Source organism: Schistocerca gregaria, chromosome 3, assembly GCF_023897955.1.
Source record: "Schistocerca gregaria isolate iqSchGreg1 chromosome 3, iqSchGreg1.2, whole genome shotgun sequence".
In the NCBI taxonomy this organism is placed as follows: Eukaryota; Metazoa; Arthropoda; class Insecta; order Orthoptera; family Acrididae; genus Schistocerca; species Schistocerca gregaria.
The window spans coordinates 612,685,872-612,750,047 of NC_064922.1; the positions used below are offsets into that span (position 1 = coordinate 612,685,872).

Consider the following 64,176-nt stretch of genomic DNA (forward strand, 5'->3'; position numbering starts at 1 on the left):
GAGAAAGAATTCGTGCAACTTCTTGTTAAGGAGGTATTTTCAGCTCTCTGTACAAACTATGGGAGAACTGAGATGAGAATTGACTACTTTTGGAGAGACTTATTGGATGATGATAAACCACCTGTCAGAATTTGTATAGCTTTCTTTGAAAAGTTTTCGTTCTGAACCATGGTCAAGCCTTTGTAGAGAAAGGTTTTTCCATTATTGAAGAAACCGAGTCATTGGTAGTCACTTGTCAGACAAGTATAGGATGGCCTGAAATCAGCTGATGGTGTTTTCAAGATTGATGTTATGAAGCGAAGAGAGCTAGATGGAAGAGGCCCAGCACAAGAAAGTTAAAGAACTGGAGGCCAAAAAGTCATTGATACTGGCCGAAAGGGCCACTGTACCGAGTGGAATTGATGAAGAGATCGCTTCTGTCAGAAAAGCATTTTCACTGGTTTTCATTGATTATTGTTATTATTTGGCAGAGAAACGTCACTAAACATACCCCAGTGGTGCTCTCATTTTTTAAACTTTAATGTTATATTATACAACATATTTCTTTCATATTTGTCTGGTCTGATGCACTATCTTGTCTGGAAAGTTCATAAATCCTATATGGTTGGATGAAGGTGTTACCAAAGTATGAAACTTAATTAAAAAGGTGACTGAAAACGCCTCTGTGTACATTTTGATGTTCAGTTTGCCAGGCTTGTCAGGACACAAATACATTTTTATACACACTAGTTTGTCTCCATTTCTAAATCCCCCTTGTAATATTTAGTGCCAGAATATTGAGTGTAGCACACAGCTCATTACAATCTGTGCTAATTTATGGAAACAATGGACAGGCATTATATTTACCAGATGTAGACTGCACACAAATAAAACAAAATTCGTAAAGAAATTAGTTGCAAAATGTGTGATGCAAACCGATCCCAAAAAGTATTTCAAGCCATGTATCTTAAAACATTTGTTACTCCATTTCCATCAATTTAAAGGAGCCTCATAACCCCCTCTTACTTCACAGCCTATTCGGGCACCCATCTTTACCCACATCACAGTGTCAATACCTATCTGAACTTGCACTGTATGCAAGAGTTCAGGTTTGTGTCCTAACCAAACAGACACTTCTAATCTGTCAGGAGGCTGCATGGCAACTGATAATCCTCTGTGGAAAGAAAGATGTATTCTGAAGAATAGGTTTTGATGCTGTCCATCTCTGGCGCTTCATTTGTCCTCAGCCCATCATTTTAAAAAAGACAGTAGTAAATCAGTATTGTTAATGCACTTGTGAATTGCCTTGTCCAGTAATGTTTTACAAAGATGTGTGCTATTGTTGTGATTTGAACTGCTGTTAAAAATTCTTATTTTATTCGTTAACAACTTTTCAGATACACTCCTGGAAATTGAAATAAGAACACCGTGAATTCATTGTCCCAGGAAGGGGAAACTTTATTGACACATTCCTGGGGTCAGATACATCACATGATCACACTGACAGAACCACAGGCACATAGACACAGGCAACAGAGCATGCACAATGTCGGCACTAGTACAGTGTATATCCACCTTTCGCAGCAATGCAGGCTGCTATTCTCCCATGGAGACGATAGTAGAGATGCTGGATGTAGTCCTGTGGAACGGCTTGCCATGCCATTTCCACCTGGCGCCTCAGTTGGACCCCGTTCGTGCTGGACGCGCAGACCGCGTGAGACGACGCTTCATCCAGTCCCAAACATGCTCAATGGGGGACAGATCCGGAGATCTTGCTGGCCAGGGTAGTTGACTTACACCTTCTAGAGCATGTTGGATGGCACGGGATACATGCGGACGTGCATTGTCCTGTTGGAACAGCAAGTTCCCTTGCCGGTCTAGGAATGGTAGAACGATGGGTTCGATGACGGTTTGGATGTACTGTGCACTATTCAGTGTCCCCTCGACGATCACCAGAGGTGTACGGCCAGTGTAGGAGATCGCTCCCCACACCATGATGCCAGGTGTTGGCCCTGTGTGCCTCGGTCGTATGCAGTCCTGATTGTGGCGCTCACCTGCACGGTGGCAAACACGCATACGACCATCATTGGCACCAAGGCAGAAGCGACTCTCATCACTGAAGATGACATGTCTCCATTCGTCCCTCCATTCACGCCTGTCGCGACACCACTGGGGGCGGGCTGCACGATGTTGGGGCGTGAGCGGAAGACGGCCTAACGGTGTGCGGGACCGTAGCCCAGCTTCATGGAGACGGTTGCGAATGGTCCTCGCCGATACCCCAGGAGCAACAGTGTTCCTAATTTGCTGGGAAGTGGCGGTGCGGTCCCCTACGGCACTGCGTAGGATCCTACGGTCTTGGCGTGCATCCGTGCGTCGCTGCGGTCCGGTCCCAGGTCGACGGGCACGTGCACCTTCCGCCGACCACTGGTGAAAACATCAATGTACTGTGGAGACCTCACACCCCACGTGTTGAGCAATTCGGCGGTACGTCCACCCAGCCTCCCGCATGCCCACTATACGCCCTCGCTCAAAGTCCATCAACTGCACATACGGTTCACGTCCACGCTGTCGCGGCATGCTACCAGTGTTAAAGACTGCGATGGAGCTCCGTATGCCACGGCAAACTGGCTGACACTGACGGCGGCGATGCACAAATGCTGCGCAGCTAGCGCCATTCGACGGCCAACACCGCGGTTCCTGGTGTGTCCGCTGTGCCGTGCGTGTGATCATTGCTTGTACAGCCCTCTCGCAGTGTCCGGAGCAAGTATGGTGGGTCTGACACACCGGTGTCAATGTGTTCTTTTTTCCATTTCCAGGAGTGGACATTGTGTATGATGTTGGGCAGGTAAACACTCAGTTTTGGCAGAAAGTTAACTTAAAGTGCAAATTTTAGATTTCCTGTGCCAGCACCAAATAAAATATCTAATAACCCTTGTAGACAAAGGATGAAGAAATGTACTGTCATTTTTTTTTTATATGTAGATCTCGTTACATTACTTTAGCCCTTGTATATGGTTGTTTCATTGCTTAGTCCTTTGGTCCCAGGTGGTAATTATTGAGACTGCAGCTATGTAAAAATACACACTCTGCCATTTAAGACTGAGTATAATGCCTAAATTCTCTGACTGCTCATTTTATACTAGCGTGCATTTTCTCACAGCTTAAAATTTATTTGAATATTACATGAAAGGACTGAAAGTGTTATGTAATTTGCTGAAAATTACTGAATTTTCACATATTTTAACACCTAATGAAAAGGTAAAACCTCTGTTTAGTTTTCATTTACTCATAAGACTGTTAGTGCTTTAGATATAAAAGCAGTTTTGATAAACTTTTAATTTGTTATTGATTTTAATCTGATGAACAGTTTGTATTAAGTTCTTGCACTGTGATTCAAACAATTTATATTATGATTTGATGCTGTCACATATGTGTAAAAGGTTTGATTTCAGGAAAATATGTTTATCTTTAAAAGCACTGCTGGAAGCTATCACGTGGTTGTAATATAAACACCTTAAAAATCAAAGTATTCAACATTATATATGAGGTTTTGGAGTGCTAAATTGTAATTAAATATTGGGTTCTGGTATAAATGTTTCTTCTAAATTATTGTTTCATAATATATCACTAACAGTTTTATCCAAGTATATTTTCTGTACACACTTTAATTCTTTGCTTTGACAAATTTGTTTTCTTACGGATACATCATAGACATACAGATGTTTGTCAGTATTTGTTCTGCATATGAAGAGGACTAATATTTTTGTAGCAGTTTTATCTGAGTATTTTACAATGAATTGTTCACCATCTCTGTATCTGAAAATTGAATAAATAAGTAATAATAATAATAAAAAGTAAACTATCAGAAACACAAGAAAATTCTTGTATAAAATGTTTTTGTCTCAGTTTTTCTTATTTAGTGTCAGCAATTACAGGATTGTTGTTAATTCAGGGTAGGAGTTAACTTGTAAAAACAAAAACAAAAACAACAAAAAATTCTTCATCTAAAAATGGCATGGCTTTCATTTACACAGCGTACTTTCTTATTTGCCATTCAGACTGTAAATCCTGTAAAGGAGACAACTTGCTGTCCATTCAAAACTAGATTGTTACTAGTACTTTTAAAAATACAGAAGTCCTTACTTTTTTATCAACTTTCATCTCTACTTACCCTTGAGATCTCAAATTATGATGTTAAAACGTGTCTGAAAATCAGGAAAATATCAAGCAATTTACTTGGGGAAACTTGTGGCAACCCTGAAAATTCAAACATCTGCATACTTCTGTAGTCTTTTACACACTACAAAATATGTTTTAAGTTTTAACAAAAATATTCAAATCCACAGCTTACCCATACTCATGAATTAATTCCATTCCATTCTTAAATAAACATGCCATTCCCACTATTAATTTGACCCATCCATGCACCAGGCTTAACACTTAAGTGCCACATTTTGATTTTGACCTATATGCCTACACAGGTTATAGATACACCCACATACACAGGTAAACACCCAGAATTCTTCATTTGCAATTAAACTATGTAGATGTAACCTGATGCAGATTGGATCATATAATTCACTTTCAACTTTCCATCCTTACACGGGTTAAAATTTCTGACATTCACATACTAGCAGAGTATAATGTTTCACACAATATACATGCAAACTTAATTACACTTCATGAAAACACCCAAAAATAATTTCAACTATACAGGACATATCACATAAACATACATTTCATACACTTGAGTACAATTACATTTTCATGTCCTTATTCTAAATGTAATGATCCATTATCAGTCTCTTAGTTCTCTTTTAAACCTCACTCTCTGTCTGCCGTGATACTAAAGTAATGGTAATTGGTTCTAAAATGCAATAAAACTTCTTATTACATGCCCCAGTTGCTGTTTTAATTTTCACACCAGTTACTGGTAGTTCCACCAGGTCCTCACACCTAATATGTTGCCAGTTTGATTCAGATACAAAACATACACTTGAAAATGCATCTAATAATGGCACATTGTCCACTTTTCCCATCGTAACTGTCAGTGGTTGCCTGAATCTTTTCACACACTACAAACTATGTTTTAAGTTTTAACAAAAATATTCAAATCCACAGTTTAACCATACTCATGAATTAATTCAGCCCATTCCTTAATTAAACATGCCATTCCCACTATTAATTTGACCCATCCATGCATGAATCTTTTCAACCGTTATTCTATTTAATTATGTTCCCCCAATAAATCAGCTTTTGTTTCCTTTCTACTCTCTTCCTCCATTATATATTACACCCTTCCTCATATTAAATTTCTGAATCCCCTTTAAATAATGTATCACATAACAGTGTCAGTATTCTGCTCCCCGCATAACCCTTCCAATTTCCTGGCAACTTTGAACTCCAGTTAATCACATACCTTTTATAGCAAAATTTCATGAATTTTAGCATAGGTTACCCAATTGCAAACAGTATACACAGTTTCCTCGCTGCCTATACAATTACAATTAATATTCTCAACTGGAATCAGAAGTTCGTCATCAAAGAAGAAGAAGAAGAAGAAGAAGAGAGAGAGAGAGAGAGAGAGAAGGGTGGGGGGGGGGGGGGGGAAATTATTCTACTGTCTATAACATCATTGCTGCAAGCATAATTAGTAACAGTACCTTTTTAGTTACGAATAGGGATGTACTTATGCCTGCACCTTCTTTACAGTTATTTTCATTGTTATTAATTCTTTTGCCCCTTGGGTCTGTATCCACCTCTACTTTCCCTTATAAAGAAAGAAACTAATGTATCTGTTCCTGATATCAGTAATTTTAACTGAAGCAGAACCCGCACTGGTTTCATCTTCTGTCTCAGATACCTCTATTCTGTCAAACATTTCCCCAACATGATAATTACTTTTGCCATATTAAACTTAGTCATAATAAATTTGTTAATATGATGTCCCCTATTCTATTTTTAGTATTTATTGTGCCTCCCCCCCCCCCCCCCAAGTTTTTCACTAACTGTAATAGTATCAATGTGGCATACACTCCTATCTTTCCTCTCTCTGTTACACTTGCTACTTATCCTGTTGCATCCTCTTGTGGCCTATAGGAGTCCGATTCCAGACTCCTACAGTTGTCAGAAGAGAGCCAGGTAGGATTTGATGGTAAGTACTTAGTTATGGTCGAGAGTGCCAAGAAAAAATCATTGACAATAACACATTTATTAGGCAGTAATACAGGGTTGTCTTTCAGAACTCCATGCTGGCAGAGCAGTGCCTCATCAGCAGTGAAAGGCCAGCATGTGCTCGTCCAGCAGCATCGGTGTCTGCCACAGGAATGGGATGAGCAGCAGCAGTGCCTAACTCTTGAAGGCAGATGACAGGCAATGCCCAGGTCATGCATGTCATGCCTCCAACAGACCTACAGGGTGATGGCAGCCTCCATGCCCCATCAGTGTTACCTTGGAGATTGGCAGTGCAGCTAACAGTAGAGTGTCCTTCCAGCCAGACTCGTGATTCCAGGGATGATCAAAGATAGCTAGGTATGCCAGGGGTCGACCTGGTAGCCTCTCCTCTCAGTGGATAGCTGTAACTGATCGCAAGGAGGAGAGTATGCTATGAGCCGTTGACAGCCAGCACTCATCAATGAGACATTTGTTAAGGAGTGTGAGGTATTTCACGTTGCCACTTCCTGTGCACTCTGCAGCAGTGGGGATGGCTATGACATCATGTGTCCTTGTTTTTGCTCAGTGTCAGCTCTCCAAGTGACTTCAGACTTTCGCATTCACCTTTCAGACTCTTTTCTGCTAGCTCAATACCTGAGTACTTATTGCTGTGTTGTACCTAGCCTTTCTTACGAAATTGTCATGCTGTGATAGCTGTTGTATTTTCCACAACTTGCTTAACATTTCCTCCTACCTAGTAGTCTACTAATCATTGAGGCAGGCAGTTTGGCTTCTAGGAGCTGCCAAGGTAGAACTGTGACTGATTTTTAGTGGCTGCCGAGAATGTTATCCTGGGTGTAACATTTCCCTCTTCCTTCAAAAAATTTGTTTCGAATTATTCAGTTTGAAGTACCCATAATAAACCTCATTGTACATGTTTAGCACCAGTAGTTACACATTGTACAACCTAAGTTACTATTCCATTACCATACAGGTAATTTACATGATTTTCAGTGGTTGATATATCAAAATGATAACGAAGGTCTTTGCAGAAGTAATTTCTTATTCACTAACGCAATTTCATCTAGCTATATTCCCATACATGTAAATTCATCTATTTGTTTACAAGTAATTCCTGTTCTATGTCTGAGCTTTATTTACAAACCAATCAAAGGGTATCTCATGCAGAAGTAAATCTGAACAGCGCACTGACTTGCGTTTAAAGCAGAAGTAGGTTACGCAAATAGCAACAAGAACCATGTAGCACTGGTAGATGTCATCTCTGTAGTCCTGATACTATGATGTTGTCTATAGTGGTATTCTTGTATGGGCTGGAACATTTGTTCGGTTGTAATTCTCCCTTTTTGCTTTGCTACTTGTTTGTGTAGTCAGTGTAGAATGTCTGGATTCAGGGTGTTATTTAGGAAGGTTAAGTTTTGGGTAGACAGAACCTCTAGCAGTTGCTTGAACTGGTACAACACAAGTTGTTCACACTTTTTTAAGTATGGTTGTACCAGTGATCATAGCTGGTAGATGAAATGTCACATCTGTTGAGCCACAAGTTGTAACAATATTCTGGTATCTCATAATTCCACTCTATACATACTTCTTGGTCTTCCATGTTCAAAACAGTTTACTATGACTACTTCTGGTGAAAAAACTGAGTAGACTAGTGGGCGCTTACTTTCTGGAAATGTGGATATAGCATTAACACTTCCCTTTGACATCATTTGCTTCTGTTTTTCCTTGGTATAGCTGGACGTTGCATGCCTGTACACCAGTCTCTTTCCTCCTACTTGGGCACATCATAACACTTGCCCTCTGGCATCTCTGTTGGTCTTCCAATGACATTAGAATGTAGCCATCTCTTTGCTCTGAAAGTATTAATACATCTTTGGTCAGTATGTGTACCCGTTTTGCTATGCAACCTGAGAGAAAGGAAACTTTACCACTATCTCCCCTACCTTCAGATGGCTTGATTACCCTGACAAAACTACACCCTCATATACAACATTGTATCATATCCTCGATAATGGAAGAAAACAACAACTTTAAAACATACTGTAAATTGAACAAATTAAAACAGAATGGCCTCCTAATAATATACACAAGAACAAATGAAGTGCAGAATAGGCAAACAACAAGCTGAAATCTTATCTGTCAACAGTGCCTGAAGGTGGAAGGCATTTTGAGAGTACCCTGGTCATCAGTCGTCTGTTTCTATTTCGTTCCACAGGGCTAAGCTTCTAGGTAATCACTTCGAAATGTGAAAGCGTTTTTCTCCCATATTTTACCAGATATGGTGAAAGACCAGTTGCTGTATGGACTAGAATTTATGTGGCAGTCACAAAATTTAAAAATGCATCCCAGTTTTGTTTGATTACTGCTAACATTGTTGCTCAACATCTTCAAACTCATGCGATGAAATCTGTTCTGGTGTTGGATTGGGGTGGAAGGGCCTTGCTGGAAGCTTGTGAATTTGGAGCAATTGACACAATTGCTTCATAAGCTTGGACATGAAATGGGTACCCTGGTCAGTAATTTGCATGTCCAAAACGCCAGATATGAGCACCCAATTATTTGCTGATACTTGAGCAACTGTACTCATTCTTTGGTCAGGAATTATAACGATTACTATATAATGCGAGAAATGATGATTTATATGTATTTATTTCTGGTTAGTGTTTTATTAAATGGGCCTGAAATGCCCATCCCAAGCATTTCAAATGGTTTAGATGCTTCCAGTAGACATTGTAAAGGAATCATTCAGTGGCTAAGATTAGTTCATTGTGCACAAGGGTCCGAGTTCCTGACATATTGCTCAACATCGTCTTCTAGTCCTCCACCAAAATTTTTCAGTAATTCATCCATCTGTTGCTCTTCACCCACCATGCCCTGACGGCATATGGTCCTGTGCTTGTGCCAAGACTTTGTTCTGGAAAGCTGCAGGTACTATCACTTATAATTCTGCACTTTGCTGTTCTACACAGCAAGCCATTGTGCGTCACAAACTGAAATTGTGACTTGAAATGTTAACTGTCATCAGCATGTTTTGCCTTCAGCAACACTCCTGCCCAGTGTTTGTAGAACTGCAATTTTTCTACTGAAACTGTTGACGTAAGCATGTCTTTTCTCTCTGTTGTGTTTTATGTCATAATCAGATTAATTCGGATGGAGTGCCCACCGTGTGAAGCTGCTGCAAGGATCCTTCAGGTGTAATAACCATTGGGGAGCAGTGTGATCTGTCACTACCTTTTAGCTTTTGCTCATATAAACAACAGTGGAAGTATGTAATGCCATAGATTACTGCTGGAATCTTGCTCTCAGTCATGGAATAATTTTGCTCTGTGTTGTTCAACTGTCAGGATGTGTACATTACAGGACACTCTTTATCACCTATATTCTGTTCTAGGCCAATCCCAAGATCCGTATTACTTGTATCACAAAACCGAATTAATTCGTTTCTAAAATTGGGAAATATTGAAAATGGGTCCAATGTCAGTGCTCACTTTAAAGTATTGAACGTTATCTGAAATTTGGTAGACCATTCAAACCTTGCTCCTTTCTTTAACAAATGGTTCAAAGCTCTGGCAATTTCAGCAAAGTCATTTAGGAATTGACAATAATAATTACGGAGATCAATGAAACTCTGCAACTGTTTTAACTGTCTTCAGTGGTGAAAAATTCTGGAGTGCTGAGACCAAATATGGATCTGTTCTCATACCTTCCCTGCTAATTACATGCCCAAGATAAGTTACTTCCATTGCTGCATAATGACATTTATTGATGCGTAGTATTAGTTGTGCTGTTCCCAGGCTTTTTAATACCTCCTCCAACCACTGTACATGCCTTTCCACATCCTTTGAAAACATTATTATGTCATCCAGATAGATCAAACATTGTTTTGGTTTCAGTCTTCTAAGTACACAATCCAATAATCTCTGAAAGGTGGTGGGTGCATCCTTGAGTCTGAATGGCATTTAATGATATTGGAAATGACCCCTTGGAACAGAAAAAGCTGTCTTTGGTTGACTTTCTAGTGATGTCCAGTCTTTAAATCTATGGTGGAGAAACTCAAGTTGTCGAGAGTCTCTGTTATGTCTACAACAAAATTGTTATTTTTTATACAAGCTGGTGACTTTTGGAACCAAAATCACGAGTGCCCCCGTGCTCCTCAGGGAGTATCATGATACTCAATAAAACTGTCAGCCTGATGCTGGTTGATAAATTCTTTCATTATTTGTTGCATACATTTCGGGACTCGATGTGGGTTCTTTTACACTGGAGCATTGTTTCCTTTTAGTATTCTGTGTCATGTGAGTGGACTTGTTGGTAGCGGACCACTCAGATTAAACAAATCCGTGAACTGCAGTAACAAAGCTTCCTTTGCTTGTCTATCATTTCCCTGTCTATCATTTCACTTTGTCACATAATTCAGATGCCTTGGCAGTTTGCTTGCAGCAGAGGTCCCCATGTGACCTATCCATGTCCTCTTCCTCCAAAACATCCATATTAGCAATTAGTAAACCCCATGGCAGACTCACTTCATCCATGCCAAAATTATCAACACTGACTGGAATCATAAAATCTCCATCCACATCACTGACATGTACTATACATCGCTGTACACAACAGTGTGATTTATTCAATTCTTCATTAGTTTCCAAAGGCTCTGCAACTTATAATAAAGGTGAGGTAGTCCATATCTATGCTCACCCAGTTCAGCTTCCGTGTACTTTATGAATTGATATTTAGTGCTTATGTCCACAGTTTATTGGTTACTACTTTCATGATCAGTGATCTTTGGGTGTTGCCCGTAGCAGAAGAAATGTCCCACCAAGTTCAATTGCACACTTACTTACTCCTTGGCTCTACAGCCCATGTAGGGCCTTGGCCTCTTTGATAATCACAGCCCAATTCTTATGATTTTCTGCTCTTTTCCTCCTTCTCCTGACTCCAGTCTTTCTCAAATCATTTTCCACATCCTCCAGCCATTGTTTCCGGGTTCTCCTTTTGCCACCTGGATTTCCTGTGCATACCTTTTTGATAGCTTGATCCTTCTACATGGCCCAGCCATCTCAACCTGTAACACTTAATTTCAGTTACTAAGTCAGGATTTCTATACATTTCTTCCAGTTCCTTGTTTCTCCTTATCCTCCCTTGCCCCACCTCATACACGGCTCCAAAAATCTTTCTTAATATTTTCCTCTCCCATCTTCTCAAGAGTTCTTTTGCTACAGTCATTGTCGATGTTTCTGAGCCATACATTACCACTGGTTTTATGACTGTTCGATAGACAGTCATATTTGATTTTCTGCTCAGGCTATGTGACTGAAGGATTTTGATCAGGGCCCAGTAAGCAATTGTACACCGCAAAAGGTTAATTTTTGTGTGAAGTTTAGCAAGAAAGTTGAGTCTCAGGATTGCACATTATCTGTCACCAGCACATGGCAATACTATTACATGCTCTTGAAAGTACTTATTTCCCATGTTAAAATTGAACAGCGTTGTCCCCAATGACTTCACATCATTATCACCTACTCTGCTTTATCTTTACTGTGGTGATCACAGTCTCTTTGGGCCCAAGAGATTCAGACTGACTACTGACACATGAGCTGCTGTGTCCACCAGAAATTTATGTTCTGTACCATTTACTTTGCCTAGCAAACAACACCCCATCTCTGCATATGTTTATGCAGTCTCATGTTCCAATGGGAATGCCATCCAACAGATGAAACACCCCTTTTCCTGTTGCTTGTCTCGTGCTTTCTTCTGACAATCACACACTGTATGGTCCACCTCCCCTCATTCATAACATTCAGGCTGATGACATTGTTCCATGATGTGACCCTTGTGCCCACATCTACAACCCTTCACTTAAGAAGAAAAAACACCGCAATCACTCTGTCTTCACTTAGCAGTGCCAGTTACCCCCAATTGTGTAGCAGTCCTGATGGCAGCAGATAAGTCACTTGAGTTTTCCATTCTGACCCTCCATGACAGATCAGCAGATATCTCTTAGAAATACGTCCAGAGGTCTATTTTCTGCCTCACGCAGAATCACTCTATCAGCCTCTGCACTCTGCGTTAGTTCATACACTTGCAAGTTCAGTCATAGAATGACTCCACTGATTGTCTTGCTTCTGCAATAGTCAATTGAGTTTTTCTCTAAAGAACCTAATATTGTCCTGCTTCTGGTAACACTATTTTACACCATTAGCCAATTCATCAAATATTTGAGCCTTACTGAAGGTCTCGTGGTACACAATGTATGTTTTTGCGTCACCCACTAACCTTAATCTAGCCATATTCAAAGCCATTTCTTCTGACTAAAAAGTGGCATCCTTTACATCACTAATAAAAACAGATACATCCTTGGTTGCTTTCCCTGAAAATGGCACTCTGTTAGTAGCCAATGTGAGATACATTGATGGGTGTGTACATTCACCATGGTTTCATTTTCTCCTGAACCAAAGAGTCCTTGACCCCAACAGCTTCCCATGGCTCCATATTCCTACAGAGTGCTTTGTTGTCTTGCCCCTATCATGTTGGAGTTTGTAACACCACTGCTACCTGCCCCTTTAAAGCTGCTTCTATTTCATTCAGAATCACTGCTTGTGTTTTTGGCATTTGTGTAAACTCCATTAGACATTATACCAGAAAAGAAGGAAACTGCACACACAATGCTGTGGTTGGGGGTTAACACTATACTTAATCTTTACACTGTCATCATAGCCCAAAGAGATTCTGTGCACTGGTATGTGTTGTGGCCAACTGGTCTACGTGTACCACAGGCAGCTAGCACAGCTTAAATACAATGCAAGCCCAGCATAGGTAATTACAGTATAGACACCACACTGGCTACAAGTAAACTCCTCTAGAGTTCCCACTGAACTGAGACAATTCTGTAGGTTCCTGTGGTATTACAAATGACACTTTTAATGTTCTGTGAAGGTCTCTAAGGCTCAACATGGCCATACGAAAATGAGAGCGAGAAAGCTAACAAATATCGGTCACTCACCGCACCACTGTTATGAACTTCAGTTCGTAGCTGACGACCTCACACAGAGTTTCATAGATGGTTGGCTGCTGCTGTCCTACATGTATGGGTGTCATACCAGGTGAAGGCATCTCTACCACTGGCAACTACTTGCTGACACCAGATATAGGAGACTGGTGCCAGACTCTTACAGTTGTCACGAGAGAGCTGGGTAGGATGCGGTGTTGAGGGCCTAGGATGTGATGTTGAGGACCTGGGATGCAGTGTTGAGGATCTAGTTATGCTTGAGAAAGCCAAGAAAACACTGTTGTTAATAACACATTTATTAGGCAGTAATACAGCATTGTCTTCAAAAGCACTGGGCCACAGCCAGGCCAACAGAGCAGCGCTTTGTCAGTAGCGGAAGCCGAGCATGCGCTTGTCTTGCAGGACTTGATGTTGCAGATTTGCACTCAGGAGTCCAGCCCCAGATCCACCTGAAGTACTTGCCGGCATATCAGAGGTCAGCTCTCAGCCCCCATTTAGGAGACAGGACCCAGCAATATCGGTGTCTGCACAGGAACAGGATGAGCAACAGTGGTGCCCCACTGTCGATGGCAGATGACAGACAGCATTCAGATCATGCAGGAAGCCTCTGGCAGACCTGCAAGGTGATGGCGGTCTCTGCGTCCTTTCAGTGTTGTCTCGCAGCAACAGCGTCCATCCAGCTGGACTTTGGTTTCATAAACTAAGACAGCTAAGCTTGCCAAGGGTTGACCTGTGTAGCTTCCACTCTCACTGGGCAGCTGCAGCTGACACAGGAGTGGAGACTATGTACTGGGCAATTGACAATCAGCACGCAGCAATGGACATTTGTTAAGAAGTTTGGGGTATTTAATGTTGGCACTTCCTGTGTGGTCTGTGGTAGTGGGGATGGCTGTAACATAATGTGTCCTGGTTTTCACTCGCTACCTTTCAGAGGTTCTTTTTTGCTGGCTTGGCACATGAATACTTATTGTTACGTTGTACCTTACCTTCCTTATGAAACTCTGTCACTAGTATGACAGTATCCCTCGGCTTCCATGACGTACTTATGCTTCACTTGCAGACTTGGGCGCTTGATGGTTCCATCATGTTGCAACAGCTCAGCATTTCCTCCTAGCTGGCAGCCTACTAGTCAGTGACATAATTGGTTTGGCTTCTGGGAGCTGCCAGTGTAGAATTGGGACAGATTTTTATTGTCTGCCATGAATACTAACCTGGGATATAAAAGGCCCTATTAATTTAATAATTATAAATCCCTTCATGGTGCTTAAGTGATTCACCAGTTAGTTTCCCAACTGTCTGCTTTGAAAATTGGCATCTGACTGTCCCTCTTGCCTTGCTGCTTGCCTGTCATTATCTTTTCTTTGCTCAAAATTACCTCTTCTTCCCCAAAATTCCTATTTTCTTCATGCTGCCTCTCTCCAGTCCCTACCCTGATTATTGTGCCCACTTCTGTATCTCTCTATTTATGACAGTGCTGTGCCTATTCAGATTGTTATTATTGTAATTTCTCCCACCCTGATTCCTACTATTCTCTCTTTGTTCAACATGTCTTGATCTATAACATAAAATCCTATTCAAAATTTTCAGTGGGAGTTGAGAAATTCTTCCACACAATCAGCAGGATTTGGGATGAGTTCCTATTACAAGACTCCTGGCAGCCCGCTTTTCAAAGTTGAATTTCTTTCAGCACATCCAGTGACAATGAATTAATTTATCCAGCTCCCTAACACACAACTCCTTCATGTTTTCCTTCCCACTTCCGTAATTGGGGCCATTCAACAAATTATTCTCCAATCTCATACGCTATGCCTGTCCCCAATACTTTTTCAATACCTTTGTTTTAGTATATTATAATCTACAAGTGCTCAGCACTTTGATTAGCCTAGGTTTCAGCTCCTTCGTCAACCTCCTTATAAATTTAGTTTCAGCAACCTCACTTATACCAGCTCCAAATTATCCTTACATGAAACCAAGAAATTTACTGCATGATACCTATTTTCTCCACCAAAGGATTTGGTATTGAACCCCTGCCCCACAGGATGTCATAACATTAAATTACATATCCAGCTGCTACATTATTAAGTATATTTAAAAATATTTATTTCCCCTTCTAATTGTTTTATATTACTATTTTTTCCTTTGTGGCATTCAGAAAATTCTACCTTGACTGACCTGAATTCTACATCTGTTCGTTGTTTATACATTTTACACTTTTGTTTTTGTGCTGAATCTGCCCCACAAGAAAATTTGCACAGCTTCTGTTTTAGCTACTAATCCTTTCTCTAACCCATCAACCCTTTGCTGAACTTCCTCAACCAGTATAACAGTAATCTCAAATTTATTCTGAATCTGTGTTCTGGCTTCAGACATTCCATTTCTCCTGTTAATTTTGAATCCATATTCCCCAAATTGGTCGCATTTCCCAATTAAAACACATCTCAGAGCATTCAGAAGTACTGTGGATTGATCTTCCTTTATCACTGCTTCTCAAATCTCACTTCTCTCTGGCTTTTAGGGCTCCCTGTTTCACTACATACAATCCATGATCACTTGGCAATCTTTCGTTTTCGCCAGCCATGGCAGACAATTCAAACACAAAAAAAAAAGAACAACGATTGCTGCGGGACTGAAAATTCTCTCAATCATTGTTATTGTGTGACGTACCTTGGAATTGCCTGAGGTCACCGCCTGCAGTGAGGAGGCATTGCGGCCCAGAGATAAACGCACCATGGAGGTGGCAACAACAGAAAAGCTGCAGCGTGGGGGCAGCGGAATGGAGATGCTGCAGCATGCAGATGACGGTATGGCACAAATGCAGTGGAATGGAGACTGCTATGGCGTGGAGACAAAACAATGTGGTGTGTGGAGCTGAATGGGTGAGGAGCCATAAAGCTGCAGAGTCGATGTGGTAAAGAAGCGATGACACAGAGAAGCTGTCGTGTGGAAGCAGTAATGCGGAGATGACGTGGCTTAGAAGTGGCAGTTCAGAGACCTTATGGCTCAGAGGCAGAGATCATGTGGTGCAGAGATGCAGCAGTGTGGAGGCGAGATAGTATAGGTATAGGGACACAAAAACGTTGCAAAACTACGGTGCCAGCACATAGGCGACGCAGCATGTAGATGGTAGCCCTGTGATGCTGTGGCACAGAGGTGATGCAACAAGGAGGCAACAGCATGGAAGCAGCGTTGCATGGATGTGGCAGTACAGAGTTACTGCTACTCAGATTTCAGTGCAGTAGGGCAGTCCTGTGATGGCTGCAATATGGTCAAGTAGTGACACTGATAGGTACAGCAGCACTGAGTCGCTGTGGCTCAGACAGATGTTGGCATGGACAAGATGGCCCTGTGACTGCTGCCATGTGGTCAGGTAGTGGTGTGGATGAGTGTGACAGAACTGTGGCCAAGACAGAAATCAGCACAGATGCAGAAGTCTTACAACAGCAGTGTGGACAGGCAGCAGCACAGATGTGGTGGCCCAGCGAAAACTGCTCCGTGGGTAGACGTTGATGTGACTACAGCGGTCCTGCAACAATTGCTGCATGGACAGGCTGCAGCAGTGATGTGATGGCCCTGTGACAATTGTAATGTGGACATGTGGCAGAATGATCGTGGCAGCCCTGCACACCAACTGCAATGTGGGCAGGTGGTGACAGGGATGCAGTGACTCAACAAAACTGAGGCAGGAACCGATAAAGGCACAGGTGCAGCAGCCCTGTAACAACTGCAGCGTTGAGAGGCGATAGGATGGTTGCAGTTGTCCTGTGAAACTGTGACACGAAAGTGAGGTAATATAAAATTTGTTACGCAGAGACTGTGGCATGAATGTGGTGGAACAAATTGGTGTAGACCCATGCAATATCATGTATACGGCTGCCTACCCCACAGTGAATGTGCACACACAGACAGCTACCTGCTACTACTACTACCACTGTTGCTGCTTCTGCACTTTTGACTTCTGACCCTAAATAAATCTAGGAACGAATTGCAATTTCACTGATAAATATTGTGAAATTAATCACCGGTCAAGATTGATTTGTTGGTACCTAGAGGCCAGAGGGCAAGTACATGACTTAAACTTGCATGTGACTCATATGAAATTAGGGGTGTTGCGGTGCACTCTTGCTTTAAACCCTTATAGAAGCACAAATTATTCATAAGGCACACTTAGCTGACAGTCAGTGAAAATTGTATAAAACACATGAGTAAATGAAGTTTATTCAAAGCATTGGTAGGCAACAACAAATGTAAGCCAAAGGTATCATGCAGTGCACCTAAATTCCTCAAACTGAATAAAAATTTTTAAGGTCATACAATAACTATTTTTTCTATTACAGAACTCAGTCATTGATAGCTGTGCTATCACTCTCTGTTCTGATTAGATTAGATTTACTTTCACTCTATTTGATCCATAGGTCCTCCAGGTTGTACAACATGTCAGAAAAACTACGATACATGTCAAATACAACTAAAACAAATAAGCTAATGTACCATTCCACAGGTCCCAAGTGGAATGATCAGCATTTTTTAATGAACACCTTATCAAAGAATCATTTTAGAAATACTAATGCACTGAATTTAAAATTAAAAGTTTATTTATTTATTTATAAGGTAATAAATGTGTAATACAACTACTATAATACTTATTTACAATGAACACTTTACTGCACTGAAATGGTGCAGAAGTTAGATTGTACATACATACACACACACACACAAATCAGTTGGTTTTACTGAGAAATTCATCAATGGAGTAGAAGGAGTTGGCCACCGATAAATCCTTTAGGCTTCTCTTAAACTGTATTTCATTGGTTGTTAAGCTTTTTATGGCTGCTGGCAAGTTATTGAAAATGTGTGTTCCTGAATAATGCACACCTTTTTCTTCAAGACTAAGTGACTTTAAATCCTTGTGAATATTATTTTTATTTCTAGTATTGATTCCATGAATTGAGCTGTTGGTTTGGAAAAAAGTGATATATTTTTAATGACAAATTTTATTAAGAAATAAATATATTGGGAAGCAGTAGTTAGTATCCCTAGTTCCCTAAACAGGCTTCTACAGGTTGTTCTTGAGGTCACACCACATATAACTCTTATTGCACGTTTTTGTGCCCAGAAAACTTTAGCTTGGCTTGATGAATTACCCCAAAAAATAATCCCACATGCCATTATGGAATGAAAGTAAGCATAGTATTCCAGCTTTTTCATTTTTATACCTCCTATGTCTGACACAGTTCGCATTGCAAATAGAGATTTGTTAAGATACTTAAGCAGTTCTGTGGTGTGCTCCTCCCAGTTGATTTATTATCAAGCTGTAGTCCCAATTATTATCTAAGTCTTGAATAGAAGCATGTTGAAATAATCCTGTTTACTGCTTATAGACATGTGGCTCACTAGCCAGGCAAACCTTATCTGTGACCTTATCTAGTTAGGTACAAACATCAAAAGACCATTAATCATGCTTTGTTGTCTTATTAAAACTTCTGCCATCTGACCAACAACTATAGTCAAGAGAACATTTGGAATGAGGCCACAATTCGAAGCACATACTTTATAATCTTTAGATATTTCAAACATACTTAGGCAATTTGCAGACAGATGTTACTGTGTTACATGGTAAACACTGCATAACAATCAACTTTGATTTATATTTTATACATATTAAAATGGAAGAGAAGAACTAGACAAACTACCATTATTATTCAGCTTACTGCTGCCATACTATAATATTCAGCCATCTTACAAACATTATCTTATTAAAATTCTTCTGAACAAATGTAAACAAATTGTAATAATAGGACATTGGCACTTGCTTCATAAATACCATATTAAATAAATTATTTATAATGATTTACATATCTGTTTGATTTTTATTATTATTTTGAGCTTTCCTCAGTACAGAGGCTTCTCTCCAACATAATAATTTACTTGGAAATTACAATACAAACAATAAACGTTCTATATTTTCAAAATATTCCTCCAGGTGTTTCGATCTTGTGTGTCCTCTTCCTCTGCGCCCATTCTCCTCATTGTGTGCTGTACATTTTGGAGCCAGGTGGTCATTGGTCGTCCTCTTCTTCTTCTCTTCTCCGGTTCCCAATCCAGTATCAATTTTGGTATTCTAGTTTTCTCCATACGTCGTACATGCCCGTACCACTGTAATTTCTTCCTATCCATAACGTCATATATTCTTCCTTTTATTTCCATTCTCCTTATTATTTCGGTGTTCCTTATCTTTTCTTTCCTGGAGATTCTTGCCGATCTTCTCCAGAAGTCCATCTCTAGAGCTTGTAATTTTTTATTATGCTTCATGTTAATTGTCCAGGTCTCCGTTCCATACAGAACTACACTCTCTAATATGGATTTGTATATTAATTTTTTAGTTCTGCTCATTATATTCCTGCTCCATAAGACAGAGTTAAGCATCCCAATGACCCTCCGTCCGCTACTAATTCCTTTATTGATTTCTGACTCTGATTTTCCCTCGATTTCTAAAATGGATCCCAAATAACAAAAGGTGTTTATCTTTTTGATTTTCTTTCTTTCAATGTATAGCTCATCTGAATCATTAGTCGTGTATTCTGTTTTTTGGTAATTAATCTTCAAACCTCAAGTTTTGTATGCTACTGCTAGTTGATTGCACATATAGTTAACATGCTCCCCATCTTGTGCTACGACTACCTGATCATCAGCAAACAATAAATGATGCAGGTAAACTCCATCTCTTATTTCTAATCCCATACTGTTACATTTACAAGACCATGTTCTAAGGCTAATATCTATATAGATTTTAAATAATGATGGTGACATGGGACAGCCCTGTAAAAGGCCTTTACTTGTTCTAAATTTCTGTGAAAGTTTATTACCAACTTTCACTTGGCAAATGTTATCTTTATACATCTGTTGTATTATTTTAATCAAGGAAGGGTTTATGTTTGCCATATGTAGTGCTCTCCAAAGTAATTTTCTTAGAACAGTATCATACACTTTTTCTAGATGTATGAAAATTAATCCTATATTTTTGATTTTTCCCTATGTTTCTCCAAAAGCTTTCTTAATGTGAAAATATGGTCTACACTTGATCTCCCAGCCATGAATCCACATTGTTCTTCTTGGGTTGTAAATTTTTTTTCCAGTTTGTTTTTAATTACTTTCACAAAAATTCTCAATGTGTTTGTAACACAAATTCCTCGATAGTTTGAACAAATTTTGCGATCCCCTTTCTTAAATATTGTATTAATGTAACCTAGCTTCATCTCGTTGGGCGCTGAATCTCCATGTATCATTTTGTTGAAGAGCTGTGTTATCAGTTTCACAATTTTGTCACCACCATATTTCAGACACTCCAGATTGATATTGCCTGGTCCCGGTGATTTACCATTCTTTCCTGTTTTTAACGCCTGAAGTACTTCACTTTCTAAAATCTGGATCTCATCATCTTCATGTCCTTTTTCTTCAGCTGTTCCTTCTTATAGATATTCTTCTCTGTCCTCATTTAGTAATTTTTGGAATACTCTTCCCATTCCTTTTGTGTTATCAGTTGGAGATTAGTTTTGCTTTTTGTATCCTATTGAAGCCCTTTTAATAATGACCATGCTTCTTTTGCTCTCCCAAATCCTAATTTGCTATTCACCTTGGCACATGTTCTTTCCCATGTTTCATTTTTTGCCATCCTTATTTTTTTCGTCACTTCATTTTTCTTTTCCTTGTATATTGATCTTGTTTCTTCTGATTTATCATTCAACCACTGAAGGAACGCATTTCGTTTTTCTCTAACAAGGACCTCTAGTTCGTCTGACCACCACTCTGCTGCACGGTTGTGGTTGCTATCTTTTTTTACCCAACACCTCTGTTGCTATGATTGTCACATTAGTTTTTATATACTCATATATATCCTCAGTACTTCCTTAAAATGATTCAACCAGTTTCCTTTCCATCCTGGCCGCAGAGTGTTCTGATACTTTCGTCTTGTAGGCTGTCAATACTAAAAGGTAAATTTTCATCTTTCTCAGTTTGGTTTGTTTTATTTATATTACTTGTATCATTCCTTGCATTCTTCCATGGCCATTTTTACTAGATAGTGGTCTGATCCATACTGGGCTCCTGTATAAGATCTGACGTCTACTGCCTTGAAACTACTTGTTTGCCTAATGATAATATAATCTATTATAGAACGAAGTTCTTTAGTGTTCTGTTGCCAAGTATATTTATGGATGTCCTTATGTTTAAAAAATGTGTGGTAATTTTTAGATCAAATTGTTCACAAATTGCAATCAATCATTCCCCATTGTCATTATATTCGTCCTCTCCATGTTTTCCTACTATTCTAGAGGATTCTCTAATTCCTACCCTTCCATTCAGATCTCCCATGATAATCAGCTCCTTTCTTCTTGGGATTTTTTCAATAGTCTTCCTGAGGGTGGCCCAGAATTTATCTTTCTCCTTATCTTTCGTGTCGTTCGTGGGTGCATATATGCCAATAATCACAACTTCCCTAGCAAATAATGTCATTTCAACAAATATAATTGATTGATGAATGTCCAATTTGTGATTCTTTCTTTCCATGATTTCTTTATCATAATGGAGACTCCTGCTTTGGCTCTTACTGCTTTTGATACCCCACTCCAGATATGTACATAATTATCCAGTTCTTCTTCTTCTTGGCCTTTCTTCTTTGTTTCAGAGAGTACGACAACATCCATGTTGAACATGTCAAGTTCTGCAGGTAGTCAATTTCTTTTAGTGGAAATACCTTGCACATTCCAGCATCCAAACATAATTTTCCATTTCTCATTGCTAGTTCGTCGTCCAAAGTTCATCTTTTTGATAATAAGATAAATAACTCCACTCTGCTGGTTCCAAGCGCCACGTTTACAGTTAAAAGGTCAGAAGGCTGCATAAAATAACACAGAGAACCATAGGATTACTTGCAGACTACTTCAAAGAAATACACAACTTCAATCCACCAAAATACTGACATAATCCAAATACGGCCAGACTCTTTAAGCCACCAACAGTAGAACAAATAAAAAAAATCACAAAACAGCTTAAAAATAACAAAGCATAAGGAAAAGACAATATAGTTGCTGTATTGTGGAAACATTCTAGTGACAAAATTTTCTAACAGAAATCATTAATGAAATTTGGGAAAATAAACAATTTACCATCAGGATGGATGTTAGGATTAATACATTAAAAAAGATTAAATCCAAAGAACATAATAGAAACAAGAACAATCGGATACTTGAAGTATGTGATAACTTTTGTAGATTTTTGAAAGGTGTATGAGTCAACATAGAACTGCACTAATCACCATTATAGAGGAATTCCGACTTGACAATAAAGCAGCAGTAATAATTAAAGGAACTTTAACAAACACAGCATTGAAGGTAAAACTTATGGGGGAACTGTCAAAAACACTTGAAATAAAATCAGTAGTAAAATAAGAAAATGGTTTATCACCCCTACTATCCAGCTGTGCATTAGGGAAGGTAGTGAGAGAATTAAAAAAGTATAAATATCAGTGACGCCCCTCCAAATCTTAAAAAACAAACTGTTTTAAATACCTAGAAGAATTGACCACAAGCAATACAAAAGAAAAGATAGCCATAGAAAATGGAAAGGGCATTCCAAATAACAAAAAATCTTATGTAAAAAAAAATTGTCCTGGTACACAAAACTAAGACACCATCAAATAGTGGTAACCTAACACTGTATGCAGCAGAAATGCTTAAACTAATGAAATTTGGGGATCTGGAGGAACTGGAATAAGTTGAAAGAAGAATTCAAAGGAAAATACTGGGACCTAGAAGTAATAGTAATATGGAATACAAATAAAGATCAAACAAGAGAGCTCTATTTGAAACTGGAAAAGCTTATTGATGTAGCAGGGAAAAGAAGTTTTGTAGACACATATACTGAATGGATAGTAACAAACGAATCTTCAAGTTACTAAACAGCTACAAATCCAAACCTACATGGTTCACTGACATTGACAAATATGTGGAAAATATCGGAATTAGAATGGACATAATAGATACCGTAAGAGAATACTCTTTAGAGAAGAGACACAAAATGCAGGATTTTGTTACAAAAAATTTTACACATAAATGTTAATGATTTCGTGGAGATTTATTTTATATGTGTAGTAATAGTTTTATTGAATTTGTCTTGTTGTTATGATTTCAACACTTTAGTCTGATTTTCTGTAGAATGTATGGAAGTGATTTTCGTGGTTTCAGTGAATATTCAAAGGCGTTAGTTTTTGCACAGTCAGAAGTTGGTCATATTGCCTTGGTATTCACAGGCATTTGGCAGTACAGCTTACCTATCATGGGAATTCCAGGTTGCATCTGCTCACTTGTCCACTGGATAACGACCCCCTCCTCTTATTGTGGCTTGCAGGAGAGACTCGGAGCACTCTGCGGCACTCACTCACCTGTCTGAGTCAATCACTTCATGGCAACTGTATCAGCCTGGTAAATTTCTTTCCATTGCTTCTGATGTAAGCTATTCCCAAGCAGACTAGTAGAGCTACCATTTATTGTTCTAATTTGTTTAACTTCGGTATGATTATTTACTGCTGTTCTGCTGACAAGTTTTAATGTTGTCACCAACTTGATCAGACAGATCATTTATTATAGTTCGTGTTTTTACTTCACTATAACAAGTTATGATCAGAAACAGATTATCAATAGTGATCTTACTTGAGCCACATGCTGTTGTAGTGAGTGTTATCAGGGAGAGTAAGTTGGAAGTGGCCAGTAATTAGTCCCGTTGTTTATAATTCTTGTTATTTGAAAGAAAATCAATGTTCATTCTCCACATATTGTAATCTTACTGTCATTTCTATAAAGTTTTACAATGATGGTTTCTTGCTGAGGAAAGTACTCTCAAATATTTCATGTGCGTAACTTGGAAACTGTTATAAATACGAAACAGTGAGTTTCCAGTTTTAATTCTGTGGCACAGTATTCAAAATGTTATAGCAGTAGAGCTATATCTACTATCTGTGACCAAAGAGTGTCATGCATTTAAACTGACAAACCCCCTCCTGTCACACCCTCCTTGTCTTAAATTAGTCCTAATGTAGTAAGAACCATCTAGAACTATGTACTGATTACTTTCTGTAGCTTATAGGTCATGATCAGTTAAACAGATTGTCAGCAGTTGTTGCATTTATGTCCCTTGTTGCTTGACATACATGCAGGAGATTGTTTTAAGTATATGATGGCATATTTTTAAGCACTAGAGGTTATATGTTGCATTATTAACTTTCCTTACTTTTAAGTTTTTAGAGCGAATACATTATTCTCTTTAAGTAGCACATTTTAATTCTATATTTTTAAAGGGGCCTTAGTCAATCAATATACATTGGGAAACCGAGAAAAACTGGTTAAATTGTGTAATAACTTTATATCTGCATCTACACTCTGCAGACCACTGTCAAGCGCATGAAGTAGGGTAAGTCCATTTATACCAGTTATTAGGGTTTTTACCCAATTGTTTCATGTACGTGGTGAGGGAAGAGTGATTGTTTAAATGCATCTTCTGCTTACTGTAATTAATCTAGTAAGGCCGGTTATTCAAACTTTGTAAGTAGACCTTCTTCACAAAACGACCAATTCAGTTTCTTCACCATCTTGTGACACTCTCCCATGAAGCAAACAAACCAATGACAATTCTTGCTACCATTCTCTGTATACATTCAATATCCTCTGTCAATCCTATTTGGTATATGTCTCACAATTTGAGGCATATTCTAGAATGAGTTGTACGAGTCAGTTGTAAGCAAGTAGACTGACTGCATTTCCCTGGTGTTCAACCAATGAACTGAAGTCTGCCACCTGCTGTACCTATTACTGAGCCTATGTGATGGTACCATTTTTTATTCCTACAAATTATTACACCTAAGTATTTGTATGAGTTGACCAGCTCCAACTCTTATTTGTCGATACTGTAGTCAAGGGATACTATGTTTGCTTTTTTTTATTTGTTTATTTTTTAATGAAGTGCTCAATTTTACTTTTTGAACATTAAAAGCAAGTTGACGATCTCTGCACCACATTGAAATCTTATCAAGATCTTAATATTTATGCAGCTTCTTTCAGTCAGTACCTCATAACAGCTGCCCAAAATTTGTGTAGGACACTCTCAACTGAGAGGCACAATTACTTTATATAGAGAGATCCACTTCAGTTTTACTAATATTTGTTTAAACCATGAGCTGTTTCAAGGTTTTAAAATCCCATTTTCAGTGTATGAAATTATAGTATTTGGTAATACATAACATGCAGTTGGGTCAATCAGTGCAAGAGTTCTAATCATAATGCATTGGCAGAAGCTGTCCGCCACTCGGCAGCTATACGGTTGAAACGCCATGCACTACTTTGCATTATCAGCAAAATTCTTAGGTTACTATTAACATTGTGCACAATATTATTAATACACAACATGATCAGCAAGGGTCTGAACACACTTCCAAGTTACTTCTACCTGTGTTGATGACTCTCCAGCAAAGATACCTTGTTGCGTCCTCCCTACCAAAAGTCCTCAGACCAAGTCACAAATTTTACTTGATATCCCATGTGATTGCACTTTTGATAATAAGCATAAGTGTGGTACAGAGTCAGATGCTTTCTCGAAATCAAGAAATACTGCATCTACTTGACTGCCTTGATCCAAAGCTTTCAGTATGTCATGTGAGAAAAGTTCAAGTTGGGCTCCACGTGATGGGTGTTTTCAGAATACATGATGCTTATCATGGAGGAATCCATTCTGTTTGAGATACCTCATTCATATCTATCTAGTACATGGTCAACTATTCTTTTAAACCTGAGCCTTAGTTCTTCTACCTCTTCCTGTCCTGTCCCAAAATTTTCACATTCCTCAGAGATATGACCTACAGCTTTTTTATCTATTTTGTTGGACATATACAGGATGTTCCAAGCCTTGTGGGTCAAATTGAAACAGGTGGTAGAGGGTGCGCAGCTAATTACATTGAGATAGGGAGCCAATGGTCAGAGATGCAGAAATTGTCCTCATTTCATACACTGCTGATGTGGCTGTTGAGAACAGCATTATGAGTAAATGAGGGCTCATCTTGTACAACGCTTGATACTATAGCACTGTGGTGCATAATCCATTTACAGAAGTGAACACAGTTGGTCCCAGTGTTTGCTCATCTTCTTTATGATATGGGCATAATACTTGTTCCACCAGTACTGTGCACATTGTATCCTTTGAAGTGAGTGTTTCATGGAAAGTTGTTGGGTGCTTATTGCTGGGTGGTCGACCACATGATCCAAAATCATCTCCTCAAAGTCGGATGTCTGGATATGTCATTGGCTGGAACCTTGGCCAACTCTCTGTGGAGCAAATGACCCCATCTCTCACAAGTTGCTATACATAGAGATAAACTTCTTCCACTAAGGATGATGCCTGTTCAAAAAGCCTTCTGTATACATTAATGCTGATGTACTGGCACTGCATCCTGCCGCACCATACATTAACACTAGGACCACCGAGTGGTCAATTTGACCACTTTTTACATTTTAACATGTTATTATTTGGTCAATTTCTAATCTATGCTGTTGTGATTTAATGACTTTTCCTATATGTCTATGTAGATCATATAAATAGTACAATATTTATTTTATCTTCATTAGTTTTCTTTGAATGACAACTTATACTTAAAACGGCCGAGTGGTCACTTTGACATTACATGTATATTTGAAAACAGATTATTTAAAGATTGTTGTGTGTCACTCCCTGGATTTATTCTTAGCACTCGTCAACATTATACTAAATATGTTGGTTACTGAAGTTTATTTGCATTGTTTGAATTTAAAAGCTCAACAATGCAATATTTCATTTATTGTTTGCTATTGGGTTTCGCATAAACAAGACTGATTATTTGAGTACTGGTCTCAGAGTAGTAGACATGGCTCAGATGTCAAAGCGATACAAACCATGGCCACTTTCAGATGAAGAAATTGTCACACTTTTGTATGAATTGGATACTGAAAATGATCCTGAAGTTGAGGACCTTGTGGAAGATTCTACAGATGAAGATTACCAACCTGCTGCTAATGTGGAGAGTGACAGCTCCGAGACTGAAGATGAAGGTAATTTACATTCACTTATATTATCATTATTGTTATTATTATTATTATTGTTACTATATGAATAATGATCACTATTATAATAGAGCTGACACTTCTACTGCTACTTCTGTTACTGCTATTTTATTGTTGGTATGTTATCTTTATAATGAGTTGTAGCTTTCTAATTGTCTCTTTCCTCATGCAATTGCTGAACCAGGACCAAGCAGTAATATCAACAATGCTAGAGAAGAACCTTAAAAAAAAAAAAAAAAATAAAAAAAATAAAAAAAAAAAACCCTGCACCTCCTGTAAGTGGATCAATACAGAATCGACGTAGAAGAGAAGAACGAAGTGAGGGTTCACTTCAAGAACTTGGCCCAAAATTCCGGAGGAAGGACGGGATCACGGAGTGGACTGTAGCAGACTTCGGTGTTACTACACCAGGTAGGATAGGTCAACAGAATATATTGAAAGAAACACGGGGACCTACTCCACACGCAAAGCGGCATGTCTCAAATGATAATGTTTCGAGTGGAATGGCTTCTTGGAAATGATTCCTGGGGTTTGCATTTAGAAGAATTAGATGAATTTGTTGCTTTATTATATGTTTGTGGTGCAATAGGTGCCAGATGTATTGAAGTAGATGAGTTGTGGTCGAAAAAGTGGGGAGCCCCATTTTTCCCTGACACAATGAGCAGAAACAGGTTTTGAGAAATGTTGAAATATCTGCGTTTTGATGGAAAAAAAAATACACGGTCAGAACGTTTGAAAAGTGACAAATTTGCACTTATATCAACTACTTGGAACCATTTTATAGAAAACTGTCAGTTGAATTACATACCTGGATCAAATGTCACTGTGGACGAACAACTTTTCCCCAGCAGAACTAGGTTTCCTTATTTGCAATATATGCTGAATAAACCTGATAAATTCGGAATCAAATTCTGGCTTCTGGCGGATGTAGAAACAAAAATCTTTGTAATGGGTTCCCTTATGTAGGAAAGAACGAACAGAGGGCACCTAATTGGAAACTTCCAGAAAAAGTAGTAATGAAGTTGGTAGCTCCATATCGCAGTAAGGGACTAAATGTTACTACTTATAATTTTTTCACTACAGTCACACTTGGGGAGAGACTGGAAAAAGAGAAAACTAGTCTTGTTGGCACTATCAACCGTGCAAGAAAAGAAATTCCGAATACTATTAAAAAAAATGAAAACTCCTTCTTATACGTCTGATCTCTTGAAAAGGGAGATGGTACTCTGACTGTTTACCAAGGGAAAAAGAACAAAACTGTTCTTCTGTATAGCACCAGGCACACAGTTGTTAAAATACAAAATAATTCGAAACACCTTCCCGAAACAGTAAGCTTGTACAATAGCACAAAATTTGCTGTACAGCATCTACATAGATGTCTTGGACCAGATGATGAGGAAATATTCTGTCCTCTCTGGTACTCGTCGGTGGCCTGTACACATATTTCACAATATCCTTGATTTAGCTGCCATCAACGCATGGATCATTTTCAAGCTAGTGACAGGGATCAAAATAAGTAGGAGGAATTTCATCCTAAATCTAGCAGCGTAATTACGTAGAGCCTATATGGAAACCAGAAATCAGGAAAGATGCCAAGGGATGGAAAAGAAAAGGACGATGTTGATGAAGAAAGAGAAGAAGTGGATATTCCTGCAAAAGTAAGAAAACTATGCCAAACGAGGAAATGCAGAAACAAGACAAATAAAGTGTGCAGTAAATACAAGAGATATGTTTGTGGACTGTGTACATATAAAGTAATAAAGACAGTAGTTTGTAATGCTTGCAAGTAGGATTAGGTACTATACATGGTCATATTTTATGATTGGTCTTTCTCTTAACATATTCACGGGTACTTAGTTTCTCCAGTAAGATTAATTTCTATTAATTTTAAAACTACTGCAATAGAATTAGTATAGTTGCAGATAAATATTGTGAACTATATTCTTTAATATTAGTAATATTATGTTCCCATTGTTGTTGTAAAATACAATGATACTGTTATTAAACGTAATTAAAGTAATACATTGTTATCAAGGTCATTACATTAAACAGCACAGCATGTACTTACAAAGAAAGTGGTCACTTTGACCACATTGGCGGTTCTAAATATAGTACTAGTTCCGGCGGTTCTAGTGTTTTGTGACAAGTAATGTTCTACCTGTGACTATGTGTCATGCACTGTTCACAGTAACACACGTCACAAGCTGTCTGGTGCAATTGACACCTGACACCAGGGATAGTGGTGTGTTTGCGGCACAGGTTAATGCACCAGTGTGATGCTTGCAGTCATCACATGACACGCGTGCTATAAGCTAAGTTGTGTTTGATACGGCTGTTCGGTGGTTAGGGGTGCAAGCTGCTTATCACCCACTACCAGTCCAGTGCACAACAGACACCCAGGATCTTCGCAAGAGTGCAGTAGAATTGTGTGTATCATTGCCATGCAGGCATTGAGACTGGCGGTTGTTGCTTTGAACAGTTACTGTGAGCTATGTTGTTATGAAGTGTACACAGTGTGTGTCCATAACACCAAATAATACTCATTTCTGACCATTGGTTCCTTATCTCAGTACAATAGGTCGAGGACCCACCATAACCTGTTTCAATTAGACTCAAAGGATTTGAGACACCCAGTATATCTTTCTACTTGTTGCCAGACAAGGGATTGATTTTGTAATGTTATATTTTGGTAATTCAGTTAATCATTAAAAGGTGGAAACTGACCTCTTAAAAAAATACATGTAAAAGATACTGAAATTGCGCACACCATTTTATTCACATTAACTTTTATCTTAATTGTATACAATTTAACAATTGCAGTTCTACATTTCATAGTACTAATGTATCATTCCACAACAATAATCAGTATTTGAAAGTTCATTCGCATGCCATCTTGGTTGTCACTCTTTATTGGCCACTTCAAAATTTCTGCATAGAAAGGTAGCTGTTTGTTAGGCAGATAACATTGGAGTCTTCCCAAATCCTTGAGTGTATTGGCAAATGGAATATTTTGAGTTCCTTCAGAAGTTCTTGTCTCCCTGAAATTTGCCTGCTACAATGACTTTAGTCTAGTATTTCAGAATCAGCAATCTCTCTCACAAGAAACTTAATTGTTTTTGAACTTGTAAGAATCATCTTTGTGACATAATGCATGGTAAACAGTCCATCCTATTTACTTAGTTTCCTTTGTATTGTATCAAAATCCTTATTGCTGTGTTCTCTCACTGAAAAGTACTGTTGAATTTTGTTGAAGCTTAGAATTGCTTAGGTACAACAGGAATCTGCTAAGTGTCTCTTATTATGAGCTGAGCAGTAGTCGGAGCCAACGGCCTTGCTCCAGTGGATACACTGTGAGATCACCGAAGTAAAGCGCTGTCGGGTGTGGCTGACACTTGGATGGGTAACCATCCACGCCGCCATGTGCTGTTGCCATTTTCCAGGGTGCACTCAGCCTCATGATGCCAATTGAGTAGCTACTCGACCGAATAGTAGCGGCTTCGGTCAAGAATACTGTCATAATGACCGGGAGAGCGGTGTGCTGACCCACGCCCATCCTATCCGCATCCTCCACTGAAGATGACACGGCGGTCAGATGGTCCCGATAGGCCACTCGTGGCCTGAAGACTGAGTGGGTGTATTCTTGTGGTATATTGTATCATCATTTATAAATGAGCACATTTAATTTGCACTCTTCGTGCCTGCACCCTTGTGACAGGCATATACCCTGCTTGTATCAGTTTTTGTATTGTACATGCAGCATATATTGAAAGTGCTGCTAGTTAAGTTTAGCTTCAAAGGGGTAAGACTCATGGCTGGTGACTTTTTACTTGTAATAGGACATTTGTCATGATGCCCCTATAAAAATAATGTTGTTTGTCAGAATTGTGTAGGATGTTCACTGATGCACAGATATCCTTTTAATGTAGGTTTGTGCAGTTACATAATCATCGACTCAGAATCATCAAATCATGGACTGCTTGTTTTTGTTCCCATTAACAGCATAAAGGCAAGTGTTCTATGTGTGTTATTACTGGGATAGGGCAGGTGCTGCCCTGGTAACAAGCAGTCTTTTCCCTGCTGAAGTTAAGTGGAAGCCATGGAACTGTGATGTTGCCCAATTAATAATAATGCATCAATCAGTTTCATATGCAGAGAATGGCGAGTTTGTCACAATGATATTTGAAGATCATCTTTCACATTTTGTACATGACAATTCAGCTCTGGCAGGGGCAGGAGGAGGTGTGACAAAGAAATCAAAGTGTCACAGAGTTCACACATTGGTGTGTGAAATCATTTTGACATCACTTGGTGATGCCTTTGTCACCTTTGTAACAGGTCTTCTTCCCCTCCCCCCCCCCCCCACCCCCCATTTTTTTTAGTGTTTCGAGCACCCTCTCTGCTATTTACAAAATACAATAGTGATAAAAAACAATACAGATAACAATGACAAAGGAAATAATCTGAATTACTACTCAAATTATTTATCTCTGTTGAAGAATTCATCTAAAGAGTAGAAACATTTTTCCAGTAGGAATTCCTTTAGCTTTCTTTTAAATAGCATTTTCTTTTCTTTTAGTAACTTTATATCACTCGGGAGTGCGTTAAAGATTTTTGTACTTGTGTACTTAACCCCTTTTTGTACCAGAGAGAGATTTTTCCGTTCACAGTGCATATCACCTTTCCATCTGGTGTTATAATGATGGTATGCCTCATTTGTTTCATATTCAGAGGAATTGAGAAGAGTGAAAGCCATGAGTGAGAGGAGATATTGTGAGGTAGTGGTTAACATACCTAACTGTTTAATAAGATTTCGACATGAGGTTCTTGGAGAGACACTACACATAATTCGGACTACTTTTTTTTGGCTGACAAAAAATTTTTTTTGAAAGTGGCGAGTTGCCCCTAAAGATTATTCCATAGCACATCACTGAATGAAAGTAGCCAAAATATGCAGACCTTGATGTCTCCAATTTTGGAGATTATTCGGATGGCAAATGTTGCTGAGCTAAGCTTTTTTAGTGTTTGCTGTATGTGGAATTCCCAGTTGAGCAGGTTATCTATGTGAACTCCTAGGAACTTTGTGCACTGAACGCTCAGTAACTGTTGGCTCTCGTGTGCAATGTTAATCTCTTCTGGGCGTATGTAACTGGATTGGAACTGCATGTAATTTGTTTTGCTGAGGTTTATTGCTAGAGAATTTGCTGTGAACCAGTTCAGAGCATTTTCAAGTGCTTGGTTGGTATTTAACTCTGTGTCAGTGGAGGTTTTGCTGGCTGTCACTATACTTGAGGACAGGGGTAGGTCATTAATATACATAATAAATAACAGGTGACCAAGGACTGACCCTTGTGGAACTCCATGATATACTGTTCCCCAGTCTGACTCTACCTCTCCTACTTGTAGATTGTTAACACCTAATACTATCTTTTGTTGTCTGTCTTCTAGATATGATCTGAGCCAGTTACACATTTGTCCACGGATTCCATATTGGGCTGCTTTTTCTAAAAGTATTGTGTGATCGACGCAGTCGAAAGCTTTAGTCTGGTCACAGAATATGCCAACGGGTAATTTTTTCTTGTCAAGGCATTGTAAGACGTTATTTGTAAGTGTGTAAATTGCTTCGGTTGTAGATATGCCTGATCTGAAACGAAATTGTTGTTTACTAATTAGTGCAGATTTTTCAAGGTGATCGACAATCCTGGCATATATTAATTTTTCAAAGACTTTAGAAGATGCTGTTACAAGAAAGATAGGACGATAGTTGGAAACGTCTGTGGAGTCACCCTTTTTGTAGAGGGGCTTTACAGTAACATACTTCATTCTGTCAGGGAAGATACCTTGATTTAGAGAGGAATTGAATATATGAGCTAGAACTTTAGAGAGTTGATTACAGCTGGCTTTTAGCAGTTTGCTGGAAATATTGTCTACACCCGATGAATTTTTACTTTCTAGAGACACTATAGTTTTTCTTATTTCTAGCACGGTTATGGGGGCCATACCTATCATGTCTATAGAGTTAGGGAAAAGTTCTTTCAGAGATTTTATTGCCTTTTCTGAAGAGCCTTTGCATGCTATTTTCTCAGCAACAGTTAAAAAGTGATCATTAAAGATTTTAGCTACTGTATCTTGATTTTGAACTATCTTACCTTCATTGTTAAGAGCAATTTTTTGGGCCTTGTTCGGGTAATTTGTACCAGTCTCATTTCATATCACTTCCCATACAATTTTGATTTTATTAGTGGAGTTATTAATTTTTGAGCACAGGTACATACTTTATGATTTCTGAATGACTTTGTTCAATATTTTACAGTACTTTTTATAGTTATTTAAAAGGTTAGGGTCATCTGATTTTTTTGAGGCAATGTACAAATCTCTCTTTCTTTTGTAAGAAATCCTAATTCCAGTGGTAATCCAAGCCTTGTTGATGGATTTTTTAGTATGGGTTTTATGTATTCTTTTTTGGGAAGGTACTTTCAAATATTAGACTTACTTCATTACTGAAAATGTTGTATTTGGAATTGGCATTTTCTACATTATATACTGGACTCCAGCCTACATTTTGGAGACGTGATTTAAAGATCTCAATAGTTTCATCAGTAGATTTCCTAGTAATTGCCCAGTTGGGACTCCTGTTAATCTCACAAATACTTAAATTGGCCATGGTGAGTCTTTGTCCATCATGGTCAGAGAGACCATTCAGGACTTGCCTGACACCTGTAACATCAATCTTGGTTATGGCAATAAATACATTATCAATTAAGGATTAAGGAGTGTGTGTGTGTGTGTGTGTGTGTGTGTGTGAGAGAGAGAGAGAGAGAGAGAGAGAGAGAGAGAGAGAGAGAGAGAGAGAGAGAGGGAGGGAGGGAGGGAGGGAGGGAGACCACCCATTGCCCGAGTTCTATTTTATTTTGCCATCCTGCATTGTGTCGCCGTCCCAACACAATTACAGAAGTATCGGTGGGTCATTAGGTGCTTCCTAACACGATTACAGAAATATCAGTGCGCAAATTTAAAATGTCTCGATGTCAATTTTGCTTGCACAGACATGAAAGTTATGAGTGAACTACCAACTCTGTAGCCTCCATATCTACGATGCCCTGTCAATTGAAGCTCTGATATGATTCTTTCTCATCTCGTTTCGCAATATGCGACTCGACATCCTTGTCCAATTCCAGTAGCCATTAGCTTTCACAATGCAGAAGAGCCACGTGAGTCAATTGGACGTCTAATCTTGCATGGTAAATAGCTATTAAAGTGTGAGAGATTTTCACATTTACATTTTCATTTGTTTATAAAATTAAATGATAGTGACTGATTATTACATGACACCAAAACACTTTGCTGCGCATTTGACTCGACCGGAAGTAAGTGCAGAGAGAAAATTCTCAATTGATTGCTGCGTGCAGTCCACACAAAAACCGTTGGCCCGTGAGTATAGTAGTAGTAAAACTTAAAATTGTATTTAACTTAAAGACGTTGGTTTCTCTCTTTCTCTTTTAGTAAGTGTACCAGACATTTGTGTGTGTGATAGTTTATGACTGGTTAGGAATTTCCCCCGCAATAAATAAATTAAGAGAATATTGTGAGTCGTTCGATGAGTACAATTTGTGCTGTATACACCCGAGGTAAAATAACGTGGATGAAATTGCGGTTGGTAGCTGATTTTATACCATAGAATTGTTTGTAACACATGTCTTGTCGTGCTACGAGGGTACAGGTAGATTTACACTTCGAACTAAATGTGTAATGTTGAAATCAGTTTGAAGAGTAAATGTTTGCCATTTTGAAATTCGCGTAAAATATTACCTTTTCATTGTGTTGTTCGCTATTTCCATATAAATGGAAGCAGTTGCTAGCACAAAATATAAAAATAGTTTGAAAGCTTGCTAGTAAGTGACAAAATGAAGTTTGATCATTTTAACAAAATTTAGGAACTAAATTCTGCTAGTTCATCATGGATCCCAAAGTTTAGCTACATCTTTTTTGTCTGATAAGATAAGCAAACACATTGCAGTTCTCGGAAATTGTCATATGTAGTTTTGACGTGTTGAAACTTAAGGTTACACAGTCCTTGGATTGGAAACGTCAGAGAACAGCTGACCTTCCTTTGAAGGCGAATGCGACCTACATCCGTGTCGTCATATTTGCAAATGGTTTCCATGTTTTAATTCCTGAACCCTTCATTTAGAGACTACACATTCTGGATAACAGTATTCCTCGGGCCTCAGGTATTACGAGTGATGTTATTTCGATTTCAAGCGTATCAAGTTATGACACTGGGTGCTTTATTGAAGAAAACTAAATTTATTTCCTTTGTGTTGAAAATATCGTCCGCGTTACCCCTTCTTTTTGTATACAACGGAACTTCTTGCAAGGTGGGCGTTTTTACCTCTACAAATGTCAAATCACTTGAAGGTAGTTGGTGTAACCCGTAGAATATTATTCTTTCATAGTGGGAATCGCATTGCATGTATGAGCCAAATTAAAATAAACGTTGGATATTGCGATTTAATTAAGAATATGAAGCTCTGGATTTTTAGTTTTGTTGCGCTACGTAGCGTAGTGCTCTTTAATTGACAAATGATGCGTCCCAAGCACGTGTAGTGTGGTGGTGGGGACTACAAGGGTGAACGCACGGACTTTTCCCAGGCTTCCGTTTAAGTGCCTTGCTAGGAAGAAACAACTAGAACATTGCTGACAGTTGTTAAAGACAAGTGTGTAGGAGGTTACTGCAGTGTTAAACGAGCTTTTATAAAGTCTTTAAGTTTATTTGGTGACTTACTGGAACGGACCTCTTAATAAATTTCAACTTTTGTTAAGTGATTTTGCACAGTTCTCTGTTTTAAGGCCATCTTGAATCGTGTGGTGCTAACGTCAGTTTTCGAGAAGGGAGTGTGAGGACATTTTATTTTTAAATCGAAGTTGCACGTACAAAGGACTGTATAAGTGTTTAATTTACCTGGTGAGTTCATGGTTTATCTACTAGGAAAGTGTGCGTAAAAAGGTGAAGATGGCGGACGTCTGACCCGTCATTACTCGCAAGGGTCCCTTGTCCCCGTACAGTAATTTACGCCATTTTAATGACTAATATCTTCTGATTTTCTGGCTTCTGCGAAAGCACCAGTGTCTTAGGGTTTATATAAATATTTTATTATATTTGACCTATAGTTATACTTAGGGTAAATATAAAATTATTTGTTTCAGCACCCCAACCCCATTTCACCCAAGGCTCTTAATTATTTATTGTCCGGGGGGCTAACAAACAAGCAACAACGGACGGCCCTAGAGGACCGGGGGGTGCTTCTCGTGTCTCAGGAGGAAGGTGAGTGTTCTTTTGGCATAAGTAGAGGCCCTTTTTCCGTATCATAAGTGGTGATACCAGTACTGTACAATCTATAGACTAATCATAACATTTGTGCTTGTTTCAGGGACGATTCTCGCACCCACTCCGTAAATCGGCGCTGGATCCCTCCTTCAGCTGTAAGACGAGATGCATTCACCTCAGAAGGCAATGAAGATTTGGTTTTTCGAAAGGTACAGCCTTTCAGTGTCAGCTTTTTATCAGTAGCTATGGTTCCTTAAATGAAGTGTACACATTAACATGTAGTTGTGCTTTTATATTTTTCAGATGTTAGAATGTAAATTCGGTGTTGAAGTAATTAGTAATGGTTATACTTGTAAATTTCACATGGTCGTTTGTAGGTGACCAGTTAACTACTTTTCTTATTAAGATTTTAAAAAAAAAGCCTTAATTTTTTTCTTTGACAGAATAGTCATTGTTACTAGGGTGTAGCTTTTAAGTTTGTTTATAAATAATGTTGCCTATTTTGTATTAGACCCTTTCACTTCTAATTTATTCTGTAGTATTCTATGGTTTTGTGTAATTTTAGTTTTTCTGGCACCTGTAAGTCTGTGCATAAGTCTAATTTTTGTGTGTGTGGTGGTTTTTTTGGGGGGGAGACCTGCTTGATATCATTTGTTAATGAATTATACATATGTTGCTAGTTACAATATTTTTTTTTGTTTTGTATTTATATTAGAATAAGTTACTTGTCTTTTGAAATTGAATTTTTAACAAAATAATTTGTTTTTGGTGTACTCTGGTTTTTGTGTCAGCTAATTTCCTATGTATGCCCATTGGCTTTGTGAGGAAGATTGTTCAAATCACTGTCCAGCCATGCAGATTTAGGTTTTGTGCAATTTCCCTAAATCACTGCAAAAATTTCATTGAAATGGAAGGCCAATGTATTTTCCATAATCAGAGCTTCTGACCTCACTGTAAACAGGACTTATATTCCTCTCCATTGGTTTGTCAAGTTGTAAAGAAGGTAGTGAGTGTAGTGTAGAAGAGTAAGGGCATACTTCAGTGTAAAAGTGGAAGCCACTGAAGGTGCTTGAAATTCTTAGATGAAACACACAAGCACATATATTCTCCATTATTTTAATTTAATATTATTGTTGAAACGTGTTAGTCACACTGGAGCTTCCATTCTGTGCTTTCAAGCAAAGGAGATTTGCACACACTGACATTTCAGCCATGAAAACTGTTGTACATTTTATATGTATGTATTAACAGTGAGCAATTAGCATTATTTTAGGCTCAATAAGAAACTGTAAGTAAAGAATGTTAAGACTTGGAGTAGGAAGCCACTGAGAGAACTATGTAGCGAACTAAAGTGAGAGGCCCAGACTGAAGTGAGTAGGAACATGGGCAAATGTAGGTTCATTAGAGGGACTAAAATAAATTGAAGCCACGAGGATTGTGAGAACAAAGGATATGTTTGAGGGAGAAGGCATCTCACCTATGCAGTAGCATAGGTAGCACCAAACAGGCGCAAGGGACACGCATCTCACCTATGCAGTAGCATAGGTAGCACCAAACAGGCGCAAGGGACACGCATCTCACCTATGCAGTAGCATAGGTAGCACCAAACAGGCGCAAGGGACACCCCTAACCATCCCTTCCGCTGTTTAATTAACCCTAGAACAGCTACACCATATACTTGGGCAGCTCTGTTGAATTTGTTATGAAGTGAGGAACTACTCCATAATTTTTCCAACCCTTCCAAAAAAGTTGTCGCTCTGGCATATATACACAACAGAAGTAATTAGGCGCTGAAGATGGCTATTGCATAATCGAAACTGGTAATCTCATTCAAAAACTTTCCAAAAAGATAGTAATAAAAAAGGTGTAAAGTGTGTGTGTGTGTGTGTGTGTGTGTGTGTGTGTGTGTGTGTGTGTGTGTGTGTGTGTGTGTGTGTGTGTGCTCTCAAGTTTGTCATTTTGCCATATAAAATTCTTTCATAATTACAACCCATATCTGTGTGAAAAGACCAAAGTGCAAGAACTGCCCCGCGCAGCCATTATAGATATTTTATTCCAATCCTGTCAGTATTTTACCCTTGACTGACGAAAGGCCACTTGCGAAAGCACTGTCATTTAAGTTTTGTTGGAACTTCCTTTCATGTTATTGTCTGTCTGGTATATACTAGGTATAGTCCACCACTATAGATTATTTATCCAGAGGCGAAGATTGAAAATAAATTGTTTAAAATTCGAATTGGTCACGGTTCAGCTAATATATGAAACCCATGCTGATGATTTAATTTTTCAGGTGCGGGGGATCCTCAATAAACTTACCCCAGAAAAATTCCAGAAGCTGAGTGATGACCTGCTCCGTACAGACCTCAAATCCCCAAAGATTCTTACAGGAGTTATATTACTGGTATGTTATGTTATTTTGAGTACTGTGCTCTTAAATTCTTAATTGTGAAATTGAATTGATACTAGTAGTAACAGGTACTTATGTAGACAGTTTGCTTTTGTCAATATTTTTGAGCTGTACACATCAGTATCGCTTGACACTCACTTTCCAGTATTGAAAAGTGTTGATTGCATTTGTGTAGTATTGTGTGAAGGATATTTATTCGAATAACACTAAACTTTGCATAGAACTGTGTTCTCCACATAATGCTGTTTGATACTGAAGTTTCTTCATAATTTTTCATGCAGATATTCGAAAAGGCACTCGATGAGCCGAAGTACAGTTCTATGTATGCACTGTTGTGCAAGAAATTGTCAGAGGAAGCACCAAATCTTGAACCACCACCTGGGCCTTGTACATTCCGTCGGCTGCTGCTCAGCAAGTGTCGCGCTGAATTTGAAAACCGATCAAGAGCAACTGAAGAATTTGAAGGGCACAATGGACCGTTGGGGGCTGAAGAAGAGGAAAGGCGGCAGTTCGCAAAACGCAAAATGCTTGGTAACATTAAGGTAGGTTGATTTGACACGATTCAAATCTTAAATGAGAAAGTTTAAGCTTAAATGTTTGATTTTTTTCCCCTTTCTGTTTTCTGTTAAATAGTTCATTGGAGAACTGGGAAAATTGGAAATCCTCGCAGAAAGTATCTTGCATCAGTGTATTCAATCCTTATTACACGAAAAGAGTCGTGGTGGCTCATCGAAAGACCTGGCGGAGGATTTGGAATGCCTCTGTCAGATAATGAAGACTTGCGGGCGCATCTTGGACACTGAAAAGGCCCAGGTAAGGCAAATTCTGAACTTCCATCCAGAACAGGAAGCAGTGGCCGTTTCCCCAAGTATGAATGTATTAATTATTTTGCAGATGCTGATGAATCAATACTTTGAACGAATGGCACTTCATGCAGATAACAAGGATCTGCCAATGAGAATCCGCTTCATGCTTCAAGATGTGATAGAACTCAGACAAAACAACTGGATTCCTCGCAAGGCGGCGAGTGTTGAGGGCCCAATGCCTATACATCAGGTAAAAACATTTCTTGTCCGCTGGTTAAGTCTGTGCTCTTGTTATAGATTTTATGAATACATTTGTCTTATTTTCCAGATAAGGGACGATGATATCAGAGGTGGTCGCCCTGGATATGGTTCTCACATTGGCGTACCAGGAAGCAGAAGCTCAAGTGATATGTTCTCACGCCCTGCAATGTCTTCATTTCCGTTAAGAGGTCCTCCTCCTCTTGGTGGTATTGGGATGTCACACGACAAGTTCCCGTAAGTAGTGCTAATCTTTCACAACATAATTACTATCTGTTCAGAGAAATTTTGTAAATTGTCAGGATGTCACTTGTTTTCTAGGTACTCATCAGGAAATGGATTTACCAGTGGTCTTGGTCGTCCGCAACGTCAGCAGCAGCAAAGTTTCTATTCAGGTGGTGGGAATAACAGACAGGAATTTGGACAGAATCATGGGAAACAAAGCAGAAACATGAACAATTCTCATCAGCAAAATTTTAGTAATGGTTTGTATTTTATGAACTAATATTTCATACTGTTGAAATTCTTTAAGTATACCACCTCATTTTTTTAAATTTTATCTGTATTAGGGGTCAAGGATGTACCACCAAGATTCAAGCGACCTACAATAATTCCGCAGGGACCAGAGAATTTGGATGATGTTTCTTTAAGGCCTCCCTCAAGTTCTATTGTCTACAAGCAGGCAATGGCAAAACCAGCCCTTGGGCTTAATGCTGGTGTGTGATTTAACTTTTAACATTTTGTTCTAATGTGTTTATAATTGCTGTGTAAAGGTCAAAGCTTAATCAATTCTGCTCTTCTAAATTGATAGCACGCCAGACAAGTTTAAGGCCAGATTCTTCTCCTGTATTGAAATCAACTCCTCCCTTACTGAAGGAAAATATCCTCATCAAACCATCTCCACAAGAAGGCAAAAAAAGCAATAAAAAAGACAAGGTAAGTTGTGGATCAAAACTTAAAGAAATTGTTACTCAAATTGGATTGCCAAAGTCTAACTAGATGACAAATTTTCAGGGCCCAAACAAAGAAGAAGTTTTAAAGAAGGTTGAGTCAATTATGAATGATTACCAATCTTCCACAAAATTGGAAGATGCCATAAGTACATATAAGGAACAGAAAGTACCAGAACGTTTTTCACGATATGTCATCCTCAAAATTATGACACACACTTTAGATAAAAATGGTAAGAAGTAAATATATATCTCAACCCACACACATGATTTCTTCCAAATTTTATGCATTCGGTGACACAGATAAGAGCAGAAAACTTATCATTTTGCAAAAGTATGTGACTGATGTGAAGAAAGTTACAATCATGGAAAGTTTGGATATTGTGTGATAATTATGTGCACCTGTCTAAATGTAAATGGCTATAATTTATCTTCTAATCCAGATACAGCATTGAAACTTCTATGACTGAAGAGCTAATAAGTAAAGCTTTACATTGATATGGAAACATAAGGGGTTTGTAAGAATTTTTCACATTCAAGGTCATTGACAACCTTTGATCTTGTCTCGGAACACTCCATCTTCATTTTTAATAGTTCCATTAATCCAATATGCTACTATAAATATGGTAGATAATAAAGATAGCACACCAAAGGTGTCATGCCTAAAAATTTGTAAAGTTGCTGTAACTGGCTATGTGGCTTTTTTCTCCAAAACAGCAAACAATAGCAATCACTATTCTGAGAAATTGGTGAACATTTCTTGCTGTTAACAGCCAGATAATTTTATTCCAGGTAGTTATCATTCACATGTTCATGGTGTCTTGTTTAGCCATTGTTGTGTACAAGTGCTGTTGAGTAGTATTAAGTATTAGTTTGTAAAAATGAATTCCATGTCATAAATGTAGTGTTGCAGTTAATTTAAAGAAAGGCATTCAAGGATACAGAATAGTTTAAGGTATTTTCAGGAGTGGATTGTAGACAAGTGTCCTAATGTATTGCTAGGTAGAAAAATTTGCAGCCAATGTAGAAAGGTAAAATCACAGAACCTGTCAATGGCTACAGGTGTTGCTTCAGCTGAGCTAAGTACTTCCAGAAAAGTAGTTAAATGAAAAGGAAATTGTACAGGTCCTGACACTGTATTCTTTGAATTCTAGATCATAAAAATGCTGTACAGCATTTGTTACATGCAATAGTGCACTTCCAGTACGTTTTAAGTGTCCCCCTATTGTCAGAGTTCGACATGGCTGTCAGGTTGGTATTGATCAACGGACAAAAAATAAACTATAATGAACTCCTTTGATGAAATTACACATAATGGTTGGTTAACTAAAAGCTGGGTAGTTATAGAAACTATAACTAAATGAACAGACAATTTCATTGATGTGTTCGCATAGTTCTTACCACACTAATTATCATGTTGCGGCAGTGAAAGGTCTTTAAAATCACTAAAGAATACAAAGTAAATGAATATCTTGTCATTTGTAATTTGGCAGAGAATTACTCCAACACTGTTCAGAATGAAGTACACGGATTTCACTGGAATATTTCACAGGTTACAATTTGTCTTCTAGTAGATTACTTCAGATATGCAAATGCTAGTAAGACACCATATAATATGTGGAAATATCTGATTGCCTTAAGCATAATACTCTATGTATGCGTATGGGTTCTTTCCAGCACAGTTTCATCGGTTGGTCACTTACATTTATTACTTTCTAGTGGCTCTGCTGCCTAATAAAAAATAGAAAGAATTTCATGAACCTGTCCTATCCTAAGAAAGATGATGTAAAAGCAGAATAGCACGTTTTTGCGACAGCCACATGGTAAAGCACCTTATGGTGGGTTTCAGAGACTGTAAAGAGAGTAGCAACCCATGCCAGCCTCATGCTAGTTCCTCACAAACCATATTTTTGACACCAAAGCAGCTTTTGTGCAAAGTAAATCTTCCTTAATGAGCCTTTCGCTACACATTGGTTTCCCATCACTATAAAGACATTACCAAGCTGAAACACCATTTCAAGAATATAACGAAGATTGTAGGTATCCATAAGCTTCATTGTGTAGCACCTTGTTAACTAGTGAAAAGAAATACTGCTTCTTTAGTGAGCAGAGAAGAGTGAGTCATTACTCATAGCTATGGGGAGTGAAATGCTGTTAAGTAACATACGTGAATTTGTTGCCTGCCTATATAATGGGTGATGCATATCTCACAGACTTACTGAAGTACACATCAGGTTCTTGCCGCCATATGGATCACCACCACTTTGGAGTTTTCTGCCAAACCAGTCACTTGTATTACCAGAAGATATGACATTCCCAACAAGACTGCATCCAGTGACACCAATTGGAAGGGCACACTTTCCCTGAATCATATCTACGATCTAATTGGAGACTTGTGAAAGGAGATTTAACCACTTTTTCATTGTTCCTAATACCACTATAGTAATATAGACTGTATTTTTACTACAGTACTTGCATAATTTTTAATAATGTGTGTTTCATATTTGTGCACTACTTTGTGCATTTTGGTTGTGTACTGATGCCATGAAAATAATTTTTGAGCCTAATTGCTTTGGGAGGATCATCTTGATTTTCACCATATATATAGTAGAATATTGGAGCACTGTAGTAATTTCTAAAAATAAAAAACAGTGATCTTGAATGTGAAGACTTAGAAACCTGCCATGTTGCCTATCGGTGTAAAGATTAGCGGGTAAATTTGTTTCCAAACTCTGCAGACATAAAACTTCACAATTGTCATATACCTCTGAAAACTGGTAGTTTCCTATCTCTCTTGTGGGTGTACCTAATTTAAAAGAAACCTGAGATGGTCTTTTGTGTCAAATTAAGGAATTGCCCAGTTAGTATTCTTAAATTTGTTTGTACTAGTGTGTTTTGTAGGTGCCTGTGGAACAGTTCCATGATACTGACAGCTTTGTGTATAGTAATACACTCTTAATCCAAAAAAACATATACTTAAAGGAATTATGCAGATAGGCCATAAATCATATGATGTTATGTATGTGCAAAGACAAACAAATGATTACAATTTCAAAAATTTTTGATTTATTCAAGACAAAGAGCTTCACAAATTCAGCATGTCAGTAATGCATTCGTCCACTTCTGGCCCTTATGCAAACAGTTATTTTGCTTGGCATTGTTTGTTAGTCTTTTTGGATGTTCCAAATTCTGTCCAATTGGTGTGTGTGTCAAAATCATGATCTTGTTGTAGGGTCCTGCCAGTACGGCTCAAAATGTCATGAATTGGGGAGTGATCTGTCAACCTTGCTGGCCAACATAGGGTTTCACAAATAGTAGAAACTCTTGCTGTGTGCAGACGGTCATTATGTTGAAGTGTAAGCCCAAGAGGGCTTGCCATTTAGGTCCACAAAATGGTGTGAAGAATATGGTCTACATATTAGCATGCTGTAAGGATGCCATGGATGACAAGAAAAGTGGCACACACGACTCCTGGATGTCGGGCAGTGTGGTGGGCAAAAGTCAAGTTGGTATCCCACTGCTGTCTCTGGTGTCTCCAGATATGTCCTCACTGATCATTGGAGCTTCATTCCAAACGGGACTAGGCACTGAAGACAATTCTATTCCATTAAAGGAGATTCCAGGTTGAAGATGTGCTTGTAGATCCCATGCACAGCTGTTGGGTACCAACCTGTCTCCTGTATGGCCTGTCAATGCAAGAGTGATTGGGGAGCCATTTCATTTCATAGTGGTTCCACTTTGGTTGTTGTCTGAAGCACGCCAGTATGTTTACGGTATTCTTCTGTGTGTAGTGGTATGTCAATGATATTCTACATCCTCTGTTACCTTGTATGGCATGTCATATTGTGCTTGCATGTCAGAAAGATAATGTACATATCAAGAATTTCTACTGCTTATGTTTGTGCCTGCCAAACCCAATGTTGCCTAACAAGATTGCCACATCTCTCCCCAACTGAGAAATGTGTGGACAATTATGGCACCCAACTGAGAAATGTTTGGACAATTATGGCACCCTACAACCGGCTGAGAATCCTAAGTCAGACAGAATTTGGCACAATGTCCCTCAAGAGGATATCCAATAACTCTTATTAATCTATGTGAAACTGAATGACTGCTTGGATTGGCACGAGAGGTGGACCAATGCATTATTGTGTCTTAGTATATATTTCTAGTAATTTAATAGTATTGTTCTAATTGTATACCTTACTTGTGCTATAACACAGGACATGCTTCATTTTAGTTGTTTGTGCTGCTGTGTTAAGTGTACTGCATCTATTCGTACTTGCTTTATTTGAATGTCCCAAAATCATAAGTGTCACCTTTCTTCAGGCATCTGTGTTTATATGAGGAAACTGGACATCCGTAGTTTGAGTATATATAGACTAATCGTGATTTGAAACATAGTATAAATTTAAAACTTTTTTGTAGACAGTGTTCAGGCGCAAATGCATTCAAGATTTTAGTAGTGTGGCAGACTGTAGTTTGAACACTGAAATATTAAACAAGCAAGTAAGAACTAACCAGATGAACAAATGACACTAAAAATGAGTTTGTTACCTTGAGCTTATGGTGTCTAATGTGCTACTGCAGAGAAGAAAATTGTTCTATATTTGTGTAGAAATGTATTTGTTACTAGGATTTTGTTTAATGTCCACCTAACGGTTTTAGTTCTGTAAGTGTGAATAAATGTAATGGCAAACACTAACAGGGCTAGAGTGTATATTCAGTACCAGGCTCTTCTGTAGGGTACTGCTGATGTAACCAGTTGGGTGATAAGGTACCCAGTGAGAAACATACCTCATCTTGGTTGTCACACGTGTGGCTCTTGTTTTCCGAATGCATTGTGATTCCAAGGTGGTGGTTAATGTGGGACCTAAACTCTGCTTATGCTATCTAACTTGTTTACAAAGGAAAGAAAATCACGAATGAGCAGTGTCAGATTTGTGATTTGTCCTGTTCATTTGACATTGCTCGTTCTACAAACAGTTACCAACTGCAGCTTGCAGCAAATGAGCCAGGTCACCTGTAAGTGCTCTTTTAGCCACTTACAGCATACAAAAAGTTAATTGCAATATAGGTAAGTCCTTAGTACTCATTTCATTTCTGTTCTAGATTCAGATAGGGAACTGGCATCAAATTTAATTATGGCCATGAAGAAAGAGTCTCTCATCACCTCAAATAACTTTATGGACGCATTCCGTGATCTGGTTGTAATAATGGCTGAAAAAGAGCAAGAGATACCACGTATATATTCATATGTGGCAGGTAAGAGAAATTTTATCAGATTGCTGGTAATAGTTTATGGTTTCACTGTAGTCATAAAATTCTTAAATTTTTAGGATTTGCTGCAAGTGCTGTGTCTGAAGGACTGCTGACATTAGCAGAGATTTCTGAAGTAACTGAAAATGGTGCACATTACCCTTTGTTCTTGCTTATACTGCAACAACTTCTCAAGACTCAAGATAAATCAAAATTAACTCAGCTATTTAATGAAAGCAAGGTAACTGAGTTTTATCAAATTCAGTAGTTACTCTAAATTTTGTAATGATTGGGTAGCCTTTTACTTTATATTCTTTCACTCATTAAATATAGTCACTTTATAAGGAAAACACTTATCTGTCTAAAAGTCAGCATCCCAATTATAACTATAAATAAAAATAATGCTGCCAAATAAGAAAGGTGAAAAACATTCTTTTTTTAAAAAGAAATATTAAATAACCTATTAAAGACATCATTTATCTCAATATCAGACATTCTTAAGCTCACTGTGCTTGTGTGTTCCCTCCTCATGAATGTTTCACTGGATTTCAGGTGAATCTCCTCAACATGCTTCCCGAAGTGGATCGCACAAAAGAACGCTTAGCAGATATTCTGGAAGGTCGTGGACTTAGTTTCTTATTTCCCTTACTACGTATTCAGTCTGAACTGTGGAAACAGCTTCAGACAGATCCAAATCCAGGACAGTTTTACAAGTGGATCAAAGAAAATCTTGATCCTTCACACCACACAGATCCTGGATTTATAAATGCTCTCATGACTGTTTTACTGAAATATATCACACAGGTATGAGTCGTCGTTTCATTTAGTTGAGTTACATCGTTAATACCTGCAGTGTTTTTGTTAAAGTAATAAGATTATTGTTTGTTTGTAGGAGTCAACACTCTCAGAAGGATGTGATCCCAACACCCCACCAGATAAAACTCTAATTGAGAAGGAGAAGACTTTGTTGGAGAAGTACAAAGCTGTATTGCAAGCATTCCTGCATGAGCATGTAGACCTTCAAGTAACAGCAGTTTACTCCTTACAAGTATTCTGCTATTCACAACAATTTCCAAAAGGTTAGTTTAATTTGATTGCATTTGATGTGCTTGTGTGCAGTATCAAGATTAGTGTTTGGGAAAGGGGGTGAGTGTCATCAGTTCGGTGTTTGAGAGACAGGCTGTATGAAACTTGGCCAGGAAATGCGAAAGAGTATTTCTCATAGCAGAGTGGAAGAGATTATTGCGTGCGCATATGTATAAATACATTGAAGATATAATGCAATCTGTAACCATGCCGTTGGCAGAAGTCTTGAAGACACATATGACAGTAACATTTATTGCATTGAAGGTATTTCTGTGCCATTGTGTACAGGAAGTAGGACTAACTCTCTAACACACATCAGAAACAAAGCAATTAGTGAATACCTTATTGTGAGTGCTGTTAACACAATTTTATGCAGTTATTAATGCTTTGTGACTCTTAAACATCCCCCTTAAACCAACCAATCCCAAACACCAAAATCTTTTCCTGAGGAAAAGAAACACTTCATATGTTTTGCGTTACAAATATTACATACAACACTTTGAGTGAGAACAGTACTTCAGTGTTAACACACTTATCAGACATGGTTATATAGTGAAGTCACTGACTAAAATGAACAGTTAAGAGATATTGCACTAAATCTGTTTATTGAAGAGTTTTTTTTCTCCCCATTAAAGTCTCCTGCCACCAGTGGTGTACAGCTGTTGTTCCCATCAGATATGCAATGATTGAAAGAACACAATTCACAGCTACAGTTTACTTCGTATACAGTGCTACCACTTTGTACTTCTGTCAGTTTCACACAGTGATTTCAATACCCATCTCGTATGGGTATTGCGATCCTAAAAGTTGTGAGCATGAAATTACAGCTCTGTGCCATCCTTATGTTGATGTTGTCCATTTTGTGGTAATTGGAGAAAAACAAGATTTTTTTTTTTTTTTGTAAAATCTTTCCATGATAAAGCAGAAAGTACTGTCTCATAAATCCTGAACAGGAAATCTTCCCTGTCCATAACTTTTTCGCCTGTGGAATCTAAAGGTGTCCCAACTAGCTGTGTTGAACAGTTCCACACACCTACACTTTGTTACTAAAGGTACTCCATGATAGGTAATTAAGTGAAACAATTATCTAAAAATGCATTGTAATTCAATCTATAGGGACTTTGTCGTAGTTTTGACAATTCTAGTGCCTAACTTTTTATAGTATTTCCCACATTTCCATAAGATATTTCAAATTGAGAGATGTAGCAATTTTCATCTGCATGCACCCATATTATATAACTCCTTTTTATTGGCTTGTGAGGTAAGTATTGCTTCAAACGCAATGTCGCTGTCTTATCATTTCATCCTCACTCACTTTCTTTGTTGGTTTATAAGATGGTGAAGAATGATGTAGAGAAAACATAAGAGTGTATCTTATTTAATTAAACATAGCCATTCATTCTCTCTCTCTCTCTCTCTCTCTCTCTCTCTCTCTCTCTCTCTCTCTCTCTCTCTCTCTCTCTCTCTCTCTCTTTAGATCTTGGTTTCCCAGCAACCAAGAAAACTGTATTTTGTGAGCATGTTGAAGAAATGCATCTTGCGTTGCTGGATCAGGAGACCAGAGGGAGAAGGTGGAACACAATGCAACACAATTTTTTTTAATTTTAAAAAAATATTGTGGTGAAAATGCTGTCTATTCAATATGTCTGTTTTCCTTTAAAGCTCACAACTCATTATGTTTTAGTGTGTGTGTGTGTGTCAGAATTTAGAATCTTTGAAAATAATTTCAATTTCTTTTCAAAAGTGCTAAAGATCAGACCTTTTAATTTGACATCTAATTAGGACATCATTGGTGTCTGATTTTCCCCAAGCAAACAGAACAGCTTGCCGGTTTTCTTCTTTGTCCTCGGTTTTCTTCTTTGTCCTCCTCGGTTTTCTTCTTTGTCCTCCTCGGTTTTCTTCTTTGTCCTCCTCGGTTTTCTTCTTTGTCCTCCTCGGTTTTCTTCTTTGTCCTCCTCGGTTTTCTTCTTTGTCCTCCTCGGTTTTCTTCTTTGTCCTCCTCGGTTTTCTTCTTTGTCCTCCTCGGTTTTCTTCTTTGTCCTCCTCGGTTTTCTTCTTTGTCCTCCTCGGTTTTCTTCTTTGTCCTCCTCGGTTTTCTTCTTTGTCCTCCTCGGTTTTCTTCTTTGTCCTCCTCGGTTTTCTTCTTTGTCCTCCTCGGTTTTCTTCTTTGTCCTCCTCGGTTTTCTTCTTTGTCCTCCTCGGTTTTCTTCTTTGTCCTCCTCGGTTTTCTTCTTTGTCCTCCTCGGTTTTCTTCTTTGTCCTCCTCGGTTTTCTTCTTTGTCCTCCTCGGTTTTCTTCTTTGTCCTCCTCGGTTTTCTTCTTTGTCCTCCTCGGTTTTCTTCTTTGTCCTCCTCGGTTTTCTTCTTTGTCCTCCTCGGTTTTCTTCTTTGTCCTCCTCGGTTTTCTTCTTTGTCCTCCTCGGTTTTCTTCTTTGTCCTCCTCGGTTTTCTTCTTTGTCCTCCTCGGTTTTCTTCTTTGTCCTCCTCGGTTTTCTTCTTTGTCCTCCTCGGTTTTCTTCTTTGTCCTCCTCGGTTTTCTTCTTTGTCCTCCTCGGTTTTCTTCTTTGTCCTCCTCGGTTTTCTTGTTTGTCCTCCTCGGTTTTCTTGTTTGTCCTCCTCGGTTTTCTTGTTTGTCCTCCTCGGTTTTCTTCTTACCTTTGATGTGTTCACTGTCTGGGTAACCTAAAGGGTTACACATTTTATGTTAAACTATTCCAGGTCACTAAGATTCTTTCAAATATACTGCCGAAACCTCTTTAACATGGATATTTGTTATGTGTCTGTTTTTAATTCATACTGTTTCTATTTTTTCTGCTGATCATTCTTTCATCAGCTTTAGGGAAATCTCTCTACATATTGGGGCCCTATTCTATATAGTTCATACCGATTGGTGCAATAGGTGTCTCCACAGTGACATCGCTTTTAGTCCTTTATCCGAATTTCCTATTCAGTAAGCTTCTGAGACCTGTTGCAGAATGAAGTAGTTTTGGATTTCAGTTTGGCCCTGTTGTTCAGTTATCTGTGGTTTATTTACACCTACAATTTGTTCTTTTAAACATATTGAGTGGTTTTAGCTTTGGATTTAGTGATTGTGTTACTAAAGAATCACCTCAGGACATGTTCAGTTGGAAAGTGAGTTCATAATAGACTACTTCCCTTTGTTCGAAACGAGTGTTAGCTGAAAGTACTAGTGACTTCTACTCTTGTCCACAGTTGTTTTTCTTATTAAGTGTCGAAATGCATTTAAAACTTTTAAGTACCAATACAAAGGACTTGTCAAGCCGGATAGAGGAAACATTCCAAAATTTCATGCATTTACTACTTATGCGTGCATCAATTTTCAACGAAGTCAGTGTCCCTCAACTGCAATTACATTAAAGCTCAGCTAGCACGTGAGCTGTAGTAGCGAAGTCAATAAGGCGACGAACTGCTGTTGCAAAGGACGTTGGTTCATATACAGCCAAATACATTTTTTCCCCCTCATTCTGTTTGCAACCCACTGGTTGCAATGATCGTCAAAGTTAAGCATTTTTCTGAAATATTCATGTAATTTACATTTAAGAGTTTGCTTTCTCAGCAATGAGTATCTTCGATTTCGTGACCTCGTATATTCAAGAAATGAAGGATGAAATTAATTGTGCATGAAACAACTGACAGGGACATTTATACTTCTTGTCACAAATAATTCAACATTTTTTTCGAAATATGTAGCGATTTCCAAGAGTGTGGTCAGGAATCTAAGAGCACAACGTAAATTACTGCGAATGAAAGTAGCAGTAATCATCTTTATACTCTAGTGTGTCACAGGTATATATCTGTGATCAAATCGTTAACGGTAGACAAATGGAAGGTTCTCACCACAATTTCGGACTATACCACCATATATGAAACATTTTGATTCATCAGATGCATGTTATAAACTACAATGAACTCACCGCATGCTCTTGAAAATACATTTTTTTTTAAATTTTGCTTTTAAGAACCAAATCGTGGAGGTAGCATATAGGGAAGTAGGCAACTTCATCATTTGGATCTCTAGGAGCGAGCTATAACCACATTCTATGCATCTTCTTATTCTTTGACTCTCTTAAACAATTTTTCGGATTTATGGAGATGTTCCATCTATGCAACTAATTGAAAACAGTTTATTCCCTAAGCGTTTAGCTTCTTTTATTTGTGACGCATTATCATGAATAAAGTAAGTGAAATGCGTATGGCAATAAACAAACTGCCTGCAGTTAGTTTCATAGATGGAACATACCTCCGTGAAGTTTGAAGCAACTTAGGAACAACAGAAAACAGAAAAAATGACAAGTAGGTGTATTTATACAATGTGGTACTACACTCCATTCCTAATTCATATTCCGGAACCTGAAATCCAAAACAAGACGTCGATGTGAATGAGAATAAAATGACATAATGTGACATTTACGACAGTTTCCAGATCACTGCCAATATTCTGTTATCATGCATTCATGGAAGCACATGGTTAGTGAAATTCGAAAAGTATTACATACTCTAACCACACTTTTTTGGGTGGAAAATGGCATGCTTGTGTCTGCTGCTAGCCGCTTAGTTCATGGCGCTGTAGTGCACCTGTAACTGACAACAAGCATTTCAGTTCTCTAGGACTGTTCGGCATCACTTTTGAATTGCTTACTAAATAATGTTTGGGCTCTGTTTCGAAAAGACCATTTGGTGCAGTCACGTGCCAAACCACTCGGCAAAATGGCGGAAAGATACAGAATAGGGCCTATGGTGATGTTAGAAGGCTCTGCTTATGGCTTACTTTGACCCTCAGTGGCTTCTAGAGCAGTGATTGTACTGTGAGCTTCATCTGTCACAGGACCTGTAATTAAACTTTAATTTCACAAGACTTCTCAGCAGTGTCACACAGAATTACAATGAATAGGAAAAACTTTTCGTTGATTGTTTGACAAAATGCTCCATTACATGTGGGAACCATTTCGTATTCTGCAGCCTGTTGAAGCTGCAAATTCTAATGTGCCATCTGTATGCATGTGATCCTTGAAAATGACTAGGGAATGTCATTGCTGGAGGAAGAAAGGTACCAGAAGCATCTCTTATGCATACTGTGGTTACAGGTGTAAGATTTTTCCCACTGGTAACCTTGTGCAACTGTTTAATTCCTTTCACAACAAAACTTTTCTTGGAGTCTGTTCTGTTGAGGTACCAATTTCATCCAGATTGAATATTTTTACTCTTGTCACTAAAAGCTGAATTACAATTCAAAATACTCTTCTGATTACTAAAGAATATTCCAACATTTGTTTCATTGAATGCGGTAATCCTTGATGAACTGGAACTTCTACAGTGTTGGGTCGTAGTGTGTTTGAATATGTTTCATCAAGTAGCATACCAATGAATGTTCTTGTTAATCAGGGATGATTTCATGACAAACATGTTTTTCCTCTCTCCTTACTCTTAGCATACCTGGAATGTATTGAAACATAAATTGTGTAATACTGATATGCTATTTTTTGTAACGTGCTGCCTTTGGTAAAACTCATGCTCAAATTACTTTTTGCCTGGAAAGTGTTAGGTAATTGACATCAGCTGCTGCTGCAGAAAGCACCAATTTGGCAGAAGCTCTCCTATCATCCCCAGTAAAGAGAACAATATCGGTTTTTTCTGCTCTTTGAGGAATCGCTGACAGTCTGTAACTGAATGTCCCTATGTAAGACAGTTTATATTGTGTTCTGTGTCTTTACATATCATTATAGAGGCAAATAACTTATCTTTTTGTAGTATGTAATGTAATGGGGTATACAGTAACAGTGTTACAAAACTATATATAGTTTTGTAAGCTTTGAAAAAACTGAAACATCACACTCTTCAAAATGCAGAATGATACGAAATAATGACTGTGAATATTACTCTGAATTACAGCCTTTTCTTGTTACAAACAAGAAGAAAATTATAAACAATAGGATGTTATATAATGGTAAAAATTTACTTATCCTCCCTCAATACTTTTTTTTTTCCCCACCACTACACACCACAGCTGAATTCTACTTGCTTGCAAAGTACACTTGCTCTAAGTGGTGACAAAAAAATGATTGTAAAGAGGTCAAACAAAAGGCTGCCAACATAACTTAAAACACAAATCCACATGTTACACTGTGCCCTGTGTTAAGACTACCTGACGTTCCCCTAATCCTTGAGATCTCTCTATGCCCATTAGTAGATTTATTGCAAGAAATCTACATATTTAATCTTAATGCATGTGCACAACATTTGTTGATCCATCCATATTTTTAGTTGCTTATAGATTTGTTTCGTATGCTATCACCTGTAAAATCTCTGGAGGAAACAAGTGTACAGAAAATATCTATTAAGCTGTCTCTTTCAGTGTAGGTCCTGTATCATGATGAAACTTTGAGCTTTTGTAGATAAATACTCTCCTACACCTGCATTATCAGCTTTTATGTTCCCAGTTCATTTTGTTCTCTCTGTTACACAGCTGTATAGCTTCATCTTTGAAAATACATTAATTTAGAAATGAAGAATTTTGTATTTCATTGTCGAAACACACTACTTGATACTCAGTATCACTTGATATTCCATACAGTGTTTCCATTAGCATTTTGGCTTGTTATTCGCTTGCTTTTGCTGTTTAATTCACTTGCTTTGAATTTTCTTCTTGAAAACATGATGAAACACTCCAAACCGAAAACTGCAGTTGTCACTAAACTGTCACTGTGGTTGTGTGGTGATATCACTAAATTTTCTGTTACATCCCATGTACGCAAGAAGTGGGATCACTAAAATATTGGTCTACTTCATAATTAACGTTGGTAATGTCAGACCTACACCAACTTGAAAGATAATATAGCTCATGATGTTGAACTGTGGCTAATGTGTGACCACTCTGTGCAGCTAATTGCTTTTGTTGCCTTCACATTCCAATTTGATGTCCAAGCTAGCAGTGAGTAGAGTTTCCGGACAGAGGGTAGCACAGTGCAACAACATGGTGGTTTTATAGTGCTGCTAAGTTGCTCTCAAAATGTTGGAGGTACACTATGAAACCATGTTGCATAAAGGGTTAAAGAGTTGCATGCAATTCTTCAGCACAGCCAGCTGTGGGTGAAGGTGTTGTGTAATGTTAGGATTTTTGCCTATATCATACTGATGGCGGTTTTTTAATCTCCTCTACCATTTTCCCAAATTATTGTTTCAGATAGTGTATAACGGTAATACAGATAATGACCTGTGAAACTGTAGTTTCTTCCTTCTTTTTTTTTAAGGGGTTTTGTGATGAGTTAGGATGAGGCCGAGCAGGTTAACTTTCTTGCATATGCAATAATGCACTAACTGTAGCTCCATTGGTTTAATCGCTGTTTCTTTATAGTAGTTTTAACTCTAAATTTCATCTGCTTCAGTTTTGTCATTTTATGAACAAAGAAGCATTTCTATGTAATCCCTGTTGAATGGAGACCAGTTCAGCCAACAGGAGCTAGTAATTTATACTTAATAGTATCACAACATTTTAGATTTTCAGTGTTGGTAATGATTGGTGTGATGTGATTGCATGCCAAATTGGTAAACATTACATCTGATGTGTATAGGGAGGTCATTCTAATTTATCTTACAGGTATGCTTCTGCGTTGGTTTGTGAATCTGTACAATCTGGAAGTGGTTGAGGAAGAAGCTTTCTTGAAATGGAAAGAAGATATCACTGATGCGTATCCAGGGAAGGGTCAAGCTTTGTTCCAGGTATGACCCACTGAATTTTTTTTCTGCATTAGATTTTTGTGTCCATAAAGTGTTGATGTATTTTTATGTTTAATGACAATTTCCAAATTCAGAATATCAGTAAAATAATGTATAGCAAAAAAATTATACATACCAAGTAGAGACAGTGTGGCATTAAAGATTAGCCACAGTATTTTAAGTACATGTATGTGAAGGACTTTCTGAATTTCTGTGCATAGAAGAAATGCTTAATTACTGTCTTCCCAACAAGCAGCAACTTGTATGCAGCAAGTATCTTGTTCTCATGTGAATATTGGTTTGCAGGTAAATACTTGGCTGATGTGGCTTGCGGAAGCAGAGTCTGAAGAAGAAGATGAGGGAGACAATTGACAATGGGTTGTAAAAATTATAGCTCCAGTATTAGCCAATTGATGCATGTAAAGTTCGTGAACTCATCTGGCTGGGCTTAAATGAAAGTATTGTGTAACAGTTGCAATATGCTTGATAATCAGATGCATGCATTTAAATGAAAAGAAAGTTAGTAAAGATTAATAAATATTACAGTAATTTGAAGTTGTAATTTTTATTCAGATTGTTTATTTGTGGCTCTTGACAATGCATAGGATACTGTAAAAGGTTTGCATGCAGATGTATAGGTGGAACGGTGTTTCATCTGTCATTGGAAGAAAATGGTGATGTTAAATCACTGACAGATTAGTATATACTGTGAGAGCTGATTGTAAAAGTGGATTTCAATTTTATACTAGTATACTGTTTAAACACAAATAACCTGTTAACTAATTTTAAATGCATTTCTCTCAGGATTTGTTAACAGGCAAACCATAGTTAATATTGTATTTAACAATGTCACTCAGTTTTTGCTGTTTCCTCGTGAATTGTTCTCATTTTGTACGTTCCTTTTTAAACATTTTTTAATTTTTAGCATCTATTGTAATCATGTATTTGTAACTTAGTGTGCCTTGAACAATTGCCAATTTATTCATGAAAGCTTACTATACATCCTTATTAAATGAGATTGTGGACACATCCACAGGCCCGTAGGTATGCATATTTATTATAATACAAATTGTAGCTCCCATGATACTTGGTTGTAATACTTGTGTGTGTCCAATTAATTTGCTTGAATTTCATATTTATTCTAAATGATCTGTTATCAATCGCATGTGGGATTATGTAGTTGTTGCATATTATGTTCTAGTAAGTCTTAGCCACACAGGATCAGATAAATGGCACTGTTAATTTTTAAAAAGAAATCACCTTTAGCACAATAGCATGGTTGCAGTTTGACTGTGATCAGTGTGTGGCTTTGTGACTTGGTGTAAACTGAAATAAATTCCTTATTTGTAATTTATTGATTTTTAATAACAGGTTTTTCATTCTGTGTGTTTTTATGTCAGTTGTTTTTTACTGCGAGTGCAAATTTTATTCTATCATGCCCAGTTCCTACTCAGAATCACAGCCATATGAATTAAAAACATTTAATTTTATGAATTTGAAATTTTAATGCCAATTGATAATTTTTGGCTGTCCACAATATGGAACAACAATTGTGCACTGTAAAATTGGTCATACAAATGTATTTGTCACATTTTTGTGCTCTCTGTACTGGTTGAAAATGTCATTTCCTCCAGTTTCATTTATTCTTTGAAAGACATTCCTAGGCAATCAAAACAAAATTCAAATTGCTATGAAGAATTAAAATACCACATTTCATACTAATATGTGTACTTTTATTTCATGTTTGACCCTATTCCTTCAGAAATGATGTAATGAGTCTTGGACACTGCAGCGATTATTTGCACTCGGATCACTTAAGAGTGCTGCGATTTTACTGATACCAGGAAATTTGTCATTGAAAATAATCAGTCTAATGTAAGGTACAGTGCGTTGCTCCTTGTGCCTGCAGATGGAATAGTATTTCCAAAATGAATTACCGTATTTACTTGAATCTAAACTGCAATTTTTTTTCCGGTTTTTGTAATCCAAAAAACCGCCTGCGGCTTAGAGTGCAAAGTAAGCGGAAGTTCTGAAAAGTGTTGGTAGGTGCCGCCACAACTAACTTCTGCTGTCGAATATATTTAGCGCTACACAGGCTTGCTTTGCAAGCACAAAGATAAATACTTGCGCCAACACTTCTGCGTCAGTAAATAAATTAAACATAAGGTGGAAGACGGGATTTTTCCTCCGCCTCTAGTTTCGACCACTGCATTTTCATTTTCATACACTATCCAACGAAGTAAATACAAATTCCGTATTGTTCATCTTCGAATGTAGCAGCATTTCAGTGTATTCGAAAAATCTGACCGGCAAGACTGTTCGGGGTTTTTGTCAATATGGCCAACTCTACGTTCTGAATTTTTTCCTACCTGTGAGAAGTGATGGTTGCCAATAGAAACTTTTATGTATTGTGAATCACATGCAGTATTCTCTTCACCATAAGAATAATATGAATATAAACATTTTTCCATGTGTTCTTTCATATTTGCTGCTATCTCATTTAAATCCTGTCTTCCTAGTAAACTACACAACAACAAACGCGGAAGAATACACATATTGTGTCGTTTATATTCGTATTATTCTTATGCCTAATAGTGATAGAAATGAAGCACGGCAGTTGACTAGATTTTTAAATCTAAGCTGACTAATTTCTGTGCGGAATATAATGTACTAAAGAAGCGTCTGCAAAGATTTTCAAACTGAGAAAAATTTTCACTAAACTCTCGTTCAGAACATCTGTCATACACAGTCTATTATTTGGTTCTTGTTGATCATTATCAAAGAAAGCAGCAGTGTAAATAACAACAAATAGCAGTCTCTTGCCGCGAGCAGCGACATGTCGAAAATACTCATTATCAGAATGCAACAAACAATGCATGACACAGTACAGTAATGCATTTTCAGCTTAGTGATGTAAACACCTATAACAAAGAGAACAGCACTTATGAGATCAAAGAAAAATAAGCAATTCAAACCTGACAAAGCACGTGAAAAAGGAAGGGTACCCGTATAAATACGGACGGAGCGCCTGACGCATAGCAATGGCTACCTGGAAAGCTTAACTGCTAAGCTTATGACTCGAACCAAACTACTGTAGCTGTATTGTCATTCATTCAACCTAAATTGTCTCTCATATTAAAATGGACCAACTTTGTTTCGATTTGCAGGTGCAGCCTAAAATTTTTCTCTCCCCCTTGAATTTAGAGTCTCAAATGTCAGGTGCGGCTTGGATTCGTGAAAATTTTTTTTCCTCGATTTAGTCTCATTTTTTAGGTGCGGCTTAGATTTGAGTAAATACGGTATTATAAGAGGAGATGGAGAGCTTTAATGGAATTTGAAAAGTCTGGGGAGGGGTGGCTAAATCTGAAGACAACTAGTTTTTTTTTATTTGTTTTTCCCTCTTCTAGATTGAGGCTGTCAGCACTATAGTGGCCTAACCCCCCACAGCACACCAGTTTGTGGGAATGCCCACTGGAAGATTCTGACATTTGCAGAATTGATGTGTTAAGGTAGTGATTCCGGCATATAACAATGATTGCCCAGTAATCGACTATATGTAGAGTTAACTGTAATAGTGTTTTTAGACCCTTTTTTTGTGTGGGTTAGGCCACTATTGTTTTGCAACACGTATCTCTATACACGAAACATGCGGGATAGGGCGTTATTGCTTTACACACTGTAGTTAAACATTGGACAAGATACACATGAGGTGTTAATGTTCATCAGTTACAGGAATGGTGTTGCAGATGTCTTTTAAAGTTATGGTAATAACTATGGTACACCAGGGATTTGAATTGCAGCAAGGTCATTAAATCTCTTTTTCAACGCGCTAATAGCATTTCCATTGGGGTATAGTACGTCCAGAGTCTCAATTACTTTCAACCTTTGTTTAGAAAAACTGACCTCGGCAAATGGGACATTGGCTCATTGGAGTACTTATAAAACATATAGGGAGAGGATGCGTTATACTGAAGCCACTAAGGATAGAGCCATTGCATCCTGGTGTTTGTGACAACACTTTACGGTTATGTATGTTTCTCTCTAAACGTACTGTGGATATGAAATCATTCCTTGGCATCGGCATAATGGTGAAGGGATGTTTTCATTCGGTGATGGTGACATTCCTCCAGTAAGAAGGTATGTATGTGTTCAGGTGAAATTTCCTGTTCTTCACGATGATACTGAAGTCCTGGTCGCATGGTAGGTATGAGTGTTCACTTCCAGTGTGAAGTCTGCATGCAGAACCATGAATTGACATGCTAAGGCCATTTTTATATTCTGTTTTTGCCCACCTCGTTGGTCCGAGTACATAATCAGTCAATTTTCTTGGACGTTATGTTTAATGTAATGCATGAGACACGATCCAATTTCTTGCGGTCCTCGGGATGCTTCACCCTAACTCGATACATACCTGGTAGCTTTCTTGGTACATAGGTTGTGTGTTCCAAGGCAGTATGTCGGCAATTGCAGCTTGTAGTAACAAATACATGTCATAAGTACCGGTGTCGGTGAAATCCTCATCAAATCAAAGGCAAATCACGGTCGTGTCATTCTCCTACATCCTAATGCAATCCCGCCTGTGGGCTCTTGGCCTTTCATTGATGTAATTCTTTCAAGTACCCATATACCCTCCTCCTTTTGCGGTGCTTTAAAGTTCCCATTATCCTTCTTTCGCAGTGTCGGCTGCAGCATGTCTGATGTTATATAGGCCACATTTATAGCAGGAATCGCTTGCAGGGCGATGAAAGGACATTAAATCTTATATTAAATACCTGACCAAACATGTAGTACGAGACCAGATATCGTGCTCGCTTTATATGAATGGTATAACTTCCCATGCTCAGGTTTGGTGACAAATACTTTCAATCCACTGTTTCATTTATTTGTGCATAATGGCTCCAATATGCTGGAAACAGTTTTATGAAGTTCTCTACGGCAACTGTCTTTGATACTGGTGTTTTGTTTTTAGCAGAGCAAGCACCTGGATTATCAATGGGTTCAGTCTGGTGCGAAAGAACCCTCGTAATCCTACTGTCTGATATCTGCAAAATGTTCTTTGAGAATGTTTTACCCATCTTCACGTACACTCCCTCTTCACTCTGAAAATGGTATAGGCATGTTACTCGTGACTTTGTAGTGCTAGAAGAATACACACGTGCCGTAGGGACTACCTTTACCATAGCAAAAATGTATGCCGACTGCATGTTGGAACTACCCCAGTGCATAGAATGAGTCATGGATGTTGCTGGTGTTAGGTGAAATTTCAGCCACATTCCTTCTGACAAGCGCGTGCTCTGAGGGTAGGACATTTATTTGGCACTACATTCCCCTTCACGTTAATGTATTCTTCCCCTGTTGATTGATTTTCTTTTTGAACATCCTGTGCCCACAGGTGTACATTCCGGACCTGTTTTCTTTCTCACTGTGGTGCAATTACAGTACCAGTACTACGATCCCTCTCTGATACATCCATGGTTGACGTAGTGGCTTGTGGTATCAGATGTACTGGGTAGATCAGGCTGTGCTAACATGACATACAACTCATCCACAGTATCACTTGCACATTCCACATCTTGAGGCATCAGTAGTAGTATCCAACCAATAGGTCTGAAATGGACTCTCTCTCTCTCTCTCTCTCTCTCTCTCTCTCTCTCTCTCTCTCATATGACCCGCTATGCATACATGGCCCATTAGTGCCCTATGTGGCATAGGCCACTATTGCGCCCTGTGTATTATGGCACTGCACGGTGCATAAACTTCATCTGATGCTGCCAACTTGTCCATGGTGTCCGAACACACGTCCGGTAATGGTAGGGTGTAAAGTGATGTTCTGTTCGAATGTCTCATTTTTTCCAAAAATTTGGGTTAGGCCATTATTGCACTGGTAGCCTGACTTCAGAGTATTGGCCACAAAAGAAGTTTGTCTGAATTGGAGTCCATTAGCTCTCATTATTCCTACAGTACGAAAGTGATGCACATAAGATACACCTAAAACAGAGTAGCAACTCATTTAGTTAACTGCTTTTCTGCATAAAAAACTGGCCTGGAAAATGTTTACAATAAGATTGACAGAGTTGAAGCATGCGAAGTTCAGTAGAACGCGAAATCCCGAAGATGGGCTAAAATTTACAGACGCGCGAAATTTGGCACGTACTTCGATGCGAGATGCCTTTAATAGGTTCCACAACGAAACATTGTCTCGAAATTTGGTAGAAAAGCCGAAGAAATTCTGGTCGTATGTAAAGTACACAAGTGGCAAGACGCAGTCAATACCTTCGCTGCGCAGTGCCGATGGTACTGTTATCGACGACTGTGCCGCTAAAGCGGAGTTATTGAACGCAGTTTTCAGAAATTCCTTCACCAGGGAAGACGAATGGAATATTCCAGAATTTGAAACACGAACATCTGCTAGCATGAGTCTCTTAGAAGTAGATACCTTAGGGGTTGCGAAGCAACTCAAATCGCTTGATACAGGCAAGTCTTCAGGTCCAGATTGTATACCGATTAGGTTCCTTTCAGATTACGCTGATACTATAGCTCCCTACTTAGCACTCATATACAACCGCTCGCTCACCGATAGATCTGGAAAATTGCGCAGGTCGCACCAGTGTTCAAGAAGGGTAGTAGGAGTAATCCATTTAACTACAGACCTATATCATTGACGTCGGTTTGCAGTAGGGTTTTGGAGCATATACTGTATTCAAACATTATGAATCACCTCGAAGGGAACGATTTATTGACACGTAATCAGCATGGCTTCAGAAAACAACGCTCTTGTGCAACGCAGCTAGCTCTTTATTCGCACGAAGTAATGGCCGCTATCGACAGGGGATCTCAAGTTGATTCCGTATTTCTAGATTTCCGGAAAGCTTTTGACACCGTTCTTCACAAGCGACTTCTAATCAAGCTGCGGAGCTATGGGGTATCGTCTCAGTTGTGCGACTGGATTCGTGATTTCCTGTCAGGAAGGTCCGCAGTTCGTAGTAATAGACGGCAAATCATCGAGTAAAACTGAAGTGATATCAGGTGTTCCCCAGGGAAGCGTCCTGGGACCTCTACTGTTCCTGATCTATATAAATGACCTGGGTGACAATCTGAGCAGTTCTCTTAGACTGTTCGCAGATGATGCTGTAATTTACCGTCTAGTAAGGTCATACGAAGACCAGTATCAGCTGCAAAGCGATTTAGAAAAGATTGCTGTATGGTGTGTCAGGTGGCAGTTGACGCTAAATAACGAAAAGTGTGAGATGATCCACATGAGTTCCAAAAGAAATCCGTTGGAATTCGATTACTCGATAAATAGTACAATTCTCAAGGCTGTCAATTCAACTAAGTACCTGGGTGTTAAAATTACGAACAACTTCAGTTGGAAGGACCACATAGATAATACTGTCGGGAAGGCGAGCCAAAGGTTGTGTTTCATTGGCAGGACACTTAGAAGATGCAACAAGTCCACTAAAGAGACAGCTTACACTACACTCGTTCGTCCTCTGTTAGAATATTGCTGCGCGATGTGGGATCCTTACCAGGTGGGATTGACGGAGGACATCGAAAGGGTGCAAAAAAGGGCAGCTCGTTTTGTATTATCGCGTTATAGGGGAGAGAGTGTGGCAGATATGATACACGAGTTGGGATGGAAGTCATTACAGCATAGACGTTTTTCGTCGGGCGAGCCCTTTTTACGAAATTTCAGTCACCAACTTTCTCTTCCGAATGCGAAAATATTTTGTTGAGCCCAACCTACATAGGTAGGAATGATCATCAAAATAAAATAAGAGAAATCAGAGCTCGAACAGAAAGGTTTAGGTGTTCGTTTTTCCCGCTCGCTGTTCGGGAGTGGAATTGTAGAGAGATAGTATGATTGTGGTTCGATGAACCCTCTGCCAAGCACTTAAATGTGAATTGCAGAGTAGTCATGTAGATGTAGACCCTTGATTAGCCCATTGCTTTATCTGGGCAATCAGCTGCTCAACAGCTGTACATATCTCCACAGCCATCACTCGTCCCTGTCATCTGTGGCACATGGTGCACCACAGTTGCCTTGGTGCTGATTTTGGATTGTGCCATTTTAACCATTGTGGTGTGAGAACAGTTTACAAACTTAGCTGTTTGGGAAATGTTTCCACCCTTGGCCTAAAAACCAAATATATTGCTCTTTTGGCTGTCAGATAAATTGCAAAAACAACTGCACTGTTTTCCACTTCCTCTGATATTCTTTATAATACCCTCCACTGCTAGGGCTGCTGCCTGCCAACTGTGAGTAGTTATCTCACATTGATGATGATGGTAGCTGGTGGCCACATTAATGTGGCTGGATTGCATACTGTGTAACTTACGGAGCTGCCCTATCCAGATAAATTCTTCTGCCTTACTATCGTGGAGTAAGCCTTTGAATACCAATGACGTCATACCATTGTGAGACTGTCAAAGACACTGCTTACTGCAGAAAAATACTTGCAGCACGATCCTAAATTGTTATGGCAATATTGTGCCTTTATCTCTTTGTACTACCATTAGGGTATAGGTCTTCCCTCAACAGAGTTCACCAAGTCAGTTCATGTCAAGGTGCATTGTACCACACATCATGGAGTATTTTTCTACCTTCGACCACTTTTCTAGTCTCATAGCAGCTTATTCCCTTTTATAGCAAGAACTTACTGGACTGCCTAGCTTACTTGTCAACTGTGACTCACATGCTTTCCCCTTCTGTGAGTCCATGTCAGAAACTTATACTCATGCATTATCCTTGTACTGTGGTAACATGCATAACTAGAATTTAGTTCATCACTTACTTCCCAAGATGGATGACTACATACAACTCCCCTAGTGAATGTGACAGTGCTAACATGTAGCTCTGGTAACCATAACTGCATAGGTATTCTTTAATGTACTGTTATCATGTTATCGTATAATAGGGGTTTATTATTATGTAGGTCTTTTCCTTTCTTCACATCTTGTTTTTAATAGTAGATTGCATTTTAGAAGGGTTCATGTTACATTGAAATTATTTTCAGTGTTCACTAGTTTTCTTTCCCCATTTCCTCAGCTCAGCAAATTT

General features: G+C 38.5%; 1 protein-coding gene across 1 annotated transcript; it reads left to right on the plus strand.

The window, feature by feature from the left end:
* Positions 1-36,532: 36,532 nt before the first annotated feature.
* On the plus strand, positions 36,533-56,840 carry LOC126354638 (eukaryotic translation initiation factor 4 gamma 2). Its single transcript, XM_050004407.1, has 17 exons — positions 36,533-36,616; positions 36,723-36,828; positions 38,910-39,020; positions 39,308-39,568; positions 39,660-39,839; positions 39,921-40,082; positions 40,161-40,327; positions 40,412-40,575; positions 40,660-40,806; positions 40,902-41,026; positions 41,105-41,273; positions 46,153-46,305; positions 46,380-46,540; positions 46,852-47,103; positions 47,192-47,378; positions 55,000-55,121; positions 55,425-56,840. Exons 4-17 carry the CDS (start codon positions 39,347-39,349, stop codon positions 55,488-55,490), a joined length of 2,277 nt encoding a protein of 758 aa, XP_049860364.1. The 5' UTR covers positions 36,533-36,616; positions 36,723-36,828; positions 38,910-39,020; positions 39,308-39,346; the 3' UTR covers positions 55,491-56,840.
* The last annotated feature ends 7,336 nt before the right edge of the window (positions 56,841-64,176 follow it).

What these genes read in the sequence shown, in the direction of transcription:
- LOC126354638 (XM_050004407.1), top strand. Translation starts at nt 39,347, where the DNA reads ATGTATGCACTGTTGTGCAAGAAATTGTCAGAGGAAGCACCAAATCTT. An exon ending in AGCTATTTAATGAAAGCAAG is followed by an intron (nt 46,541 to 46,851) that starts GTAACTGAGTTT and finishes ACTGGATTTCAG; the next exon opens with GTGAATCTCCTCAACATGCT. An exon ending in AGGGTCAAGCTTTGTTCCAG is followed by an intron (nt 55,122 to 55,424) that starts GTATGACCCACT and finishes ATTGGTTTGCAG; the next exon opens with GTAAATACTTGGCTGATGTG.